The sequence below is a fragment of the Populus trichocarpa genome, chromosome 6, assembly GCF_000002775.5.
Source record: "Populus trichocarpa isolate Nisqually-1 chromosome 6, P.trichocarpa_v4.1, whole genome shotgun sequence".
NCBI lineage: Eukaryota > Viridiplantae > Streptophyta > Magnoliopsida > Malpighiales > Salicaceae > Populus > Populus trichocarpa.
This window is the reverse complement of record NC_037290.2, coordinates 12,580,326-12,649,064: the sequence shown is the minus strand read 5'-3', so window position 1 is coordinate 12,649,064 and position 68,739 is coordinate 12,580,326. Positions and strand designations below refer to the sequence as shown.

Below are 68,739 nucleotides of genomic sequence, written 5' to 3'. Positions count from 1 at the left end.
TCATTGTTGCCCTGGCCCTTATCACTCTCTAGTCTTATAAGTAAGATAACATATTACATTGTTGTTAAATATATGGGTTGTATATTTAATTTATATTTGATTTAGTTGAAATGAAATTATTGTTTAGGGTTTAGGTTGAGGGATGTTTGCTATTTTCTACAAGTATGAATTGAAGAATTTAAAATAATTATTTACATTTCAAATGTTGGTTGTTAACATGAAAAAAACAAGTAATTTTTATTTAATAATAACTATGGTTTTGGGAGCATTTTCATGAAGGTCGGCTCCAAAATCCCAGATTACCACTTATGATTGTTCAGATTATGGAAGTTACATTTCAGCTTTCATTAGGGTGTAGGTAATGCATTTATATTGTCTAATTATAATTTTAAAAATTCAATTAAACTAATATATTTGTAATGCTAGGTGATGTGCTAGTAGAGTATTTGATAACAATTCAGCACATGTTTTGTCATTTAACTGGAGCAAGCTATATAATGATACATCCAGGTATTTTTTTTTTAACCATTTGTTAAAGACAACAATTTAACTTCAACAAATTATAGATGTTTAATATTGTAATATTTATTTTCTACAGGTCATTTGGACTCTGTATGAGGATGATAAATTGACAATTGCTCCAGCTGTTTGCATTAACTAGATGGATAAATGGACATCAATGATCTCATTGATATTTTTTAAGATGTTAGAGCTACATTGCTCAGATCGTGTAATGACGACAATTTGGTTACAAATAGCATATTTCAATCGACATCGATATAAGTGTTATGCTGCACACCATAAATCATCAAGGTAAAAATGCTGATTACAACTGGTTACGTTATCATGGAGCTTATGTATCACAATGAGATGCACAAAGAAATGAGATATTTACTTAGATGCATCATGTGATTACAGATGAGGGGTATATGATTTAGTACATGAGTTTATATGTTGGGTCATGACCAAGGTTGTTAAAATCGCGATTTTAACACAGCACGGAAAGCCGTTCACAAACTCGGATCGTAAAAACGGATCGTAAAATCGTAAAATCGTAAGGAATTTTAAAATATATAAAAAAAAAATTCATGATTTAAATAAAAATAAAGATTTTTTTTTAAAATTCAAGGCATTTGAAATATGTAGATAAAATATATTTATTTAATCTAAACTTTATTTTCTTATTAATGCATCTCTTAATCATTTAAATGAAAATATTTTTTTTTAAATTGCAAACACGATTTTCTAAACAACAATCTATCATAATATTAAAAGTAATATTTGTCTCCTGATAAATTTTGGTCCTTGAATTTTAAATTTTTTTTCAAGCAATGAAACTAAATTGTTTTGTTTAAAATTGAGCATTAACCCAATGACATAATCTTTTTTGACATTAAGATAACCACTTAGAAAAAAAGTAAAATAAAGTTTTAAGCTTAATTCCTTGTGAACATTACGTAGAATAACAAAAATGAAAAATAAATCAATAAACATAGTAGAAAAAATTTAAAGGACGGAAAAAAAAATTAAAGGACGGGAAAAAAAAAAAACATTGTTGTTTCTCCTTTTAATACCTCCTACTTTACAGTAAAAACACCTTTAGATATTTTTGTTAATAATTGCATGTTGTACAATATGCACAGAAGAAACCAAAACGTGAACGGCTTTCCGTATTTTTCTTAAACCAAATCCTAGGGAAAGCAAATCGTGCCCGCGAAGCTTTTGCTCTTACCAAAGCATCTGACAACTGTCCAAGAGGGGGAGATTTTGTTTCAGGGCCTCATTTTATCAAAATCGCAAAATCGGTCCTGAAATCACGATTTTGCGCGATTTCATCTGATTTTTGCGATTTCACTTGATTTCAACCCGATTTTATCCATTTTTGATTTTTTCAAGCGATTCAACCCGTAATGCATGTTTTGACTCGTAAAATCGTACGATTTTAAGAGTCAAAACGCGATTTTAACAACCTTGGTCATGACACTAGATCCCAAGCAACTTCCTCTATCTACAAACATATAATATGAGCAACTTGCCCAGCGAATTTAAAATGTTGTAAGTAATCAAATCTTTTTAGAATTAATATATGTTAAATGATGAGCTTTATTTATTGATATTTTTATTTAACATTAATGTTTTATTAATATTAAGTTGGTTTGTTACTATGAAAGGGTCGAGAGGTTGTACTTGTACTTCATAATATTGAAAAAGAACACAAAGGATACACATATATGTCTCAATGGTTTAATGTTTTTCGCAATGAACTTGGGAACGTTAGAGATATTTTAACTCTTGATGATGTCGTGACAAAGAATGAGGCTACTCAGGTAGTAGTAAGATGCAGTCGTGATATTGATGAGCCCAGATCATCTAGTAGATGAAGTAAACGTAAATAAATATATGAGTTCTGTTGACATATTTAGGGAGTTCAATTAGTAAAATGTTGCATTATTTAAGTATTTCATATTTATTTTGTATGTATGTATGTTTATTTATTTCCATGCATCTCATGAAAACATTCTCATATAAAATTACAATTCATAAATGTGGGGTGAAAATAATTGAGATTTGTGTTTTGAGTGTCAAGCCTAAGGCTATTTGTGATTATTAAATGTGAGAATTTGTTGTGTTTGGTTTTTGTGGTTATTTGCAGGTATTTTTAAACGGGATAAAATTTTGGGTAAACTTGCTAAATAGGGGAAACTTTACTGAAATTTTGTTAAAATTGAAAATTTTCTTACTTTCTAAAATCATTAACTAAATTAAATGTAAGATTAACGAACTAAATAACCATTGAAATTACAATTGTGATGTAATTCAATGATAAATCTCATAAGAACTCTTTTTGTTAGATTTAGAAACAACTGAATTTTGTTGATGGATTTTCGTAGGATTGCTATTGAAATTTAATTGATATTACGGTTGTGAAACACCACATCAATTTAATTGATGTCATTTTTCATTACTGTAACATTTAATGAATGTTGCGGTTTCAAAACGCGATATTAATTACATGTCGCATTTCATAACCTCGACATCAATTAATTGTTGCGATTATGAAACTAGACTTTCCAAAGATTGCTACTTCATCAAAACCTTTTGTTATGATAGACAATATACCCCTTTTTTTTCTTTTTTCTTTATTATTTTATATATGAAATGCATTTTACCCCTATTACTTTTTATGTATGTTTTAAAATTTGTTTTGATTTAGTTTTTTTTTATTGAGTCCTTCTACATTTTGATGTGTCCAAATCAATAAATAATTGACACGTGTTTCTTTTTTGAAAACATAGTACTTTAATATTCTCTAAATTAGTCTCAAATATAAATTCTCACTTATCACAAAAATATCAAATAAAATTTCAAAATTTATTTTTTTCTTCTTGATTTTCATTCGATTGTTTTAGTAAAGGAGAGGGAGCTTTCTTTTTTCTTTTTCAAAATTTTAGTTTTTAATTTCATTAGTTTTAGACTTGTACCTGTTATAATTTTTTTATTGAAATGATTTTGAAATTATAATTTTTTTTCTTGTTAACATTTCTTATTTCTTATTGTATTCTTAATTGGATATATCGTTTATTTTGGAGATTGATTTTTTTATTTTTAAAAAATATTTAATTTATTTTTCAATTTATAAAAAATAAGAATATAAAATTTTTATATTTTTATTATAAATTAACATGTGTCAATCATATATCAGTCCAGTTTTAATTACTAAAGATCAAGTTTAACAAAAGGGCCACATTATAGACAATGTACTGGCCCATTACCCAGCTATGTTGCGGGTTGGAGCAAAAAACATTCAAGTGCAAAAAAAGATTGTATAGGCATTTTTAATGTGTCTCCTAAAATAATAAAATTTTAATTATGAGTTGAACAATATTTTTATCTAATATTAGATGGAAAAACATTTGATCCATCAAGGTTGACCAATAAAATTCACAGGGATAATCTTGAAAAAGACAATTCGAAAAGCTCAATCACAAATTAACTCAATGTTAAAGAATAAAATCAGTTAAAAAAACATTTAATTAGAAAGAAAAACTCAAGTGAACTCGAGTCAACTTGCTCAAACTCACAATGCAAGTCATGCAGGTCATCAGATTCAATAAGTTTTTTTTTTTTATCAAAGAGATTATTTTTCATTTAATTATAAGACAATAAAATACATAATAATTTTTTTTATATGAAACATTTTTCTAAAAAGTAAAAAAAAAAAGTGATAAGTATGTGAGGCTGAGATAGCAAAAGTAGATAATTAATAACAAATGGTGAAATTGTATTCTTTTAGGTTTGAGTTAAATAAAAAAAAATAAATCATCAATAAAAAAGGTGAAGTTGTATTTATTTTAAAATTGAGGCTAAAAAAGCATTAAAGAAAAAAAAAAGAAACAAATAATTCCCTGGATGCTATAGATTAACTCATTAAACCTGTGACCCAACTCATAGACTCAATTGGGTTCAATAATTTTTTTTTCATTTTTTAACCCAAAAATAAAATAGCAAAATTAAAAAAATAAGACTAAAAGGAGCCTCGACGCGAGGGCATGGTGGCCTAACATATCTGGACATTAAAACAAACAGCCTAGACATGTAGACTTTCCATCCTAGCCCGTATGCCTAGGCTTGTCTTTAATTATTTTTTAATTTCTTAAAAGGGTGGAAGACCATTTTTTTCAAAAAAAAGATAGCAAATGACACATCGCCTACTTTTTGTAGAAACCAGAGATAAGGAGGAAAAATAGGGCCTCAGGCTTTTTGTCTAAAAACTCATTTTCAACCCATTTTGACCCAAACACCCTACAAATCTTGATAAACTTATCAATGGCCTCAAAAACCTAAAAATGGCTAAAAAGATCAATATAAACTCGAACTCAAAAATATTCTCGCGATCATATTTGCCTCATTGAGCAAGGAGAAGGAAAAAAAAACACACCTGGGTGAAAGTCCCCTCATGAAATGAAACCTATTGACACTGATTTAAACCATTTGTATGGCTGGAATTATCATCAATGACTACATTCTCTCTCTACACCAAAATCTAGCAGTCCTCTCACTCTTCTAAAAAAAAAAGACTGAAAAATTAGGAAAATAAAATTTGATACCAAAATTGAATTTCTAACAACTAAAAGGATCGCTCACCTATAACCCGAAAAAGATGGGGGACCAAAATAAACTTTTGGTATGAAATTCAAAACCGCCACATATTTTACCCGCTATTTTCACTTTAATCCTATGTCTTTCAATCTAATCCTCTCTTAAAAAAATATGCAATTTGATGCTAATTTGGGTTTAAAATGGCTTAATTGTGCATAAATAAGTTTAGGGACCAAACTGAAAATTTAGAAAAATTTATTATTCCAATCCATAGTGATTTATGAGAGAGTGAATAGTGCATCCTTAAAAGTAAAAAGCAACACGATTTAGTTTTTTTTATTTATTTAATTAACTCATTGGCTCGCGCTACGCCACAAGTCGAAGCAAAAAACAATTTGTCTAGGCATTAGTAACGTGTCTTCTAAAAAAAAATTAGATCCTGACCATGATTTGAACAATATATTTTTTTTTCTAATATTGAAATAAAAAAATATTTGATCTATTTGGAATGACCTGCGAAACTCGCTGAGATAATTTAGGAAAAAACAAATTGGAAAGTTCAATCCCAAATTAACTCAATATTAAAGGACTAAATTGGTAAAAAAATAATCATTTAATTAAAACAAAACGTGAACTAGAGTCAACAAAGCAAACTCACGACGCAGGTTATACACGTCATTGAATTCAATAATTTTTTTTGTCACAAAGATTATTTTTCATTTAATTATATGACAATAAAACGCGTGATAATTTTTTTATATAAAACATGTTTTTTAAAAAAAAGTAAAAAAAAAAAAGAACATGATATGCATGTGAGGCTGAGATAATAAAAGTAGATCATTAATACAAAGGGTGAAATTGCATTGTTTTAGATTTGAGTTAAATAAAAGAAATAGGTCATCAATAAAAAAAAAAAAAGGGTGAAAGTGTATTTTTTTCTAAAATTGAGGGTTAGAAAAAGCATTAAACCAACAAAAAAAAACAAATAATAGCCTGGATGTTGTTGATTATCCTGTTAAACTTACAACCTGACTCATGAACTCAATTGAGTTCAATGATTTTTTTATCATTTTTTAAACAAAATATAAAATAGCAAAATTAAAAAAAAAAAACTAAAAGGAGCCTAGGCATATGGTCCTGATGTCTTAACTTATCCGAGAATTGAAAGAAAAACAACTTAGCCTATGCGTCTAGGCCTATCTTTATTTTTTTATTTTCTAAAAGGGGCGAACGACATATCATTTGTCTAATTTTCTAAAAGATAACAAAAAATGCGTCGTCTGTTTTACACATAATCCGACAACTAAAGTCATCAGAAAAACAGGGGCTCAAGTTGTTTTTGCTAAAAAAACACGTTTTCAACTCTTTTTTGATCCAAAACACTTAGAAAACACACTAAAGACCTTGATAAACATATTTATTGCCTAAACATTACCTAATTAATAGCTCAAAAATATGAAAATCAACTTAAACCTGAAAATATTCGTACTATCAGATATGTCTCACAGGACAACGAGAAGGGGAAATAACACCTAGGTGAAACTTTTCTCATGAAATGGAACTCATTGATGCTGGTATTGACCATTTTTATGGCCAGAATCATTGTCCACTGCGACTTTCTCTCTCTATATCGGAATCCAATGAGCATTTCTCTCTCCTCTCATAAAAAAGAACTGAAAAATAAGAAAAATAAATTTTGATACTAAAATTGAATTTTTGACAACTAAAAGGACTAGTTATCTAATAATTAAAAAATATAGGAGAAAAGAAACTTTTCAAATGAAATTTGAAGCCACCACCTAAATTACCTACCATTTTTACTTAGTCATCTGTCTTTCAATCCAACCCTTCATCCCTAAAAAATAAGCAATTAAGTGTTAATTTGGGCTCAAAAGGGTTTAATTGTGCAAAAAAATAAAAGTTTAAGGACCATTGAAAATTTAGAAAAAAAGAATATTTCAATCAACAAAATTTTGTGAAAAAGTGTATGGTTCAAATGTTATAGTAAATTCACCACACAACTTAGTTTTTTTAAAATTTAATGATACGCAAAGGCTAAATCAAAGCAAAAACAAAAGAGGAAAGCATATAAAAAACTGTATTGTATGGAAACGTGTTAATGGGAGAAACCTAAATTGGAACTCTAGTGTAGTAATTAAAGAGGTTTTTTTTTTATTTTTCTTAAAGAAAACTTTAAATTATAATTCTTAAAAAGGATTGAGGACAATTTAGCTTTTCCCTCTGAAATTTAATTGTTTTGATGTCTTTTTTCAACTTTAAATCAAGTATCAACATCCTCATTCATGTTATTCCAAGCAAAAAAAAAAAAATATTTTATAGTTCTTAAACTTTTGAATTAAATGTCTTTTAAACCTTACAAAATCAAATCTTTTACTTTAATTAAAAGTTTAAAATAATATCACATATATCATTTATTTTAAATATATAAGATATAAAACTAAAACTATGGTTTATATTAAAATCAAGGAAAAATATAAAATAATTTAAAATTAGTAAAACTTTATATTAAAAATATCATATAATTTCAAGACCATAGAACTAAGAAGTCTAATGTCAAGAGAAAAACAACTTTTAAACTTTTATACTATTACATAGATATAATTATTAATAATATATTTGATAAAATTAATTAACAGAACATTAAATGGTTGGGCGTAGCCATACTCATAAAACATTATTCATTGGAATAGTGTGTGTTTTTTTTTTATTTCACCTTTCAACAACTTAGCCTTCGTTTTTTTTTATTTATTTTTTAATTTTATCATTCAATATTAGATTGTTTTAAGAATTATGCCTTGTATTGTTTTTTTTCCTATTAGGTTATATTAACAAAACAGTAAAGGGTGTGGCTAAATACCAAAGACAACAATCCCGACATTCTCATTCTCAAGATTTAAGGTTTAGTCACACCCACAAAACACTATTTATTGGAAAAATATTTTTTTTGCTAGTATTTTAAAATTTTTTTTCAATTTCATCATTCAACAACTTAATCTTCTTATTTTTTATTTAGTTTTTTTTTTCAGTTTCATCTTTCAACAACTTAATCTTCTTCTTTTTTATTTAGTTTTTTTTTTAGTTTCATCCTTCAATATTAGGTTGTTTTGAAAATTGTACTTCATCTTTTTTCATTTTGTTGGGTTATATATTAGTTTCATGGATTTGTTATTCTCGATTTCAACCTTCAACATTAGATTTGTTAGAAGTGAGGCTTTGTAATTCTTTTTTATTTATTTTCTATAAATTTATCCTGATCTTATGACCTATATGTAGGCCAGCTGGAGTCTCTCTCTCTCTCTCTCTTTAATTTTTTTTTTAAAAAACATATGTATGTACAAGCAGTTGTGATTGTGGCTCACATCTTTCCTTGGTTTTACGTCCAAGAACGGCTTAAACGCTCTCTATGGGTCGGGGATAGGCTTCCCATCCAGTTTTCTTAAAAACTGGCAAACATGGTCTTTTTTAGTCAGATTTCCAAGACTATGTCGAGCATGTTCTTTATGGAATTGTGGCCATAAATTATGAATTGCACGATGCACATCTCCACTAGGGTGCATCTCAAGAATCAATAGAAGATTATCTAAAGACCCCTTACTCAGGCCATCCTTAATGAACTATATTTTATCTTCACTGTTTACAGATACCATTGCTAAAGAACGATATTTTGCATTACAAGTCCATCTAGCACATCTGTGACAGACTTTCAGTCGTTTTGCACGATGTTTTTTTGCAAAAGTGCTTTTACTTGTTCCAGGCATGTATGAAATGAAAGAATTGGAGGACTCACCTGATAATCGGACCTTTACTTCAATTAGCCAGCGAATATCTTCAAGAATTTCATGGTTCATTAACAATCTCAATCTTTCACACCTAGCACGGTAAATTTTTGTAATTGCATTCTGAGGCAGAGCGGGAAAATACTTTTTCAATTTTTCAAGAGTGGTTTCCAGTTTTTTAAAAAAGAGAAGTGGAAAAGAGATGCAAAGAAGGGAGAAAAAGCAAAGAATTGCACAAATATATACACAGATATCAGTTATTATGGGAAATTGAAATAATCGTATTAAGAGTCATAGAGTACCGTTATCCGCCATTTGACCGAGGTGAGAGAAACTAGCAAAACAAAGGTCACACCAAAAAGAAACACAAAAACAATGTGAGAAAAAATAAATCCATCTTTATATACAAGATCACCCAATTCAATAGAGTCATTTTCAATTGAAAAATTGTCAACGCAAACTTTCAAACGATGTCCATTTACCTTGAAAACATTACCATTCTTTGGATTCTCGATATCACAGGCCCCATATGGATACACATATTTCACAATAAAAGGACCGCTCCATCTTGATCTTAGTTTTCCAGGAAATAAATGGAGTCGAGAATTATAAAGCAAGACTTTTTAACCAACATTGAATGTTTTTCTCAATATTTTCTTGTCATGAAACTCTTTAATTCTTGCTTTATGAATTCTTGAATTTTCATATGCATCATTTATTATTTTCTCAAGCTCATTTATTTGTAATTTTCACAGCTGACTAGCATCATCAAGGTTTGAATTGAATGCTTTAATAGTCTAATAAGCTTTATGTTCAAGTTCCACAGGTAAGTGACAAGGTTTTTCATATACTAGTCCATAAGGTGACATACCTAATGATGTTTTATAAGCAGTTCAATAAGCCCAAAGTGCATCATTAAGTCTTAAAGACCAGTCTTTCCTATTAGGGTTCACTGTTTTCTCCAAGATCTGTTTGATCTCCCTATTAGCAAGTTCTACTTGTCCATTTGTCTGAGGGTGATAAGGGGTGGCAACTTTGTGTGTGATTCCATATTTCTTTATTAAAGACTCAAATGACTTGTTATAGAAATGAATTCAACCATCACTTATCATGGCTCGAGGAATTCCAAATCGACTTAAGATATTTTTTTTAAAAAACTTTATCACTGTTTTGTGATCATTGTTTCGACTTGGAATTGCCTATCCATTTTGAAACATAATCTACTACGACTAATATGTACAAGAAACCAAATGATGGAGGAAATGGACCCATGAAATCTATACCCCAACAGTCAAAGATTTCAATGACAAGAATAGGAATTAAAGGCATCATGTGACGTTTTGAAATAGATCCCAACTTTTGACAATTTTCACAAGTCTTGCAGAATGCATGCGTGTCCTTGAACATGGTGGGCCAGTAAAATCCACTTTGTAAGATTTTTGCAGTTGTCTTTCTTGATGAGAAATGACCCCTATATGCCTCAGAATGACAAAATTTAATGACACTACTTACCTCATTGTCAGGAATGCCTTCGAAATATTTGATCAGGACAATATTTGAATAAATAAGGGTCATCCCAATAAAAGTTCTTCACTTCGTTCAAGAACTTTCTTTTATCTTGGATGCTCCAATAAGCTAGCAAATGTCTTGAAACAAGAAAATTAACAATATTAGCAAACCAAGGCATTGTAGCAACAGAAAGTAAATATTCATCAGGAAAGTAATCATTGATTTGTGTGATGTCAGATGTGGAATCTATTGTCAATCTTGACAAATGATCCGCGACAACATTTTCGGTGCCTTTCTTGTCTTTAATTGTGATATCAAATTCTTGAAGTAACAAAATCCATCGTACCAATCTAGCCTTATAATCCTTCTTTGAAAGAAGATATTTAAAAGCTGCATGATCACTAAAAACAACAACAGGTGAGCCAACAAGATAAGATCTGAACTTGTCACATGTAAATACTACTGCAAGTAATTTCTTTTCAGTGGTAGTGTAATTCATTTGAGCACTATTTAAAGTTTTACTTGCATAGTAAATCACATAGGGTTTCTTTTCTTTTCTTTGTCCTAAGACAGCACCTACGACATAATCACTAGCATCACACATTATTTCAAAAGGTAATGACCAATCAGGAGGTTGAATGACATGAGCAAAAGTAAGCAAGGTTTTAAGTTTAACAAAGGCTTCTTCACATTGTTCAGTCCATTCAAAAACATTCTCCTTTGTTAGAAGGTTACACAATGACTTAGATATGACACTAAAATCTTTGATGAACCTTCTGTAAAAACCAGCATATCCTAAGAATGATCTAACATCTTTAACATATTTTGGTGTTGACAAGTTGGCAATTAACTCGATTTTAGATTTGTCAACCTCAATTCCTTTCGATGAAACAATGTGACCAAGTATAATGCCGTTTGTTACCATAAAATGACATTTTCCCCAATTCAGCACAAGATTCTTCTCTTCACACCTGCTCAAAACCTTTTCTAAGTTAGTCAAACAATCATCAAATGAATCGCCAAAAACAGAAAAATCATCCATAAAAATTTCAAGAAAACGTTCAACCATATCACTGAATATGCTAAGCATGCATATTTGAAACATGGCTGGTGCATTACATAATCCAAAAGGCATCCTTCTATATGCAAAAATTCCAAATGGACATGTGAAAGTAGTCTTCTCTTGATCTTCCAATGCAATTTCAATTTGGTTGTTACCTTAATAACCATCTAGGAAACAATAAAATTCATCACCTGCAACTCTTTCTAGGATTTGATCCATGAAAGGTAAAGGGAAATGATTTTTTCTAATCATTGAATTAAGTTTCCTATAGTCAATGCACATGCGCAACCAGTAATAGTCCTAGTAGGAATTAACTCAATTTTCTCATTTGTTATCACAGTGACTCCAGACTTCTTGGGTACAACTTGGGTAGGACTTACCCATTTGCTGTCAGAAATAGGATAAATGATTCCATTATCTAGAAGCTTGATGACTTCATTCCTCATTACTTCTTTCATATTAGTATTAAGCCTTCGTTGCATTTCTTTAGAGGGTTTAACATTTTCCTCCAAATAAATCTTGTGTGTGCAAATCAAAGGACTAATTCCTTTTATGTCAGCTATGGTCCATCCTAATGCATTTTTGTGCATTTTCATGGTTTGTAATAACTTAACTTCTTGATGTGCATTAAGTTTGGAAGAGATTATTACCGGAAAAGTTTTATTTTCTCCCAAAAATGAGTATTTGAGATTGAATGGTAACGGCTTCAAATCATGTTTTGGTGGTTGAACATTTAAAGGTATAGACTCAATTGATCGTGGTGGCAATTCTTCAATTTGTGGTCTCCAATTACTTGCCTTTGATTCTTCCTGAAAATAAACCATTTGCAAATTCTCAGATTCATTAAACTCAATTTTACTAGAAATAGTTTCAAATTGATCATGAACTAATTTTTCAATAAAGTCCACTTCCTGTAAATCATTATTATCTTCAGGTTGCTTGCAAATGTTAAAAACATTCATCTCCAATGTCATGTTTCCAAATGATAACTTCATCAGTCCATTCCTACAATTAATCAATGCATTAGAAGTTGCAAGAAACGAACGTCCTAAAATAATAGGAATTGAATTACATGCTTCAACAGGTTGTGTATCCAAGACAATAAAATCCACAGGATAAGTGAATTTATCAACTTGTACTAACACATCTTCAACTATTCCTCTAGGCATTTTTACAGATCTATCGGCAAGTAAAAGAGTTACAGAAGTTGGTTTTAACTCACCTAGATTGAGACTCTGAAAGACTAAATATGGAAGTAAATTCACACTAGCTCTAAGAACAAGTAAAGCTCTTTCAATTTTATGTTCTCCAATAAAGCAAGAAATTGTAGGACAACCAGAGTCTTTATATTTCAAAGCATTATTGTTCTGAAGAATGGCACTTACTTGTTCAGTTAAAAAGGCTTTCTTTTTCACATTCAATTTTCTCTTCACAGTACACATATCTTTTAAAAATTTAGCATAAGAAGGTACATATTTAATAGCATCTAACAAAGGTATATTGATCTTTACCTATTTGAAAGTTTCAAAGATTTCAGAGTTGTGATTGACTTTTCTTTGTTTGGTCATGACATGAGGAAATGGAAGTGCTGGCGGGGAATCAGTATTTTCTTTGCAATGTTTAGATTCAACCCCTTCCTTACCCTCGGAGATTAACTCATTATCTTTCTCACAAGGTTTAAGAGTGGGTTTTTCAATAACCTTACCACTACGAAGAGTGATGAATAATTTGACTTGATCCATGTGTTGGCTTCCGGAACTACTTGCATTTACATTGTATTGCCCCTTGGGATTTTGCTGTGGTTGAGATGAAAACTTACCTTTTTCTTAAAAACTGAGAGCAGATGTGAATTTTGCAAGAGCATCTTTTATATCTGCCATGGTTTGAGCATTTTGAGTGTTGATTGTCTCATGTTTTTCAATGAATGCATGCAATGTTTCCTCAAGATTTCTTCTAGGAGGTGGAGCATAAGGAGGTGCATATCCATGAGAATTTTGGAAATTATGGTGTGCTTGAAACAGTGGCTGTATGGGTTATCACTCTTCCAACTGAAATTTGGTGATCCTCAATATTTTTCAAGTTTGTGCATTATTGTTACCACTCTTCCAACTGAAATTTGGGTGATTTCTCCAACCAGGGTTGTATGTTTGTGAGTATGGGTTATGATTGGGCCTTTGGAAACTATTTAGAGTATGGGCTTGTTCATGGAGGCGTTCCTTGAAAGAAGGCAAAATTGGACAGTCATTGGTTGCATGTTCATTCGTTTCACAGATTTGTCACACAATGTCTTGAGCAGATTTTAATTGACCACTCTTTTTAAATTTAAGTGCCTCGACTTTTCTAGCTAAAGATGCAAATTTGACTGGGAGGTCATGATCTTTCCTAAAGTTGTACATACCTCCACTAGATGTATGAGGTTGAGTTTTACCTGGTGCCTCATAAGTGCCTGTAGTGTCCCAATTTTGAGCATTTTCAGCTAGCAAGTCTAGGTGCTCCATTGCTTCATCAGGGTCTTTATTTTTAAAAGTTCCATTGCACATCAATTTCACCATTTGTCTATCTTTAGGTGTTAACCCTTCATAAAAATATGAAACCAATTTTCATGTTTCAAAACCATGATGAGGGCAAGTATTAAACAAGTCTCGATACCTATCCCAACATTGGTAAAATCTTTCTCCTGGTTTTTAAGTGAAAGTGGTGATTTGTCTTTTGAAAGAGTTTGTTCTGTGAGATAGAAAAAACTTCTTTAAAAATTGTTGTTGCATTTTATCTCAAGCACGAATGGATCCTAACCTAAGATTTTGTAGCCATGTTTTAACTTTATCTTTTAATGAAAAAGAAAAAAGTTTTAATCTGATGGTGTTCATGCTACAATTTAAGTCATTATGGGTGTTACAAACTTCTTCAAATCCTCTCAAATGTAAGTATGGATTTTCTATATCTAAGCCATGAAAAGAAGGTAAAAGTTGAATAATGCCTGACTTAAATTTAAAATGAGATGCATCAAGAGGGAAAACTATACATGAGGGTGCACTTGTTCTTGTTGGATTCATGTGGTCTCTTAGTGTTATAACTCGATTATTCTCATTATAAAGCGATTGATTATCTTCTTCGGCCATATTTTCTGAAAGTGATGAGGATACCCTACAAAGTCTACCACTTAATGTACGTGACCAAACTCTCATGCACGTGTAAGAAGAGAATAAAAGGAAGAAGAAAACAAAAGAAAAAGAAACAAAACAAAAGAAACAAAAGTTAGTTACAAGAAAAGTGAAAAGTGAAAATAAAATACATATTATAATTTATACAAAAATTTACCTCCCCGGTAACGGCGCCAAAAACTTGACATGATCAAAGAGTTGATGTCTTATCCCAAGTGTAGGAGTGTCAAAGTAATAAATAACCCAGCAAGACCGGGGTCGAACCATAGGGAAGTGAACTATATAAATTATAAATAATAATAATAATAATAATAATAATAATAACAACAACAACAACAATAATGATGATGGTGATGATGAATTAAAGAGGACTTTGAGATGTAAGATAAATGTGAAGATTAAACAATGATAAAAACAAATGTCAAGGTTAGAAGATCCACTAATAGTATTAGAGATAAGTAAAGTATAAACTCTTTATAAATTATCAACATGATCATACTAATTATCTTATTTACGTAACCGCATACTTATAAATTTTATCAGGTATTCATGATGCTAACTTATGTTGACAACAAATCAAGTTCCTCTCATAACAACGATGTCGGCCTAAGACTTTGAAGGATCAAGTATTTGATGTACCAAGTGTTATACAACACAAATCTAGATTAACCATTTAACAAGCAAGGTATTAAGAGTTAATAAGATAAAAATAATAAGACATGTTAATAGCAAACTTTCTTGGATATAAACATTAAAGTCCATATTGAGTTTATATTATACATATTCTAACACCATTAGTGAAACCTTTTCACCTTGACATAATTTACTTAGCTGGACATTATGAAGAAGAAAAACATAAATAAACAATATAAGAACATAAACATGATATAAATTAACTAAGTATAGTAAAGGAAATGAAAAGCATGAACAAGAGAATAATGAAAGCAAAACTTAAGCATTACAAAAATATAAAGAGAGAGAGCAAGAACATGATCTTGATTTGAAGAACCAAGATTCCTAAATGAATGGCAAATGCCTCCTTTTATAGGCTAAAATTCAGAACTATTCATTTGGTAATTGATTATTGATGTAGTGGCCAACTATTGATTTAGTGGTCTTGGTGGACAGCAACAATCAAGCATTTTGGCTGGATCAAATGACATTGATGCAATCCGAATTTGGTAAAGTGTTCCTCATGATAGTTGTTGGCAATCATCTTATCTTTCCACCCATAAAATTTCAGAGAATTTGGATCACTAGAGCTCGAGATATGGCTAAAATACTGAGTAGTGCTGCTGGTGGACGTGGTGGATAGCCCTCAAGCTCTTGTCTGGATGAAATGTCATTGTTACCATCAGACTTTAAGCAGGTATTCTCATAAAAGTTGTTGGAAATTGTCTTTTCCTTACACCCACCAAATTTCATGTCATTTTGCCTTCTAGAACTTCAGATATGGGTAACATTCTGAGTAGTGTTTGGGCTAGATTGCAGAACAAATTCTGACTTCTCTTTTGTGGCCAAACTTTGAATTTGAAAACGGCAGATTTGGGTCTTCCACTATTCATGAAAATTGTAGGCCTATTTCTTAGCTTTCTATCCATATAAATCAAACTGAAATCCAAGATCTACAGCTCCAGATATGACCCAATAACTAAACAGTATTCCAATTTGAATTGAATCAGTATCTCCTTTCTAAGCTTAGCCTTTTCTTTGTCCTTTCACTTTCAATAGTTAATCACATTAATCAATCCTTTGAGTTGTGAGATATGCCTGCATTTAAAATGAGCATTTACCATAAATTAAACCTATCTTATATTACCAGACTTGTTATTATAAAACATGCTCTAGTTAAGAAGTTATTGATACTTCAAGTGCAAAATGATGATATAAAACCTTGATAAAAATGTACTTTTAAGTACTAATCATCCATCCCTTAGAATTTAGTTTTTATATTAATTTTGGTCCTTATTTTTATAATTGTTATTTGCTTTTCCCTTATTATTTTTTAATTGAAATTTTTTATCTATCAAATTTGATCCTTATTATTTTGATTGTTACTTATTTTATTTGAAATAATTTATGAAATGTTAATTATTATTATTTTAATTTCTTCATCTTTTTTACTTTTGCTTTAGGTATATAAAAGCCTTTGCCCTATGACGTGAATGTTTTTTGGGAATTGAGTGGGGTTATTTTGGTAATTGTGTTTTTAAATACACAGTAAAACAACAAATGTAACCTTGAAATAAAATAATTCAATGCTTTCTGCATAAAGGCGTTTTTGTATTTTTATGTTTGGTCGAAAAGTGAAATTACTACATTACCCATGCTATTCCAATTTTTTACACTTGGATTCAGGGGCTTTGTAGTAATTTCCTCATGGTCTGTTTGTAATTGTTGATTGGTCTTAGGGGCATTTTTGGTTTTGTGTAATTAAAAAAAAACAAAAAAGTTTGTTGGCACGTGCAAAGCACCCACCATCGCGTCAGCCACTCTACCGACTTCGAGCGGCGTAAGTGGCTGACTCTGGTAGTTGTACTGGCGCTTCCGTTGCATCGTTAGATTCTTGGTGTCCTCTTTCTCCCTAGATGGCATGTGTATGGTGGATTGATGCAATTTGGCTGAAAATGAATTTTTTTTCTTTTTTTTCCTTCTCTTTCTTCCTGGATTTGTGTGCAGGCCATGCACAAAATTAAACTAGCCATTCAATTGATTTTTTTCTCGATTAAGTCCCTCTTCTCTTATTTGCAATTTTTTTTATTTACATTGGTTGTTTCTAATTGGGTTATATTTTTTATTTCATCTCTGGTTATTTGATTTTTGAGATTTGTTTTCATCTCTAGATATTCTCTGGCCCATGAGAATTAGGCCACCTGAAAAATCTCTATATTTTTCCACCTCCTTTCGAGTACACCTTCGAGCCTTGACCATCCAAGGTAGTGTGTTTTCAAACCCTACCTCCTTTTGAGTGCGCCTTCGAGCCCTCATCTCCTTTGAGTGCGCCTTTGAGCCCTCGATCATTAAAGGTAGTGTGTTTCCTAACCCTACCTCCTTTTAAGTGCGTCTTAGAGCCCTTATCTCCTTTTGAGTGCGCGTTCAAGCCCTTACCTCCTTCGAGTGTGCCTTCGAGCCCTCGATCATTAAAGGTAGTGTGTTTCCTAACCCTACCTCCTTTTGAGTGCGTCTTCGAGCCCTTATCTCCTTTTGAGTGCGCCTTCAAGCCCTCACCTCCTTCGAGTGCGCCTTCGAGCCCTCGATCATTAAAGGTAGTGTGTTTCCTAACCCTGCCTCATTTTGAGTGCACCTTTGAGCCCTCACCTCCTTCGAGTGCGCCTTCGAGCCCTCGACCATTAAAGGTAGTGCGTTTCCTAACCCTACCTCATTTTGAGTACGCCTTCAAGCCCTCATTTTCTTTTGAGTGCGCCTTCGAACCCTCACCTTCTTCAAGTGTACCTTCGAGCCCTCGACCATTAAAGGTAGTGCATTTCCTAACCCTACCTCATTTTGAGTGCGCCTTCGAGCCCTCACTTCCTTTGAGTGTGCCTTCGAGTCCTCGACCATTAAAGGTAATGCGTTTCCTAACCCTACCTCCTTTTGAGTGCGCCTTCGAGCTCTCATTTCCTTTCGAGTGCGCCTTGGAGCCCTTGACCATTCAAGGTAGTGTGTTTCCTAACCCTATCTCCTTATGAGTGCACCTTCGAGCCCTCACCTTCTTCGAGTGTGCCTTCGAGCCCTCATCTCCTTCGAGTGCACCTTCGAGCCCTCGACCATTAAAGGTAGTGTGTTTCCTAACCCTACCTCCTTTTGAGTACGCCTTCGAGCCATTAACACCTTTCGAGTGCACCTTCGAGTCCTCATCCCTAAGATCGTTTGTCAATCTACTGTTTTTAAAGTTTTCAGAACTCTTAGAAAAGCAAAAGTTCTTTTGTGTCTACTTTTCTTTATAAATTTACTATGCAAAGCGAAAACAAAATTTTCCAATGTCTTTGCATCATAAATATTATAAAGAGGACCTCTTTCGAGTGCGCCTTCGAGCTCTCATTTCCTTTTGAGTGCACCTTTGAGCCCTCACCTCCTTCGAGTGCACCTTCGAGCCCTTAGCCATTAAAGGTAGTGCGTTTCCTAACCCTACCTCCTTTTGAGTGCGCCTTCGAGCCCTCATTTCCCTTTAGGTGCGCCTTTGAGCCCTCACCTCCTTTGAGCCCTCATTTCCTTTCGAATGCGCCTTCGAGCCCTTGACCATTCAAGGTAGTGTGTTTCCTAACCCTACCTCCTTATGAGTGCGCCTTCGAGCCCTCGTTTTTTTTTAGTGTGCCTTCGAGCCCTCACCTCCTTCAAGTGCACCTTCAAGCCCTCGACCATTAAAGGTAGTGTGTTTCCTAACCCTACCTCCTTTTGAGTTCGCCTTCGAGCCCTTAACACCTTTCGAGTGCGCCTTCGAGTCCTCATCCCTAAGATCGTTTGTCAATCTACTGTTTTCAAAGTTTTCAGGACTCTTAGAAAAGCAAAAGTTCTTTTGTGTCTACTTTTCTTTATAAATTTACTATGCAAAGCGAAAACAAAATTTTCCAATGTCTTTGCATCATAAATATTATAAAGAGGACCTCCTTTGAGTGCGCCTTCGAGCTCTCATTTCCTTTTGAGTGCGCCTTCGAGCCCTTGGCCATTAAAGGTAGTGCGTTTCCTAACCCTACCTCCTTTTGAGTGCGCCTTCGAGCCCTTAACACCTTTCAAGTGCGCCTTCGAGCCCTCATCCTTAAGATCGTTTGTCAATCTACTGTTTTCAAAGTTTTCAAGACTCTCAGAAAAGCAAAAGTTCTTTTGTGTCTACTTTTCTTTATAAATTTACTACGCAAAGCCAAAACAAAATTTTTCAATGTCTTTGCATCGTAAATATTATAAAGAGAAGGCAACTATCATAACCCAATTTTTTACTCCTTCTATTTTATTAAAAAAAAAACAACAAAAAAATATGAAATGAAAAAAATGAGGAATAAATTGAAATTTGGGCTAAGACAACATAAATTGAAAGTTTAGGGACTTAAATGAACTTGGAATTGTTTAATTAATGAAATCAGGGACCCAATTGTTAAATTTCAAAAGTTCAGGGGCCAAAATAAGAATGTTCATTTCTGCCGAAACGGCACCGTTGCTAGAACAGTCATGCTCATCTTCTTCATCCCGATTCAAAGGGGAGTTGGAAAAGTTGCAGTGATTTCGGTCCGAATCGTGGACCACGTCCCTTGCCCACGATCCCTCTCGTGGATTGATTAAATAGTCCTGCAAATGGAGGACTGTAAAGGGGATTGGTTTGTTTTGCAAGCTCTCTAGCCCTATAAAAAGCCAGAGAAGAACAGGGAACAGGGGGACCGATAGAGAGTTGACCGAAAACACAAACCAGAGAAAATAAAAACCGGAGGAGAACCGGCAGGGTGAGGAAACAAACGTAAAAAGACGAACCAGAATAGCAGACTCTTATTCCCCTGTTTCTTCTCAAAGAAACAAAGGCGTTCGTGCCTCACGATCGTGAGGCACAAACACATGAACAGAGGTCGTCCTCTGGCTTTATAAAAGCTAGAGAAGGCCACAAAGGGGCGAGCACCAGAGAAAAAACGGAGAGTCAGAGAGGATGAACCGAAACAGAAAAGAAAAGGAGGAAAAGAAAAGGAGCAGAGAATAACACAAAGAAAAACAGAGAACACGAACGAAAACAGGGAAAGAGAAGACGAACTTGGGAAAACAGAGAAAAAACCAGAAGAGAGAAACAAAGGAAAAGAAAGAAGAGAGGAAACCGGAGAACAACACAAAGGGGACGTAAAAAAAAAACTAAGAGAAACCAGGAGGACGAAGATACAGAGTGAGAGAGAGAGCCAGACGCAGAGAGATAGAGAGAAAATAGGGAAACAAGAATAAAAAAGGAGAGACTAGAGAATACGAACAAAGGAAACAGAGCCGAAGAAAAGAACAACCAGAGAGAAAACAAACGAAAAGAGGAATAGAGAGAGCATCGTCCGATACACCATCATCTTCGGCTTCGTCCCCAGCTACACAGGTAAGCTTTCATTTTCCCTGTCTTTAGAAATGTAATTACCCTGTCACTGTGCAAAGCATGCGTGAATAATTCACGCATGCATGCACAGTGACTAGCCAGGTCACTGGTTAGAACCAGTGACCAGGCTGGGCCCAGCCTTTATTTTTATTTGTGGGTCCTTGTGAATTTATTTGTAGGTCCTTATATTTAGGTATTTTATTGTATAATTAATTTATGGATTTTTTTTAATGTGAAATGCAATTTTAGGTTTTTTTAAGAAAAAAATAAAAAACAATATGTGCATATATTAAAAATAAATTTATTTTATTGGTTTATTTACTAATTTCAGAGTCGGAATAAAAATAGTGATTTAAATTTATTTTATTTTAGCTACATAATATTTACCAATATTAGAGTTGGAAGTATCCGTAGTTGAATATTAATGGATGCCAGAGTCAGCAATTTAAGACAAAATCAGCAATACAACCTGCCACAGACATGATGTTTAAGAGGTGATAATATCTTTTCTTTTACATAATCAGTCTCGTATCATAGAATCTCTGTTGACCAGTTAAGGTTTCTAATGACCATAATACTAGGTGACGACTCCTTAAATAAGATATTTTCCCACCAAAAAACAAGATGCTAAAAATCTATTTTTTTTAATTATTTTTAAGGTCGTCACAATGTCGGGTGCTACAGTTACAATAGTGACGAAAATAGGGAAGATTGAATGGTAAATTGAAAGTATATTATAGGGTTGCAATTGATCGAAAAGGAAGTATAAGGTGCAGAGTATAACTTAAATCAAAAGCGAATCAGACCCTCTCCTCGTGGAATTCTTCTCCTATTAAAAATCCCCAAAGCAAGAAAGCAGCGTCTTTTGCAGTCGCCTCCCAAATCTTCCTAGCAACATCATCGCCTTGGAGTCTCCTCCCGAAATCATCAAGAAATAGGTCGGTCTACAGTAGCTCCTTGAAGGAAGGTATTTTATACACCACTCTGCTTATGTCTTGTAGATCTGTCAGTTTTTCTGTGGTTTGTTCATGTGCCTGACAGGATGAACAGATCTTATAAACAAAAATAGCATCTGGGTGGGTTTTGGTTTCTTAATACAATGATTTGATTTTTCTGCGGTGCGGTGTCTGGATTCGCTTCGCTGTTAGATATGTTTTTTCTCTTCTACTTTGATAATTGTATCTGTTTTGTTTGATAGGAAACTTGATTTGCTGAAATGGCTGATAACAATAACAATTCACTACCTGGGTCTTCGAAAGATAACCCTGATCATGATTCTGAGACAAACCCAGTTTCCAAGGAAAATAGTTCGCTCTCAACTATAGTCCGTAGGTTTAAGGACTCGGTTTCTTTAGGCAAGACACACAAGTTTTGGGAAAGTCAACCTGTTGGTCAATTCAAAGACATTGGTGACTCAAATCTGCCTGAAGGTCCCATCGAGCCTCCAACCCTGCTTTCTGAAGTTAAACAGGAACCTTACAATCTCCCTAGTCAGTATGAATGGACCACCTGTGACATGGAATCTGATGAGACTTGCGTTGAGGTTTACAATCTCTTGAAGAACAACTATGTTGAGGACGATGAGAACATGTTCAGGTTTAATTACTCGCAGGAGTTTCTTACATGGGCTTTGCGTCCCCCGGGCTATTATCGAAACTGGCACATTGGAGTTCGTGCCAAAACTTCGAAGAAGCTTGTTGCTTTTATAACAGGCGTTCCTGCAAGGATTCGGGTGCGTGATGAAGTTGTGAAAATGGCAGAGATTAATTTCTTATGTGTTCATAAGAAGCTTCGATCCAAGAGACTTGCTCCTGTTATGATTAAGGAGGTTACAAGGAGGGTTCATTTAGAGAATATTTGGCAGGCTGCTTACACTGCTGGAGTGGTTCTTCCAACACCAATAACAACCTGCCAGTATTGGCACAGGTCTTTGAACCCCAAGAAGCTTATTGATGTTGGCTTTTCAAGGCTTGGTGCAAGGATGACAATGAGCCGGACCATAAAACTTTACAAGTTACCAGATTCCCCTGCCACCCCTGGATTTAGAAATATGGAACTTCGTGATGTGCCTGCTGTCACGAGGTTGCTAAGAAATTACTTGAGCCAGTTTGTTGTTGCTCCGGATTTTGATGAAAATGATGTAGAGCACTGGCTTCTTCCAACCGAGAACGTGGTTGATAGCTACTTGGTTGAGAGCCCAGAGACTCATGAGATCACCGACTTCTGCAGCTTCTATACTCTTCCATCCTCTATTCTTGGCAACCAGAACCACTCGACATTGAAAGCTGCTTATTCATATTACAATGTTAGCATGAAGACTCCATTGCTTCAGTTAATGAATGATGCACTGATTGTTGCCAAGCAGAAGGATTTTGACGTTTTTAATGCATTGGATGTCATGCATAACGAGCCTTTCCTGAAAGAACTGAAATTTGGACCAGGTGATGGGCAACTACACTACTACCTTTACAATTACCGCATAAGGCATGCCTTGAGACCCTCGGAACTAGGGCTAGTACTCTTATAAATCGAAATGTCTGAAAGGTGGTTCTGTAGTTTCTTTGACTGACTGGGTATGTGGCTGCACTCTTTATTTTTTTTTGTTTTTTTCTCAGCATCAGGATCAATTATGCAATGTATTTGAGAAAACAGGTTTTGTGGTTTTATAGGCCTAAGCTGTCGAGGCAATTGCAATGTCATTCGCTATTTAAATTGTTCTCTGGACACAAATAATGCTGTGAGCTTGAATAACCCGTTTTATTCTGAGTTGTTGCTGCTAACTTGTTCTTACCTGCATGCCACGATTATAGCTTGCTTATTGGCTTGTGCCACCACTATTATTCATGCCAGCATCTTCAATTTAAAGCCTATTAAATTTGCTATTGCTATATTTGATCTTCTTCAACATCAACTGGTTTAGTTCTGTTGAGTTGCTTTCCAATTTTGTATCTCCCATCTCCCACCAGACAATGGTAGATCCAAGTCTGAAGATAGCTGGGGAGGAAATGTCGTTCAACATTAGAATCAATCAGTAGCTTCAATAACTGTGTTTAGAAACAGAGTTCTAAAATTATGATGGTCTGTCCATCCAAATTTCAGAGATTTTATTTAGTTATTCACCCAGCGACTCTTGTTAAAACCATCCAGACCAAAGAATAGTTAGCAGTGACGTGTAAACTGGGTGAAAAAGTGAAATTCCATTTTCATTTCATATTAATTAAATAAGCTTTTTAATGTAGCAATTAACAATGAAAAGTTGAGTTTTTTTTTTTATTATTTCGAACTTTTTTTTTATTATTATTTAATATTGAGTTTACTGGGTATAAAACTTTATAATTTGTTTTGATTTGCTTTCTATAAAGTTTTTCTGGTTTCATACCTAGGTTGAGAGTTTTGTAAGTTAACCGTGTTGATCTGTGTTATTTTTTTGTTCATTTTTATTTTTTTTTCAATTTTGTTCTTCAATATGTTGACTTGGAATTAGACTTTATTATCTTTTTCGAATCGCTTTTTATGTAGTTATTTTAGTTTTTTGACACAGGTTTGGTAGGTTAACCCGGGTTAACTTTAGTTATTTTTTGTTATTTTTTTTCAATTTAAACCTGCAAAATTAGATTGATTGGGAATTGAGATTTATATTATTTATTTATTTATTTTTTATATAGTTATTATGGTCTTATGACTCGGGTTGTAAATTAGGCCAATTGATTCATGTTTTTTTTGTTGATTTTTTTTTTAATTTCATCCTTCAATATTGAGTTAATAGTGAATTAGGCTTCATAATCTTTTTAGTTTGCATTTCATGAGGTTATCTTGACTTCATAACTCGGGCCACGAGTTTGGTCGGTTAACTCAGGTGGATTTCTATGTTCTTTTATATATATATATATATAATTTCACCCTTCAATATTAGGTTGATTGAAAATTAAGTTTCATAATTTGTTTCGATTTTTTTTATATGGGGTTATCCTAGTTTTATGATTTATGTTTGGCATATTAATCCAAGTTGACTCGACTTATTTTTTTAATCGAATTTGTTTTAAATTTTATCCTTCAATATTATGTTAATTGAGAATTGAGTTTAACATATTTTTTATTTATTTTTTATAAAATTATCATGGTCTTATGATATGAGTAATGAATTTGAAGTTGATTTAAGTAGATTTAATAATTGTTTTAATATTTTTAATTTTTTAAAATTAAATTATATTTTTATCAGTAGTTAAATTAATTTTGAAATCTAACCCACAGTTGACTTCTATGGATTTACCTGAAGGAAAAGTTTATGATTGACCGAAAAAAAGAAAGAAAGAAGAAAAACCGTTGTGGTTGGGTACTGCCAAGCAAACAATCTATCATGTTTCTTCTCCCCCCTCTACCCTCTCCTCTTCTCAATGTTTGTGTTGGCCCAGCAAAAAATAAAATGTGACTTTTCATTTTGTTTTTTTTTAATGTAAAATTTAGTTTTTATTTTTTTATTTGCCATTTTTTTATTTTGAGTTCTTTTTTAAAATTATTTTTTTTTAATTTTATCATTTAATATTGGATTGATTGAGAAGTTAGACTTCATGTTTTTTTTATAGGATAATGCAGGTCTCATAGTCCAGGTTACGAGTTTGAAAGTTAATCCAGGTTGACATAAGTTTTTTTTTAGATCTTTTTTTACTTCGATTCTTTTTTAATTTCATCCTTCAACATTTGATTTGTTGAAAATAGGGCATCATGTTTTTCTTTTCTTTCCTTTCTATAAGGTTATTTCGGTCTCATGAACTAGGTAGCGGGTCTGACGAGTTAACCCAAGTTAACTCAAATCTTCTTTTTCTCTTTTATTTTAAGATTAAATATTTATCGATTCCGTCATTCAATATTTGATTTGTATAATTGAAATTTATAATTTTTTCAACCATGCCTTCTATTAGGTTATCCTGTTCACATGATCCAGCTCGTAAAGTTTAGCGGACTTACTTGGCTGTGCTAATACTTTATTTTTTTTGGGTTTATTTTGTTAAGTTATTTTCCCCTTCGATTTTATCCTTTTACATTTGAATTGCTAAAAATCAAGCATCATTATATTTTTCAACCTGCTTTTAATGAAGTTATTTCAACCTCACAACCTGAGTCATGAATTTAACATACTAACTCGTGTTAGTTTAATTTATTTTTTTGTTATTTTAATTTTTTTTAATCTTATTCTTTAATATTTAGTTGTCTTATAATTAAATTTCTTGATATTTTTCCTCAGAGCAAATGTGTTTTTAATGCAAGTCATCATGATCACATCTTTTTAAATTCGATCCACTTGCTATCATTTTTTTTAATTAAATAAACCATCTTATTAGACATAATTAGATCTATTATTTGAGTCACATTTTTTTTTCTCTTTAAAACACAATAGCAATTAGCAATACCTAACATCGTTTTTTACATTAATTTTTTTTTAAACCCAGCCGGCAGCATGGTGTTGACCACCTATAAAGTCATTTTCTAAACAATGTCATTGATAAACAAATTATAGAACATCTAACTAGAGTTGAAAGGACATAATCAAAGCTCAGGCTTTATTCTCACGCAGACTGCATTTGCACATTCTAATAGATCTTGAGAAACATTGTCTAGGAAATCAAAAGAATTTTTGGTTCGAGAATTAAGCAAGAGAGATTCAAGCAGGGAGGGAAAAAAAAATTCCGTTCCGCTGCTAAATGGCATCTATGTCAAATCAAAGAACAAGAGCTCTAAGGACATCAAAATTAAATGTTTTCTTCTACAATATCTATCACGAGTATCTTATCTGAGAAATTACATTATAATAGCTACCGCAAAACCAGCCCAGTAATTTAGCTTAATCATGCCTGAAAAAAATTTGAGGGAAGAAACAGGCACTATTTACATGCATTCTAGTTGTTGGGTCATCTCCAGCCCATCATTTTAAAAGGTTTGAGCTCGTATCTCATCCCATGATCACAATCTCACCTCGTAAGCCTGCCAAATCAAGAATAAGGGCATGAATTAATAGATAGTGGAAAAGCAGTGACTGAAGAAGCAAGGATGAATTACATTTCTCAAGTATCTCGTTGGCCAACTGCAGTAGTGAATCTGCGTCTTCAGACATCTTTGAAACCCTCTCTGACTCCTTAACTGCTTCAGTGGCAACAAATGATTTGTTTTCTGCTTCTGCAACACTATATGCAGCGTCATTTGCTGCTCCTTCGACAGTATCACCGGTGTCGTGTACAGACTTGGGACGCACCTCTTTCTTAGGAGTTGGTGTTTTTGTCCCAAACGAAGAAACTTTCTTTATCTTGTAGCAATTTTGGACCTGTACTTAATTCGTTAAAACTTCAAACCATTCAGTATGTTCTCACAATGTCTATTCAATATAACTTTTGTGCAATTTATTCTCACAGGACAAACTAAAAAACACACACAAGAGATTGGGCTTTTCTGTTTCTTCTCTCAATGTCAGTCTTTAATTCAGTCATTGAAGGACAAAAGAAAAAAACAAAAGAGATAGGACGTTCTTTGCAGCCATCACTAGTGGCAAGTTTACTATCATCTAATTCCAAGGAAATTACAAATAACTAATGGACTTTTACAAACCCATAAATGAACCTTCATTCTCTCTGTTTTTATTTTTTTGGGACGTGGTAGTGATGGTCTTTGAGAAATACATTAACTTGCTGCAACATGCTCTTCAATTGCAATTCTCATCCAAGGAATAAGGCATGAACAAAGAGGTGAGGAGCGCAACAAAATGCAAATGAAAATTAAAAAAAGGGAACAATTTGATTCTACATTATAAATTTATGAGAAATTATTTAGTAGTGTGACAAGGTGCGCATCAATATTAGGGATATCACCATCAGTAAAGAAGTTCCACTGGAAAGATCGAGATCACTCACCTTTTCAAGTTTTTCCTGAGCTACCAGCCTCCTCAACCTTGAACTTAATTGCCTCCTAAAATTTTGTGGTAGCTCTTGTCTTTGCTGCATGAATTATCAAGGGGAAAAAAAAAAATACACCCGTCATATTTCTTAAAATTCATAGAGCTGGAAAAATCAACAATGACGAATAAGAAATAATAACGAGCAAATTATGGTTGATTTACATAATTTTATGTTTTCATAATCATTCACTAATTTCATCCGGATGACAACAAAATTTTTGTAGGGGTCTATTATGTGGTTTCTTTTCTTTCCTCTTCCCTTTTCAGGATGGCAACCACTGAGGCATGGACAGGGGTGTGGGATATGGATGAAGTGACTTGCTCATGGACAGGGGTGTGGGATATGGATGAAGTGACTTGCTCCTGATACTCTTTACAAATCAGAGGAATATCACCTTGGATTTGTCCTCTGCTCTCCATGCACACCATGTTAGGTGAGACAGATTTCAAGGCTATTGGTTTTCTCCTATTGCAGCTATAGGATTTAACATGCGACATGCTTGGCAAGTCCAATTCTAGCCCAAATCTCGAAAATATGAAGACAACAAATATAAACAGCGCATATATATTCAACATCATGTCCAACTACATAATTGCCAGAGATAACAAAATCACGAAGATCATTCTTCCATGTCGCAAATAAATACCTATCTCGATGGTAAATCTATGACTATCAAATACAAAAGGAAAACACATTTTAATGATATGAAATTCGTTGGGACCTCAATGTAGCTGATTATTGCGCTAGTATCTGCTCCATTTGGCTCATTAAAGGCTGAAATTGCTTCAAAAATCATGGCATTGTACCTGCCAAATTAAGTAAATCAATCAAATATCATTGCATTGCAGAGATCTCTCAAGCCGCATGCACGCCACCATTCTATGTTACTTTACACAAAGCAACTACAATACTTGTCTTACGATACATACGAACTATGGCACGATATTACCCTAATTGCCACCAACTTACAAGAATTCACAAAACAATCTTGTTCCTTTTTTTTTTTTTTTTTTGAAAGGGAATACAAAAGAACATACTTAGGAGCAGTTTTCGAATCCGCTGCGGCTTCCGAATAATCATCGATAGCAACATCGGCGGCGGCGGCAGCGGCAGCAGAAGCAGCAGAAGTTTGGGGGTTGGGCAGTGGAGTTGCAGCAGCAGCAGCATCAGGAATGGATTTCACTTTTGTCGTCCGAGACTTGTCCTTAACGCTTTGGCTACCGGCACTAACAGTCATATTCCTCCATTTATCCTATTAATAGAATAATATCATACAACAACAACAACAACAACAACAACAAGACGACGAAGAAGAAGAAGAAGAAACCTTGAGATCGATATTAGAGCGGGAGTAAAGGTAAGGATTGAACTCAGGGTCTCTCTGTATGTTTTTCCATTTTCCAGTACCGTGTTTGGCTACTCCTGCTCTCAACGCTTCTTCTTCCTCTGATGTCCACTTTTGCTTTGGATTCCCCATCTCTCTCTCTCTGTATCCCTCTCTTTTTCTCTCCTTTCCTTCAAAATTTCTGTTTTCTAGGGTTTCTTTATGCTTTCATCTGATAACTTCTTCTTCTTCTTCTTGTTCTTGACCTCAAGGTATCAGGCTAGGCTAGGCTAGGCAACGCAACCGTTGATTTGTCAGCCCTAATTTGCAATCGAGAACGAAAATCCTGATACGGTGTCGTCCTCTCCTTATTTGACCTATCTTAAAAAAGAGGAAAAATCTGAAACATATTTCCCAACTGTACGTTACATACAAGCACTTTTTTTATTCATATTTCCATCCAAATTGTAATTTTGTTTTTATAAGGAGCTTAATTTTGTCCCGTTAAGCGTTCTAACAGAAACTCTTAATTGAAAAATCAAAGAAGTTTAAGAGTGAAATTGTTATAAAAAATAGTTTGGAGGTAAGATTGATAATATTATTATAGTTTAGGGTATACTAGGTAGATGACTCGCGCGTTACTGCAGGTCAATTAATAAACAATATAAATGATTATTTCAATGACAGTTAGAAGTGTTAGACCCATTAGGTTTGTCAAACATGTCAGACCAGTGCCTGGCCCTGGCGACAACCCCAAACTCAGGTGCTCTAGGTCTAGCAAGGCAATAAAAAATCTTAAATATGCAACATGATAAGATTGATATAAAAATAATTTTGATATAAAATTATTAATGATATATATAATATTTATCCTAAAAAACCCAATATCTATATTGTGGAGCTGTAAAAAAATATGATGTCTCTAAACTTTCTTTACCTCATTAAAAAATTCACTTTTTTTTAGTTCAAAAGTAAAAGAAGAAAAGGCAAGGGTTTTACTTAGAATAGTTTTTGGTGGGGTTTCGAAAAAAATGAGTTGTTTAAGATAAACCTCAAAGAATGAGTATGATAAACATGTTAGACCCAAATAATATGAGTTTGAAAATCATGCCATTTGGGTCTAGTAACCATGTCAGACCCAGGTACTTACGTCTGACAACCATATTAAACAATAAAAACACCCCTACATACAACCTTGTTTTTATCAAAACCCAAGGATAATCTTATATTTAAATTGTTTCAATAATAATAAAAAAAGATGGTAAAACTCCTCAACACATGCATATTCTCTTTTTTTAGAGGCTTGGTTGTTTTTTTTTAAATAAAAAAAACCCTAACTTAAAGATTAAAATTTTATTCCCTGAAAGACAAATAGTATGTATACTACAACCAAAAAAATCTAAACAAATCATTTTATCCTCATTTATTTTTTTAATATCAAATATATTCCATAAAACAAAATAATCCTACCTCTAGCTGCATACCTAGTAAGTTTTCCTGACAAATACTACTTTAATTCACAATAATTTATATCTGAAAAAACAGTTAGATGAGCAATAACCTTAGGCCATGTTTGTTTCCCGGAATTCACTTTCCGGGAAACCACTTTCCAAACTTTCCTGTGTTTGTTTGCCATTAGGAAAGTTGGTCAACGAAAAACACTTTCCGGTCAACGGAAAACACTTTCCAGTCAACGGAAACACTTTTCGGTCAACGGAAAACACTTTCCGGTCAACGGAAACACTTTTCGAATTTGGTTTGGTTTTCAGGAAAGTGTTTTTCCTTTTGGCTGTGTTTGTTTTCCGGAAAGTGATTTCCGGGAAACCACTTTCCAAACTTTCCTGTGTTTGTTTGTCATTAGAAAAGTTGGTCAACGGAAAACACTTTCCAGTCAAAGGAAAATTTGGCTTGGTTTTCAGGAAAGTGTTTTCCTGGAAAATTTGGGCGGAAAACACTTTCCAGAAGTTGTGAAAAATTTAGAAATGTCATTATTTGCTGATTATATCAAATTTGATCCTCAAACTTTTGATTGCTATATATAATTTGTTTTGAATATTTATTTTTCAATTCCATCTCTTAAAATTTAATTTTTATATTAATTTTGGTCCTTATTTTTATAATTGCTATTTGCTTTTTCCTTATCATTTTTTATTGAAATTTTTTATCTATCAAATTTGGTCCTCATTCTTTTGATTGTTACTTATTTTATTTGAAATAATTTATGAAATGTTAATTATTATTATTTTAATTTCTTCACCTTTTATTTTTTTTTAATTTTTTAGATTTGATCTCTATTATTTTGATTATTATTTATTTTATTTAAGATAATTTATGAAATTATATTTTTTTTCAATTTCATTCTCATTCAACTTTTTAATTTGTAAGATTTGTTCCTCATTATTTTAATAAACTTGAGAAAAATAAAACATTAATAAGTTATTTTCCAGCTCATTTTCCATGACATAACCAAACACTGGAAAGTGTTTTCCAACTTATTTTCCATTACACTACCAAACATCGGAAAATACTTTTCCGGAATTCACTTTTCCGGAATTCACTTTCCCCGGAATTCACTTTTCCCGGAATTCACTTTTCAAAAGAAAACTACTTTCCAGCAAACAAACGGGGCTTATAGTTATTGTTAATTAATAATATATATATCAAGTAAACAAAGGGAAGAAAATGACGTCGTTTGGACCCGTTCGAGATAGGAGCGGCTATATTGAAATACTTCACCAATCTAATACGTCCACGTGGCGGTCTTGAGGATGAGAGTTCAAGAGATGACGAGCAAGGAAAAGACTAGAGAGCAGAGAAACCAAACCAGCCTACCCTTCCCTATCCTCAAAAAAAGAAAGAAAAGATCAGACCGTCGGTGACATTATTTCTTTTATTTGTGTTTTCAAGAACTCAACAAAGACTGTGAGATAAATAAATCAAATCAACAAGCATCTCCAAGAACGTCACTGACGTTGTTGTCCTCGATTATTTTCTTTTAACTACCCAAACAACGGCAATGGCGTGATTGTTCTTGCACATAAATAGCAGCAGAGAGCAAGAAAAAGATAGCGGACATTAAGAAATGGAATGCGTGGGAGCTCGGAATTTCGGAGCAATGGCGGCTGTGCTGCTGTCATGTCCATGTCCTGTGTGGAGGTCTAAAACAGGAGTAGCAACACAGCCACAGAGTAGTAGTAGCAGCAGCAGTGCAAAGCAGAGTGTTTTTAATAGTAATAAACGATACCGTTTATGTAAAGTGAGGTCAGGAGGAGGTAGTAATAGTAGTCGAGGGATGAATGATAGCTGTAGTAGTGTTGCTGTCAAAGAAGGTATGTTTGCTGATGAAGAGGATTATATTAAAGCCGGTGGTTCTGAGCTTGGTTTTGTACAAATGCAGCGAGAAAAGGCCATGAGTCAACAGTCTAAACTTGCCGACAAGGTGTTTTTTGATTAATTAATTAATTTTCCTTTTCTTTTCTTGTTAACATATTAACTTTGTTATTAATTATGCGGTTGCAGTTGCGGCCGATAGCAACAAGCGGAGAAGGTGGAGGAGAACTGGATTTGGTGGTGGTTGGTTGTGGTCCAGCAGGATTAGCTTTAGCTGCAGAATCAGCTAAGTTGGGGTTAAGTGTTGGACTTATTGGTCCTGATCTTCCTTTTACTAATAATTATGGTGTTTGGGAGGATGAATTTAAAGGTATTAATATTTAGTATTTTTTGCCCTTTATTACGAATGCCACGTGTGTTTCACTTAAATTACGTATGGAATATTAAGCTATTTTTTTGCCTTCCATTTTTTTTTTCCAACTTCGTTTGTAACTTGCCTAAGCTTGAGTGAATAATCTAAACTGGGTATTTTTCTTACCACTTGATGCAACTTTGCTGCAATTTGTAGGCTTGGAAATACTTCATTTCCTGTTTGGATTAACCTGTATAACTATAAATTGTTGTATTTTCAGATCTTGGACTTGATGGGTGTATTGAGCATGTTTGGCGGGATACCATTGTATATCTTAACGACAATGATCCCATTCTGATCGGTCGCTCCTATGGACGAGTTAGTCGATATTTGCTCCATGAAGAGTTGTTGAGGAGGTAAGACTAGCTACGAAGAGTGTGTGTTTTCAATAATTGCTTTTATCATAATTTTCATCTTAATCATGCCTTTGATATTGAATTGGAGTCCTTTAGAGGTGTATAATCTATATTAATTTCCTCTAGGTGTGTCGAGTCAGGTGTTTCATATCTGAGCTCAAAAGTGGAAAGGATTACCGAAGCAACTGATGGTCAAAGTCTTGTAGCTTGTGAACATGGCATTGTAGTTCCATGCAGGTAAATTTTGATGTCCTCAAATTTTTTTAGTCCTTGCTTAGTAAACGTGAATTTTATCTTATTTATTGCATTTAAACCCAAATTTGATTTTTGACATGTTATTAAAGGCTTGCTACTGTTGCATCTGGAGCTGCCTCGGGAAAACTCTTGCAGTATGAGGTGGGAGGTCCAAGGGTTTCTGTGCAAACAGCTTATGGTGTGGAAGTTGAGGTATGAGTGAGATATACCATTTTAGAAGTCATTTAAAGCTCAAAGATTATGTGTATAACTTTGTTTATCTATTAATAATAAGAGCTGGTTTATTAGCCCTGTTTATCTCCTGTAACTATCAATAATTATGTATTATATGAGCCGTGTTTTTCTATGTCATTTTCTTCCTTCCATATTTTGACATGAGATGGTAGCCTAATACCGGATTGTCCTCATGCCTACCTAAATTAGAACAAAAGGGAAAAGAAAGGATTGCGTGTGTAAACCCTTTTCTTTTCTGAAAACATATTGTTGATGGTAAGCAACTTTGAATTAAGAAGCCATTACAATGACTTTCAATTCTCCCTCTCTGGTTTGCACCCTAGGTTTATTCTCTTTGCTGTTACATTGATAATTTCAACCATAGGATCGATCTGAATTTTAAATATTGCTCTATAATTCTCTTCTAAGAAACCGGTGAAGGATTTTGTAAATTGTTCAGAGCTGCAATTCCTTTTGACAATATCACTTTGTTTCTCAATTGCAGGTGGAAAACAATCCATATGATCCTAGCCTAATGGTTTTCATGGATTACAGAGACTACATTAAACAAAAAGTTCAATGTTTAGAAGCTGAATATCCAACATTTCTTTATGCAATGCCCATGTCGTCAACAAGAGTTTTCTTTGAGGTTTGTTCAATATGATTTGTTTTGGATATTTTCAATTTTATTAATAACAATAATGTGCAAAGTTTAAAGAGATAGTAAACTGCAGGAAACTTGTTTGGCCTCAAAAGACGCGATGCCTTTCGACTTGTTAAAGAAAAAACTCTTGTCAAGGTTAGAGGCAATGGGAATCCGAGTCTTGAAAACCTATGAAGAGGTAATCTTCACAACCAAATCTATGATGCATTCTAGGAGTAGTTTCCTTATCTTTACTTCCAAGACATGTGTTTATTTGCATGCCATGTAAAACCAATTATGTTTTCAAAAACAAAAGGTGGTTGTCATTGTCATCTGATGTGCTTTTTGACAGTTATATTGTCCCGATATCAATCAGAGGTTATCTGGTTTGATTCCTCCAAATTTGGATTTTTGAGGTATAATAGTTCCGAGGGTGCTTATTGTGCATATTTAATTGTTGGTATTGCCATTACTAGATGGTACACGCTCTTGTCATGCATAATGCTGAAGCCCCATGAACAAAGTGCTATTAGTGTTTTGCACTAGAAAGCATTTTGTGTTCTCGGGGACATAGCTATTTCACAAAAATAGTTGAATTATATTGACAACATTATTGTCCCTTGGGTGCGTGAAGGGTAGTGAATAGTTTTTTGATATGTTAAGCAGGAATGGTCTTATATTCCAGTTGGTGGTTCCTTGCCAAATACTGAGCAAAAAAATCTTGCATTTGGTGCTGCTGCTAGCATGGTGCATCCAGCCACAGGTAAGAACAGTAGGGATAATCTCTGTTTTCTGAAGTAAATGAAACTTAAAGGCACCTATTCATTTCGTGCTTCATCAAACAGGCTATTCAGTGGTGAGATCATTGTCCGAGGCTCCAAATTATGCTTCTGTAATTGCAAATATATTGAATCAGGATCATTCTAAGGGAAAGCTTACTCTTGAAAGACGTTATGCAAATATATCAATGCAAGGTATGGAACAGTAGACACACAAACATTCCCGAACACCACTTCGTCCATTTTACATATCTTCCTTAAAGATGGTAATATCATAATTTCAGCAATCAAAATGGGACATCACAGATCACAGTAGTTACTCACATCTAATTCTTACTGAGTTTGCCAATCTTATTGCGTGAATAAAACAGCACTTCCAGCACAGTGCAATAAGTTTCTTCATTTGACAACTTTTCTTTGGGAGAATCCTCTATACCATGGATTTTAGCTTCCTGTTAGGACTCATTTTGGAACGAATTTTCTAGTCCAGTTTCTGAAAATATCAATAAAGACAAGTTAGCTGATGCTCCTTAACTTATGGTGGAAGATTAATTTATGCTGAATGCTTTTCTTTTTTCTCAGCTTGGAATACTCTTTGGCCACTAGAGAGAAAACGTCAAAGGGCATTCTTTCTCTTTGGACTAGCACTTATATTGCAGCTGGATATTGAAGGCATCAGAATATTTTTCCATACCTTCTTCCGCTTACCCAGTTGGTATGATTAGTATCCTTTTACGTCTACTCCCATCATTTGCCTATATATACTAATTATTAGTATTCTTTTAATATCCGCTTACCCCATTCGTAGTTAGAACTCAATTTCATATGAGCTTGATACAAGTCAATCTGGGATGAAATGTAATACTCGTTCTGGAAAATGAATACACAAAATAATACAGAGGATAGAACTACGCGTGCCCTGAGTTAGTAAAGAATCTAGGCAAAATAATGGTTCTGCATCATGTAATGGAAGTGAAGGCAGTGACTGGGAGGTAATGATTTCTGGTGTTTCTTGTTTTATAGCATAATCAACACGCAGTAGAGTTGTGGTTGTGAATGGCTTTGGTAATGATGGTGGTGGGACTACTAGCCATCTTAAAAGAAGTTGTGCCTGAGATGGAATCCAAATTATTTTAGTTTCAGGGAGAATGGCAGAACTTGTGATTGTGTTTTTTGGAGAATTTTGATGAGCAAATATTCTGTTAAGGAAGTTTTCCATAACAATGTGTAAATGAAAGAAAAGAGGTTGAGAATGAGGAGAAATAGAGAAGAAAGGATTTTCTACAATTACAGAAACTGTATACTCCATTACTTGACTAATGTATTTCACATGTCTTATCTGTACAATCTGTTTATCGCTAACCTTCTTGTAACTAAATCTCATCTACCTTCAGCTAACTAACTATACTACTGTTATTTCCCGCATGTTTATTCTTAATTCCCACATGCTCAATTATCAAGTAAATCATGTAAAACGTAATAACCAATGCTGCCGCTATTCTTTCTCTAACTGTCAAGCTTCTTTCTTCCATCTCATGACAATTACCCTTCCTTTTAAGATTCTTGTCCACAAAAATCTGTGTTAAAATCAGGGAACTGTTGGCTCAATTCTTCCAGGATTTCTCAGGTGGCATCTTCCTCAAACATATTAGACCACTGGATTAGCTCCATTACTACTGCCCTGTTATCTTTTTTCATGAGCTTCCTGTCTAGTATAGCCACAGGTTGAATCTTCACCCTTCCTTGATCATCCACTGCTGGCATAGTTGTTGCTATGACGGCATTTGTCCTCAGTTTCTTCTTGAGCAACGAGACATGTAAAACAGGATGTATTGCAGCCCCAACTGGCAACTATAACCTGTAGGCAACTGCTCCCAATTTCTGTAGAATTTTCCAAGGACCATAAAATCACGGGTTGAACTTGAAGTGCTTTCTCAATGCTATGCTTGATTGTTTATATAGTTGAAGCTTCAAATGGACATAACCCCCAACTGGAAATTCTCTCAATCCTGTGTTTGTCATAGTTGAAGCTTCAAATGGACATAATCCCCAACTGGAAATTCTCTCAATCCCGTGTTTGTCAATCATCTGTTTCATCCTATTCTTAGCCATATCCCATTGCTTTTGTAACCACTGATCAGTAGTAACTCTTCTTGCTATCATCTCATTCACTGTAGCTACAGAACTTGCTTCTTGAGTAGATAACTCTCTGCAAGGGGGTGGATACCCAAATAGAGCCTGAAAATGAGTCATTTTTATGGCTGAATGGAAACTAATGTTGTACTACCACAGCGCCAAAGACAACCACCGTAGCCATCTCTTAGAATATTGCGTTGTCATGCATCTTAAGTAAACTTCCAAGCACTGATTCACCCTCTCAATCCACCCATCTGACCGTGGATGGTAGGCAGAGCTCATGTATAACTTCACTCCTAGTTTCTTGAACAATTCTTTCCGGAACAAGCTAGTAAAGATCTTGTCCCTATCAGTCAGTATTGTAGCTGGTAGTCCATGGAGTTTATAGAGATGTCACATGAATAACTGAGCTACATCTTGGGCTGTAAAAGGATGAGACATGGCAATGAAATGTGTAAATTCAGTGAATCTAATTGTATCCTTTCCTTCTGACTTGGGAAGTCCTTCTAGTAATATCCTTCCATGCCCCACCTGGAGTTTCTAGAGGTTGTAAGAGTCCTGGATAGGCAACTCTCTCTAATTTGTCCTGTTTACACACATCACACTCATTGACAACCCTTTCTACCATTTTTTTCATGGAATGCCAATAAAACAAAGTCTTCAGCCATCTGTAAGAATTCTGTATGTCTGCATGACCACCAATATTTGAATCATGAGCTGTAGATATTAAACTTTTCCTCAAACTACCTCTTGATCCAATTACAGTCCTTCCCTTGAATCTGAGAATTCCTTCTGTAAACTGATATTGTGGCCAGCTATTCATATTAATCATCTTCTCAGTAATGACTCCTTGTAGGATAGAATCATTCTCATAAGATGCCTTTACTTCTTCATGCCAAGCTGGCACCATTACAGTGATTGCATCAACCCTGCCATTAAGCATATCAATCTGTTTATTTCCAACAGTTGCTCATTCTTCTTCAAATATTCTGGACAATGCATCAGTTGTCACATTTTCCTTTCCTTTTTTGTAATGAATTTGATATCTAAGCCCTATTAACATGGTTAACCCTTTCTTCTGTATTGGTGTATGGATCTTCTGTTCAAGTAGGAACTTCAGGCTCTCATGATCTGTTTTTATGATGAATTGATTATGCTCCAAGTAGTGCCTCCACCTTTCAACTGCCATCAAAATGGCCATATATTTTGCTTTGTAGATTAATAACCTCAGGTGTCTTAGACTCAAAGCCTTACTGAAGTAAGCTAGAGGTCTACCTTCTTGGCTCAACACTGCTTCCAATCCACTGGAACAAGCATCAGTTTCCAATACGAAGACCTTATCAAAATCAGGCAGTGCCACCACTGGTGCTGTGCTTAGAGCTACTTTAATTTTATCAAATGCATCTTGAGCCTTATTATTCCATACAAAACTGTTCTTTTTCAGTAAGTCAGTAAGTGGTTTGCTAATCATGCCAAACCCTTGAATAAACTTTCTGTAGTAACCTGCTAAGCTTAAGAACCCTCTTAATTCTTTGATAGCAGAAGGTACTGGCCAATCCTTAACAGCTTCAGTCTTTTTAGGATCAATGGTTACTTCTTTCTTTGAGATAATATGCCCAAGATACTCAACTTGCCTTTTACAGAAAGAACATTTTAATCTTTTTGGAAAAAGCTGGTTGTTCTTTAGTTGCTCCAATACTAATTTAAGATGACTAATATGTAACTCTAAGGTAGAGCTATATACTAGTATATCATAAAAAAATACCAATATAAACTTTCTCAAATTAGGTTCTAACACATTATTTATCAATGTCTGGAATGTAGTCGGAGCATTTGTTAATCCAAAAGGCATTACCTTGAATTCGTAGTGGCCATGGTGAGTTCTGAAGGCTGTTTTCTCCACATCTGCTTTAAACATTCTCACTTGATGGTATGCTGACCTTATATCCAACTTGGAGAAGAACCGTGATCCATGAAGTTCATTCAGCAGCTCATCAACTAATGAAATTGGGAGCTTATTTTGAACAGTTAAACTATTCAGATGTCCATAGTCTATGCAGAATCTCCATGTGTTGTATTTCTTCTTGACTAGAAGGACTGGGGAAGCAAATGAGCTACTGCTGTGTTGAATAATCCCATTCTTTAGCATATCTTTCACTAGCCTTTCAATTTCTTCCTTCTGAATTAAAAAACTTCTATATGGCCTAATGTTCACAGACTTTGCTCCTGGAAATAATGGAATCTTGTGGTCTAAGTTGCTGACAGGAGAAAGTTGTGTGGATTCTGCAAACACCATGTGAAACTCTTTCAACAATGCTTTTTCATAATCCACTGCTGCCTCTACAACTTCAATTGCAAAGAACTGTCCATCAAATCCACTTACAGCTTTCTTAAGACTTTTGTAAGCCTTGGTTGCCATGATCTCTTGTAGTCTTACTTCATTTACTACGCCTTTAAGTTCAATCATTCTTTCTTCTTTCTTGAATGAAAGTTTCAGTTTAACAAAATCAAACAATATGGGTGAATACACCCTTAACCAATCCACTCCTAACACCATGTCACATCTCCCCAACTCCAAGATTTGCAAACTTGCATGAACCACAAGAAGTTGTGCGCATCACATCTCATAATATTTTCATTCGCCACGGTGACTGCCAACACTGTTGTCCTTACCATTGCAACCTTGATTCTCAGCTTCACCTTTTCATCAATGAAGCTGTGCGTACTTTCACTGTCTATTAATATTATGAGCTCCTCCCCTTGACAACTTCCTTTTATTCTAATAGTGTTATCAACATAGTTTTCTGCCGTAGCATTCAGAGATAGCCCATTTTCTTCTATCCCATCTTCCTCCACAGTTTTCACTTCTCGTTGTTCTTCAGTCTAAAAAAACTCTTCACTTCCATCTTCCAATCTTTCCATCATACGCAGTCCTTTCACGGTACATTTATGTCCAGGGTTGAATTTTTCTCCACACTTAAACACAATCCAATCTTCCTTCTTTGCTCATAAAGATTGTCAGAGGATTGTTCTCAGCCATTTAACATTTCACCCTTTGATTGATACAAAGGTTTTGTTTGGAAACTACATGTTGGTCTTCCAAAGACATTGCTAGAGGTCTGGGCATCATTCTGTTCTTCTTGGCTGTCGCATAGTTAGACTCCTCTTGCTACTTGGCCTGTTCAAAGGCTTGCATGAGTGTTTTTGGCTTCAAGATTTTCAGCATTGGTCTAATGTCTTCTTTAAGCCCATTAATAAAGCTGGACACATAGTATGCTTCTGGCAAGGAAGGATTTCATGAACTCATTAACGATTTGAGCTCTCCAAATTTTTCCACATAATCCTCTAAACTCTTTTCCTGTTTCAGCTTGTTAAACTCTTCAACCACATTATTGCGATTCCCAAATCTTACACAAATCCCTTTAGAACCCAGTTGGCTAAGTCATTGCCCCATACCAAGAATCCCTCACACCAGATCTCTGCTCTCCCTTCCAGGTATGAAGAAGCAATTTCAATCCATTAGTGTACAGGTATGAAGTGCATTTTAAAGAATTTGTGACACTTCATGATCCAACCTCTTAGATTCTCTTCAAAAAAAGTAGGTAATTCTACTCTTGGAAAGATTGCATTATATCCTCCCCTGTTGCCTTCTAGAATTCCCATACTATCTCCTCGATTGCCATTTCTTTGAGGAGGAATGCTTCCTTCAATGTTAGTATTCTACCTTCTTCCTCCTTCATTATTATGAGTGGCCTTTAAGGAATTCAAGGCTGTCAACGATGTATCCTTCTGTACTTGTAGCTGCTCCATCTTCTTGCTTAATTCTGTTCCTTGCAATGTGACTTCAGCTCTGATTACTTGTATTTCTTCATCAGTATGCCTGCTATGCTCCTCCAAAGATCTCATCCTGTTACTATCTACCATGGTTGAGAATGACAGGATGTTCTTGCTTGGATCTTTGTAGCTCTGATACCAAGGAAGTTTTCCTTAACAATGTGTAAATGAAAGAAAAGAGGTTGAGGATGAGAAGAAATAGAGAAGAAATTACAGAAACTGTATACTTGATTACTTGACTCACACATCTTTCACATGTCTTATTTATACAATCTGTTTATTGCTAACCTTCTTGTAACTAAATCTCAATTAACTTCAACTAACTAACTGATACAACTGTTATTTCCCGCATGCTCGATTATCAAGTAAATCATGCAAAATGTAATAACCAATGCTGCTGCTATTCCTTCTCTAACTGTCAAGCTTCTTTCTTCGATCTCATGACATATTCAAAACCTAATTTTGGGCACTCAATTATGCTTAGCTGCACAATTCCTATGATGGCAGGTTGCTTGCAGAGCAGAGCTTAACCTATCATTTACATTTTGTCCTTTACGTCTCAATTATTCAAAATTAACCTCATGCTAATAATTTGTTCAATAACTTTCTTTGTAAAATTGGCTCAATTTAACAAAAATGACGTATTGGCTGAAAATTGAACCCATATACCAGATAAACTTTGTCATGTGAACTTAGTTGTACAGTTAAAAGACCCATAAAAGCGAAAAAGATTCTTTTGATATTGTATGGTTTCAGGTTGTATTGTGATTGGTCAAGATCTTAAAGGGTTTCTAACTGTTTTAGCAAAGAAATTAGGGTTTAGATTTTGGGATGAAATTGGTTGTGTCTCATTATTTAATAACAGTGTTATTGAACAAATTATTAACAGGAGCAATTTTGAATGAGCCTTAATAGTAGGTAAGCAGTTCTCAAATAGCATGATAGCCAGAGATGTTAGAGAAATTCATTGCTAAAGAAAATAGGGGAAGCATGGCTGTCAATTCTAATTGATTTTACACATAAATTAATAGGGGTGAGCTAAATCTGTAAATAGATGCTGGACTTGCTTGCATTGCACTTTTACTTTGGAATAACTGATAGATGTGTTGGTTTGCAGGATGTGGCAGGGATTTCTTAGCTCCTCTCTCTCCTCAGCTGATCTCATGTTATTTGCCCTCTATATGTTTGCTATTGCACGAAATGATTTGAGAATGTGCCTTGTCAGGCACCTGCTCTCCGATCCAACAGGAGCAACTATGATAAGAACTTATCTGACAGTGTAGACCTATCTTTTTTATGAGTTTTTCCCTTTGTTGAGTTCTGTTTTGCACTGCTGTTCAGGATACTCGAAGGCCACCCGTGTTGAAAAACTAGGTATATGTACATATATAAATTTTATGTGTATATTCATCCGTTTGCTTAAACATGATGGGAGACACTGTTGTTTTGATCCCATAACTTGTGTAGATGCTCATCATATCTATGGCATCTTTTTCTTGACGAACTTGATTTGCTATGGATTTAGTGCATATCCTGCATTAATTTTTCCTTCAGCATAGCATGCTTTCCTCAAATCTTTACCTTGATCGCTAGATCTTGTTGATAGTTCAGGGAGTGAAGGTTTGCTAATTTCAGTGTCTACATCATAAATTGTGATTTTACTCTTTCTTCTGCTAGGCTCTAGATTTTCTCCCACCTTGTGTGTTCTGCATCTACTAAAGCAAAATTAACGAGAATGACGTATCTATAGAAATACTTCTTCCCTTCTCATGAAAAGCAGAAGGAAAATATGGAACACTGAAGCGTCATCTGCAGGCTGCAGTTAATATAGCCACTAGCAATTTTATGCCTGATCCTTGTTTTAGACAAAATTTTAGGATCTTCTAAAGCGTGCAAAGAAATATTTGCTCATCGGGGGGCACCAGAGGGAAATTTTATGATGAAGGTCAATTGTTAGACTCTTTCAAATGAGTAATGATTGTTCAGAATTTCATAGCCATATCGTGTTCCTTAAAGCTGGAATCGCATTAGAAACACCAATGAAATAAACTCAGAATCAATTTCTTGGGGATTTTCCAAAAAAAATAATAATTTATTCTTGATTTGATATTTGAACATCTAAAGCTGAAATATTTATTGGGAGTTGATTTGTGATAAATCAGGATGAAGAAAGGGAGGGTGGGTGTTAGTAATCATTGAAAGAGACGGTCAACAAATTTTTAATCCAAGGAAAAGGTGGGGAACTTTCATAGACGTACTTTTCATTCTTTTATACTGTTTGAAAATAGCAACGCAAATATAGAAGAAGTCAGTCAACTTGAAGGTTTCCATAATGGCGGCCTTCTTGCATTATCTAATCGAGGGAAAATGAGTTGATGATCAGTCCATTTCCAATTCATTTGTGCTGGTTTGACTCTCATCTTTTCATTGCAAGAATTGAGCAATCCTCTCATGTCATCAATTCAGTGGGTGGCAAGGAAATAAACAGCTTTTCTAGGCGAACTTCAATCAACTTGTTCTTTCCTTCGCAGAAGAATTTCATCTATGGATATTGTGTCTCCTCTGATTGGCATGGTTCACAGCTTGTGCATTTCTGCTGCTGCAAGGTTGAGCTATGTTGTTAATGTGGATCAAAGGATTGACTCCCTCTCAACAGCACTAAATGAATTGAAGGACAAAAGGGATGACTTGAAGAGAAAGGTTGAGCGAGCTGAGGTGGAGGGATTAACCTGCACAAGCCAAGTCAAAGGGTGGCTACAAAGAGTTGAAGATATCGAAGCTGAATCTGTAAGATATTGTAGGGTTTGTGTGAAGCACTGCGTAGTCAATTAACTACAACCAGTATATATATATATATATATATATATATATATATATATATATATATATATATATATATATATATATATATATATATATATGTTGCAGAAAATCTGTAGTCAGTTACAGCAAGTAGAGTTTAACTCTACTACAATCTTATCAACCTACAACCTTATCCTAATCCTTATCTCTTAGGAATTTAAATTCAAATAGTATATACAGGGATACTTGCTTACATGCCCCCTCAAGATGGACGGGGATTGATGAGTCCAATCTTGTCTTTGAGCAGCCAGAACAGTGAGCGAGGTAAGGATTTTGTCAGCGCATCAGCTAATTGATCTTGTGAAGACACATGAGACACTCTTAGGGTACCCGATTGTACTCTCTGACGAATGAAGTGAAAATCAATAGCAACATGTTTCATCCTTGAGTGGAACACAGGATTTGAGCTCAGCTGGGTAGCACCAATGTTGTCACAATAGATTACTGGAGCATTATTTACTGGAAAATGTAGCTCTGACAGGAGAGAGCAAATCCAGCTGATTTCTGCTGCTGTGTCAGCTACCGCGCGATATTCTGCTTCAGTGGAAGAACGGGCGGTTGTGTGTTGCTTTTTGGACGACCAGGAGATGGGATTCCGACCAAGATAAATTATGTAGGCACTGGTGGAAGATAAGTCGTCCTTGTTCCCCCCCAGTCTGCATCAGAGAAGGCATGGACTGAAGGTGGTGAATGACGATGTAGTAGCAGACATTCTTGTACAGTGCCTTGCAGATAGCGTAAGACACGTTTCACCATTTGCCAATGAATGTCTGTTGGCTTATGCATGAATTCTGAAAGTTTGTTGACAGCGAAACAGATGTCTGGCCGAGTGAGAGATAGATACTGAAGACTTCCAAGTGTGGCACGATAGGTGGTCGGATCATCCATCGGAACACCCATGTGCAATGTCAAGGTGCAGCCAGGAGGCAGAGGTGTAGAAGTAGGTTTTGCAAGAGCCATATTGTTGCGTTGTAGGAGGTCCATAATATATCTTTTTTGAGAAAGGAGCAAACCACCTGTAGAATGAGTCTGAACCTCAATGCCTAAGAAATGAGTGAGGGAACCCAAGTCTTTTAACGAGAAGCGAGCTGCCAGACTATTGATGAACTGGTTAACATTATGAGCATGATTTCCTGTAACTATGATGTCGTCAACATACACCAACATATAAATAAGACATGAGCCGTGCTTGTAAATGAAGAGTGAAGTATCTGCGAGGGAGTTGGAAAAACCAGAGGCAGTCAGAAACCCCTTTAACTCTTCATACCATGCACGAGGCGCCTGCTTTAACCCATAGATAGCCTTTCGAAGTTTGCAGACAAAGTCAGCTTTGTCCGGATCAGAAAAACCTGGAGGTTGGGCCATGTAAACATCTTCAATAAGGGTGCCTTGAAAGAAGGCGTTGTTGATGTCTAGTTGGCGAAGCTGCCAACCATTGCTGACAGCAATGCTTAGAACAAGGCGAATTGTTGTTGGTTTTACCACAGGGCTAAAAGTCTCGTGGTAGTCAAGGCCAGGACGTTGATTAAATCTTTTCGCCACGAGTCTGACTTTGTAGCGAGCCACGGTTCCATCAGTGTGTCTTTTGAGCCTGAAAATCCATTTACAGCCAACCACATTAGAAGCACAAGCAGGAGGGACTAAAGTCCAAGTTCCATTACTTATCAAAGCACTATATTCCTCAACCATGACAGAGCACCACCTGGGGTCACGAGTGGCTTGGGCAAGGGTGGTTGGTTCTGTGATGTCACAGGTGAGTTGGGTGGTGAATGTGAGTTTTTGGATTGGTTTACGAATGTTGTTTTTGGATCGGGTAGTCATAGAATGACTGGATAGAGTATTAGTTTGTGAGGAGATAGGCAGTGTTTGGGTGGAAGTTTGGGGTTGAGGAATGGCAGTGGACACGGTAGGCAGGGAAGATGTTGTTGATTGGGTTGCAGGTATTGGTGTTGGTGGAATGATAATTGGCGGAGGAAATGTGGCATTGATAGTGCAGATATCAGGCGCAGCCGATGAAGAGTGTGTAGAAGGCGCATGAGGTGTTGTTTGAACTGAGATTGTCGGTGGAATCCATATGTCTATGGCAGTGGATTTCAATGTAGTGTCTGTAGTACTGAAAGAATTATAAGGAAAAATATGCTCATGAAATGTTACATGCCTAGACACCATAATTTTTGAGGAGGTGGGTTCATAGCACAAATATGCACTTTGCGACAAGGAATAACCGAGGAAAATGCATGGTTTGGACCGGGGTTCTAACTTATGTGCATTGTAAGGACGAAGCCAAGGATAACATAAGCAACCAAAAACTCTAAGTTTTTCATAATGTGGTGAGTGTTGAAAAATAACATCATAAGGTGAATGAGTATTCAACGTTGGAGTGGGCATGCGATTAATTAGATAAACTGCGGTGGCAAAGGCATATGACCAAAAAGAAAGTGGTAATGATGCATGAGTTAAAAGTGTGAGACCGGTTTCCACAATATGTCTATGACGACGCTCAGCAAAACCATTATGTTCAGGAGTGTGTGGGGGTGTTGTTAAATGAGAGATGCCATGTGTAGCAAAGAATTCTTTCAACGCAATGTATTCACCCCCATTGTCAGAGTATATAGTCATAATTTTTGTCTTGAAATAATTTTCCACAAGAGCTTTGAAACGGATGAATGTCGTTTTGACCTCAGATTTTTTTCATAGTGGATAAAACCATATGTATTTAGTGAAGTGATCCACAAAAATAACATAATATTTAAATGCATCGAGAGAATAGAGAGGAGAGGTCCATACATCAGAAAATATTAATTCAAGAGGATTATGAGACACTAAGCTGGAGATAGAAAACGGTAATTTGTGACTTTTATTACATTGACATGCATTGCAAACAAAATCTTTAGAAATTGAATGTGAATTTAAATGATGCTTTGACAAAATGGTATTTAAAACAGAAAATGCAGGATGGCCTAATCTAAAATGCCAATTGATTGGAGCGAGTTTGACACTTGGAAAAGCATGAGGAGCGAAAACACACGATCATTCGTACACACCTTCATTGGTTTTGCCCTTTGCGCGAATTTCCCCCGTCAATAGATCCTTCACAAGAAAACACCATGGTAAGAACTCAATTGAGACATTATTATCAACACAGAATTGATATATGGAAATTAAATTGCGTTTAATGTCAGGAACACAAAGGATATTATTTAAATGAAATGAGTGAGTGGAGGAGGAAAGTTGATTGGACCCCAGGTGCGTAATTTTTAAACCTTTACCATCCCCTATCAAAACATCATCAGTGCCCGTATATGGTAGATGGTGAGCAAGGTTTTGAAGATCAGATGTGATGTGGTGGGATGCCCCACTGTCCATCATCCACGGAGAGGAAACTGGAGGGGTGCAGGTTGCCATGTTGGCTTGTGGTGGCCACGAAGTGGTGGTTGGATTTGGATTGTTGAGAGGAACAAGTCGGAAGGAAGGACACTTTTTTGCTGTATGACCTTGAATGCCACAGATTTCGCAATAACCAAGGTATGGCCTTGGTGTCGGCCGACTACTATTATGTGTGGGTGGAGCAGAATGAAACTGATTTGGACCTGTGTGGCGTGAGTGCTAGTTGTTATGTGAACGCCAGTTTCCACCATAACTTGAGTGATTAGGCAGACTACGATTGACATTGGGAAAGGGAGAGCGCTGGTTGCGACTGGCTTGTAAAGCTGTTGGTGGGAAAAAGTTAATAGCTTTGGGAGCTGCATGCAGAGAGGCTTCAAACATCAAGAGCTTTTCATGAAGCTCATCAAAGCTTATGGCATTCTCCCTGGCTTGCACAGCCCTTACCAGTTCTCGGTATTCATCACCAAGTTCATCAAGAATTTTATCTGTCAGGTCTTCATTGTCAATTGGCGCACCTAATACTGCAAGTTCATTAGCTTTGGCTTTGACAGATTGTAGAAAATCTGTTATACTGAGACTGCCTTTGGTTAGCAATCTAAATTGCGATTTCACTTGTTTGATTCGTCCTCTGGATGGAGTAGCATATGTGGCAGCAAGAATGCTCCATGCTTCACGAGAAGATTTTGCTCTAGCAATAAATGGGATGATTGTAGGTGTAATGGATCCAATGATAGCATTGAGGATAAGCTGGTCTTGACGTATCCATGTGATATATGCTGGATTCAATTGTTCAACATGTAAATCATAGCCAACAAAAAGTGTTTGAAACTGTAGTTTCCATGACAGGTAATTGGAACTGTTTAGTTTGAGAGGAGCTTGTGCTGTGACATTGATAGTCACCAGATTTGTGGTTAAGGAATCACTCATTGTGATTGAAAGCAATGACAGAAAAAGAAGAAAAAAAAAATTAATGAGATTGCTATGATACCATGTAAGATATTGTAGGGTTTGTGTGAAGCACTGCGTAGTCAATTAACTACAAGCAGTGTATATATATATATATATATATATATGTTGCAGAGAATCTGCAGTCAGTTACAGCAAGTAGAGTTTAACTCTACTACAATCTTATCAACCTACAACCTTATCCTAATCCTTATCTCTTAGGAATTTAAATTCAAATAGTATATACAGGGATACTTGCTTACGTAATCAAGCTCCATCATTGAAGATCTTGAACAGAGAAGACGATGCTGTGTGGGCTGCAATGCTTGCTGTTCAACATACAAGCTCAGCAAGAAAGCTTCGAAGCTGCTAAACAGAGCTAATGAACTGATTGGAAAAGGAGCTTTTAATGTCGTCGCCGATGACCCAATTCCTGATGCTGTTGAGGAGATGCCGAGTAGGCCAGCTGTCGGACTCGATATGATGTTAGAAAGAGCTCGACAATTTCTGGCAGAGGATGGAGTTGGAACAGTTGGAATTTATGGAATGGGGGGAGTCGGGAAGACAACTCTCTTGAAGACTATTAACAACGAATTTCTCACCAAACGCCACCATTTTGATGTAGTAATATGGGTTGGGGTCTCAAAAGAATTTGTTGCCGATAAAATCCAAAGGGCTGTTGGGGCCAGGTTAGGTTTGCCGTGGGAAGAATTGGAAAGCCACGAGCAACGAGCACTGAAAATACATAAACTTATGAAAAGGAAAAAGTTCCTCCTTTTGTTAGATGATGTCTGGGAGGGAATTGATCTTCCGAAGTTGGGAATCCCTGTTCCAGAGAAAACAAGCAAAGTGATATTCACAACACGTTCATTGGATGTGTGTACTGGCATGTATGCTGATCAGAAGCTGAGAGTGGAATTCTTGGGTGAAGAAGACTCGTGGAAACTCTTCTGCGAGAATGTTGGGGAAAAGGAGATTTTTGATTCAGAAACTATTCGGGCGTATGCTGAGACCATTGTGAGAAAATGCGGAGGCTTGCCGCTTGCCTTGATCACAATTGGAAAAGCCATGGCCAATAAAGAGACTGAAGAGGAATGGAAGTATGCAATTGAGGTATTGAACAGATCTCCTTCTGAACTTCGAGGCATGGAGATGTATTTTCTCTTCTAAAGTTCAGCTATGACAATCTGGAGACTGATGCGCTGAGGTCATGCTTCTTATACTGTTCCCTGTTCCCTGAAGACTACTCTATCGAGAAAGAGCAGCTTATAGAGTACTGGATTGGGGAAGGATTTCTAGGCAGTTTCCATGCTAGTTATGTGTATAATCAGGGACATGCTCTAATTGGTTCTCTTAAAGTTGCATGCCTGCTTGAAACCGGCGAAGAGAAAACTCAAGTGAAGATGCATGATGTAGTCAGGAGTTTTGACTTATGGATAGCTTCAAAATGTGGATCGAACAATCAGTTTCTGGTGAAGGCCAGTACAGGGCTGACCGAAGCACCCAGAGCTGATCATTGGAAACATTCACTGCGAATTTCATTGTTTGATAATGGAATAACGACACTAGCAGAGATTCCCGAGTGCCCCAGATTGTCAACCTTGTTGCTCCAATGGAACAGTGGTTTGAACAGGATTCCAATTACCTTTTTCCACTTTATGCCTGCTTTAAGAGTCCTGGATTTGTCGTTTACCAGTCTTAGAGAGATTCCAGTATCCATCAATGAGTTAGTTGAGTTGCGGCATCTTGATTTGTCAGGGACAAAGATAACTTCATTGCCTAAAGAGCTTGGAGATTTGGCCAAGTTGCAGCATTTGGATCTGCAGCGAACACATTCTCTTAGAATAATTCCACAAGAAGCTATATCAGGACTTCTGCAATTGCGAATTTTGAATGTATATTACAGCTATGGAGTTTGGGAACAGCAGGATAATGAAGTTGGATTTGCAGACTTGCAATCCTTGAAGTATCTTACCACACTTGGTATCACTATTAATGAATTGAATACCCTGAAGAGGCTCTATAGTTTCAGCGGCTTACTAAAAGTAATACAGTATCTTTACATTAAACAATGTGATGGCTTATTTTACTTGCAACTGTCATTGAATTCCAGTTTTGGCGAAAGGTTGAGAAGGCTTAGCATCAATAACTGTTATGACCTGCAGTACTTGCAAGTTGATGAAGAGGCTGGTAAAAAATGGTTGCCCAGCCTGGAGGTTGTGGCGTTACATGGCCTTCCCAACTTGGAAACAGTGTGGAAGAATCCGGTGACTCGGGAATGTCTGCAGAATCTTCAATCTATAAATATCTGGCACTGCCGCAAGTTGAGGAATGTTTCCTGGGTTTTACAACTTCCAAAGCTAGAGGTGATTTACTTAATGTACTGCGAAGAAATGGAAGAAGTTGTCAGCAGGAGTGGGATACCAAGGGAAGATTCGAAGGCATTTCGAAGCCTTCGAACTCTGTCTATCCGCAACCTGCCAAAACTAAGGAGTATTACTCCATGGGAACTGGCTTTCCCTTCCTTGGAGAGCATTGCAGTAATTGATTGCCCTAACCTGAAACAGCTATCGATCAAAACTCACAACACCTCAACTTTACCAACTGTATATGGAAACAAGGAATGGTGGGATGAGCTTGAATGGAAGGAAGCAAGCAGCGAAACTGCTTTCGTTCCACACTTCATGCCAATTTGATCCTTCCGGCTGTCATTTTAGGTATGTTCTACGTCAAGCGAAAAAAACTAGTATCATGTCCAATTTATGTAGAATACGGAGTTGAGTTAGTATAAATACATGAATCTCAGGTATAAAAAGAACTTACGATTATTTGAGAATTTACTTTTTTGTTTTAAGATAAATTATTTTAGTGTTATTTTGATTATTAGAATTAAAGGAATATTTTACAAGAATGATTTTATAAATTTTACCAAGTTAATTCAGAAAATCAAATCTGAAAAAAAAAACAATTATATTTATTTTCATCATATTTCTTAATATAGATTATGCCTCAATTTATAAATATAAAAGATGTTTTGTCAAGCTCCTCAATGTATAGATGATCATAATCAAATAGGTTGTTTCGATCCTCTTGTACAGTTTTCAACAAGAACTATACTTTAAAAGACTTGTTTTATAAACAAAAACGTTTCGGTTAATTTTATGCGTTTCATAACTACAAATTTTATTTATTTATTTATGTAATATAAAAGGACTCCTCCTCCTATTACAGACAAATTTAACCAATAAATAATAAAAATGAAAAGAAAAAAGATGGCTGCTAGAATCCTCGGTAATCAGTATTACAAGGTCAGTGTGGCACATGCCTGAGGTCAGTGTGTATAGGTACTAAATTAAGAGTGGCCCTTATGAATTTTAAAAATCTAAAATAACAATCCCTTTTCATTAAATAGGATGATGACTAGGTTTTTTATTTGTTTTGTCGAGGGTCAGATTTTTTTTAAAAGATAAATATATAAATTTTTACAATATGTTTTTTTACATATAAAAACCAATAAGTAAATTAAAAAGTTTATACATATATTTAATTAAATAAATGAAAAATCATCTAATAAATAAATAAAAATTATTAAAAATAACTAAAGATGAAACTTGAAAAGTCGAGAGATAGATGTAAATTAAGATATTTGATCTATAAATATGAGCCATTAATCTAGTTTTGTTTAATGACTTTATTTATTAAAATTATTTTTTCACTTAATCAAATGATAATAGAAATAGACACACACATAAAATTGACCGAATAAAAATAATATTATGCAAGGTTATACGTATTGTAAATATTATCCAAGAATAAATATTTTATATTTTTAAAAATAAAGTTTATTTATATATAACAAAATTATACATGAATTAGAATAATTTCTTTGAAACATTAAATATATACAAAATAATTAAAAAAACCTCTATTTAAAAAAACAATCTAAAAAATCAGAGATAAGGTATATACACGTGGGCCTAGGCCAATATATATTTTTATTTAGTATTGGAGCAGATGATATGCTATTTGTCTTAATTTGTTTTTGAAAAATAATAAAAGTAAGCGACGTGATGCCTGTTTTTGCTGATGGTTTTTTGACATAAAAACTCATTTTCAATCTAGTTTTTACCCAAACAACTATAAAACATTTTAAAAACTTTGATAAGCACGTTATGAGATCAAACAACCCAAAGATTCGTCCAAAAACTCAAAATTAACCCGAAATCAAAAACTTTTCGAGCTCATATCTGCCATCTCAGGCAAATTTAAGGGCTAAGAACACCATCTAAGATAAACTTTTCTCATCGAATGAAATCAATTGAAATCAAAATCAACTTTTTTTTGTAACACCCCAATATTTCAAATACATTTATCCTTATTTTCAATAATTAAGTACGTAAAAATCTTGTTAATTTTTTTAACTTGTTCCCATGCTTCGTAACCATTTATATTATTTCAAGGTTCATTTCATTTAATTTAATATATTCAAACTTTAATAAAATTCTGGTAGAGTCTCTTCTGTCTGAATCACTATGCAGTTCTTCTTTTCTTAAGATACATGCATAGCAATTAATATAATTCTCATCTCTCCCAACACAATAATCATTCTTAAAGGTTGGGCCTTAGACCACTGTCAACCTATCACTACTTTAAACATATCACATACATGTTTTAGTCCATAATTATACTCAACAATCACGTATCCTTATACTTTTACACAATTCATCGATCACCACACATGTATCCCTAGGCTTACCCCCAATCCATTATCATTCATTGTCTACATCACCAAATTATACCCCATTTATATACAATATTGCTTACATAGGACTATTATATTATAGTAACATATACATACAAAGAAAAATACAACTCAACTAATATTTGACATCTTACTAAATAAAATTCCAAAAAATTTAATTACACATAAAGATAACTGAATTTTATATAATATAACTATGAAGACCTAACTACTTTACTACTATTACATCAGCAGATGAGAGACAGACCTAAAATATACATGTAAACTCCCGACTACAAATAAGATAATAAATGAATTTAAACCAGAAATAAAATGGGTTAAATTAATATTTAAAAAAATTAAAATTTTTTATTTATGTTAAGAGTGAAAAAGACTTAAACAAGAGAGAAAAGTGATGGAATCTAAGGCAAATTGAAGAACCCAATCACGACAACAAGAGTGTCTAGGAGGGATTCGAATTTTTTTGAATGAAACATAAAAATGGCTTTGGATGGATGACATTATATATATATATATATATATATATATATATATATATATATATATATAGAGAGAGAGAGAGAGAGAGAGAGAGAGAGAGAGAGAACTGCTTGATTGAATAATGTAAAAATGAATGGAATACGTAATTTATGGATGAAAAACAGGACAATTTTATCACTCATCTTTTAAAAGAATTTGGGGTATAAAAACGATGAAATTTAAAATTTATTTCTTCATGGAAGTTATATCCATGGATGTTAAATTTTCAATGGAACTAACCTTGCATAAATTGGAGTTATAAAACTCTGGATATGGGCAAAACTCTGAGAGTTACCAAGTTGAAAAACTATGCTAGACAGTTTTGCCTAATTGTGATATCGAGTAATTTGGTGCATTAAAGATTAAATTAAGTCTCTTTTCCTTCAATATAAATGTAGTCTGGCTATCGAAGAATAAAAGTCACAACTGAAACTATATTTTTATGATTATAATTACAATTTAAATGAGAAACGATATTCTTTAATGAATAGTCTAAATTCACTGAAAATTTGTAAATTTCTACCTTGTTAGAAAAGTTGTTTTTATATGAGACTTGATCTGGTAATGATTATAAGAAAGAAATTTGAATGTGCATATGTGTGCGAGTGAGTTATAAAAACTTACTCTTGTTGAGAAAACAAAGGAAAATAGATAGGAAAAAAAAGTAAAACAAGAATTTAATTGAAAATGAACTTAAATTGATGAAAGTAAACTTAAAATAATATTACATGGAATGAGCATGTAGTAGAAGAATAATGTCGTATACTTGTTGATACAGGAAAGACCACATGAGCTGTACAATAAAAAGTAGGTACCACTCGAGCTCCAACAATATGTATGTGTCATAGACCTTGTCATTTTCTTTCTTAGTCTATCATTGTATTGTGTTAGAAATGTTATATTATATTGTATTTACATTGTGATTTATAGGGAAGGAATTAGTTTCCCGAAGGTAGGATAAATGCCTTATTTAACCAATATCTCTTGTATTGATTTCTATACAAATTTAAGTAAGATTCCATACTATCTCATTGTCCTACTATATATTTACATTTCTACAAATTTTTTCATTTCTGACAAATTAAGTATGCTCTGTGTTTGTTAGAGAATCTTGTCATAAACTTGCATCTTCATTCACATCAGAAACTTATTCTGTTTTCATATCTAGTATATTGGTTGGAATCCTGTGACCAGATCTTTAAATTATTTTTAGATGTAACAACGCCACGTACTGATTTCTCTTGATTTGTTTTTCTTTTGATTTGATTATCCTTTTGGTTTGGGGTGTGTGTGTGTGTGTGTTCAGCCCTATTTCATCACAAATCCATGTTCTTCCTTTTGTTTTGTTTCATTTTTTTGTAATCTCATTTTAACCCTTCATAATTCACTTCATGTAATACATTTAGTTACACATTCCATGTCAATTTAAATTAACGAATTTAATCTCCCCCCTAGCGTAGTGTTGATTGAATCCCACCATAAAATAAACATAAGATTTTTCTTCAAAGCTTATCACAGTTGACACATTATCCAATCATTTTATACTTATTCTAATTAAATTCATAAGAACTTCATCAATTAAATCAAGTTCCCTAAAACTCCTTTTATGGTTGGCCCAATATACCCAAATTTCTTAGGTTTCTTCTTTCACTTTGTTCCACTTCCTTCATTTCATTCATTTACCCTCAATTCTTTTATAATCCATTTAGCTCTTAACACTTATATACATAAAGTTTCTTTTAATATAAAATTAAATTTTCATTGTTCTTCTCATGCAAGAACATACAATTTATTCATGCAATTAAAACTCAGTTTATCATCCTTTTGCATTTATACATCTTACACAAACACATATTATCATGCATTTTAAACCAAAATCACATTCCTCCTCCTTACCCTAATTTGGCCAACCCTATAGTTATAGTTTTCCCTTAGATTTATTTTAAATTTTGTTCATAATTCCTCTAGTTTATACCCTTTAATTGTTAATCTAACTCATTTTCTAAACACCCCTCAATAACCCTAAAATTAAAATTTTTAGGGGTTTTCATCTCTTCCATTAATTACCATTAATAACTTGAATTAAATAGCAAGAACCATCTTACCCAATGACTTTGAATTCAATTTAAAGGCCCTCTTAATAATTTCTTCTTCTTCTTCCTCATTGAGATTTTCTTGCTTCTTTCACTACTCTCCTACTATCCAAACCATCACCCTCTCCCTCAAAATCATTTGTGTTTTGTTATTTTTCTTCTTCACACACAATCTCTTCTCAATCTCTTTAGATGGATATGTAATTGGGTTGAAGTGAGAAGATGAGAAGAACTAATTTCTTCTTTCCTATTCTGCTGCTATTAGCCCTGAGAAAAGGAAAAGAGGGTAATTATTTTATCCTTTTACCCTTACTTAATCCCTCACTTATTCACTTGTTATAATCTACCCGGTTAACACTGTTTTGCAAGGTCTTCCTGACCTCGGATTTTCTTGAAATTTTAACCCAAGACAAAACAGTACATCTATAGATTTCTTGTAAAATTTAAGCCCGATCCAATAATCATATATGTTCAATATTGTAAGACTAGATAGTCAGTGATTTTACGCTTAAAAAATTTGAATTTTTACACATTGTTTTATTTATTTAAATCACCATGAAATTTTCCTTAATTCAATTTGACCTATTTTATTTCCAAAATTAAGTTTTCAAATTTTACTAACTCGAAAAATAATAATTTTAAACAGGAGTTTACACTAGGAGTCATGCACACATTATTTTTCTAAGCACACACAACTTTTTCTATGTAGAGTAGGTACTTTTTTCTAAGCCACTTGTAACACCACTTGGCATATTGGCATATCTTCTATGCCTACTCTTTATAGATAGCTAACCAATATCTTTACCAATGGCAGACATTGCACACACCTCAAAGGTTTCACCATACCATACCACACTACACCATACCACCATGACTAGCTAATGACTTTTTTCCTATACTTATGGATAACACTGACAAGCACATCAGTTTCTCTACCAATAATATATATAATACGTCTCTTTCTATATTAAAAAAAAAAGATTTGTGTATAAATATACCTAGTCCCCATAAAAAACCTAGACCTCATCCTTGGCCATAAAGAACTATAGATAGCTATAAAAAGTTAGGCAATTGGAAGCATTAGCCATGTAAAGATAATAGACCATGCCACACAAGTTCTAACCACATAAAAGTTGGAGAATTCATAACAAGAGCTGGCCAGGCTATATAATTTTGAGTCAATACATGCATAGGCTATACCAATACATGTAACCCCTACAATTTCATTTTATTTTTCTCTTTTTATACATTTTTCTATCCTTATGCATTTATTAATTTAAGCATCGAAGAGTCCTTTATTCTTTAGTGAACTTGTTTTTTAGTCAAATGTTTAGCCATCTAGTCAGGCCTATCTATTTGGGTCAACCCATCACTTCATTAACCCTTGAAGTAGGTATAAAAATCCTATTTTTTTCTTTTAATTTTTTTTCATGATTTCATTAGTGATGTTGTCTATAAGAGGCTCAATAAAAACTAGTTCATTCTCTTTCACCCATTTTACTTTTTCAGGATTGATGAAACTCGTGGATAAAAAAGAGCAACTAATCTCCCTACTATAAAAACTTCTACTCCTCTATCTCTTTAACAACTCTTCTATCAAGTACAAGTACACAATAATGTTGTTCTAACCACATAAGTAAAGCTTTACATATTTTTATTTCATTAATAGTAAATACAACATACAACTCTATTATATGCACCAAATGCATAAAGACAACTTTAGTTCCATAAAGGAATGGGACAATAACATGCAAAGTGTCCATAATACTCTAACTCTCTAAAAAAGCCATCTCGCAATGAAGAGCACTCCTCTACAGATCCCAGCCATATGAATGATTATCTCCATTAATCCTTTTCTAACTCTCACTTGCATGCTCCCTTATTAAAAAGAACTAAACACGTGATGAGATTAATGACTATATAACCTTCTAAGAATGAACATCATTCCCACCAAGTAGGAGACTCTCTACTTTATCATTGAGTGTTACACACTCACCTCTCCAAATAAGATGTATGTGTGAAGGCCAACTTGGATAATTATAACAGTCTTACAGATCCTAGAGAGCATATCCAAAATGCCAAAAGTATCATAGAACTTATAACACAAAAGAGTGATGTTACATACAAGGTTTTCCTAATGACATTTTACAGATATGATAGGGTGTGGTATTATCGCATTGAACCCGACTTTATCCCTGGTCTTCATGATTTATATGTTAAGCTCATCTTTTATTTCAACATTAGCATTCTAGCAAAGAAGAGCATAGTTAATCTCTTTATCATCACCTAATAAAAAGATGAAAGTATCATAGTTTATCTCTAGAGATTCAATAAGAAAATGTTAAACGTGGAAAATCTACTTGAACCAATTTCCATTAAGGCTTTTGTTAGTGGACTCTATAACTACTCATTACAAGAACACTTATGTACTCTCTCTAACAGAACTCTTTTTAATGTAAAATAGGCGATACAGAACAATATTCTAGTAGAAGAAATAAGTGTCACTACATAGAGACACCCCTATTTTCAAATAGTTGAATCTCTACATCGCCATCAATCTCCTACTAGGGCATCATCCAAGAGGAGCATTTAAGGACCTATTCATGATTGCTTGACATTTCTTGAGCCCTTAACTACACCTTTTACCACTACATGTTCTGAGGTATTTGCTGACATTTAGGGAAAGGACGTTGTGTGATATCTACCTTTAATGAAGAGAGACACAAACATAAAAAATCCTAATAAATTTTATCACTTTCACCATAACCATTTTCGTGACGTACAAGGCATCGAATAGCAAAACAGCCTCTTGGATTGAGAGGGTTTTGGGTTGAATCATAAAATTATGATTTGAGGGAGTCTTCACCTAGTATCATGTCATTAGAAAACCTATTAGCTTACGAGAGTCTGGGTAAGGAGACTAGTTGTGCAAGGGGAAGACGCATCACCCCTAGTGCACCATACCTAAGGTAAGCTGCATTGTTGATTGATTATTATTCTAAGTTATGTTTTTTTTCATTGGTCTCATATAAGGTTCAAGGCAGATCCTTCATGAGAAAATCTTTATCTTATCAAGTTAAATCCTAATTGTTCTCCAGCTCAAATTTTAGCATCGCTTTTATTTCCTAGATAAAGTTAATTCCTAACATTTATTACTATAAATTCATTTAATTTAATACCATAAGTATGCATTTGTAAAACTTATACCCCGAATAATAATTAAATTAATTAATTTTTATGGTATTTTTGAAATTTTAGTCAAATCCTAATAGATAAACATAAATTGGTTCTGATATCCATTTTGTACTTTTAAAATATGATAAAAATATGATTTTATCTTTTTTAGAAAATATACATGAGAAAATTTTAAAATTTGACCGTATTCACAAAAAAAAACATATTTATTTGTATTTTTTAACTGAGAATTTTTTTTTCTAAAAATTTAGGGAAAATTAGGTATTTTTAATATTAGATCAGTATCTTACAGTGTAAATTTACAGCCCGATATTAAATAAAATTATTTTAAAAACACTTGGGGGACCGGCAAATAATTGCAAAATGATCTTTGAAACTTTGAGAACTTATTAAAATTAGACTAAGATCATGTTCGACAAAATAAAAAATAAAAGAAAAAGAAATACAAAGCTTGTAATTTTTCTTGGAGTGCTTTTGCCAAACAAACTTGAGGACCCAAAAATTGCAATTTTTTTTTCTTTAGCAAGTTTTGGCCTTACCAAACAAAGCCTTAGGGGAAAAAAAAAACCCAACATTAGTTGCATGTGACCCAAAGTTGAGAAACTCAAAATTCATTTTTCATTATGTCAGCAATCCAACAATAAAGGCTTATAACTTGCAAAGGTATATAGATTAATTATTCAAAAGAAATGGCGCAAAATCTTCACCTTTATCTTACTAGAAACTAAACCTGGGCATTTTAAACTATCTTTAGCCCATCTTTAAAAAACTATAGACCACTAAATGCAATTTTTTTATTTGAAAATATAATAGTAATTATGGATGAAAATATTTTTTTATTTAAAAATATATTAAAAAAAATAAAATTTTTTGTTAATATTAACATATTAAAATAATTTTTTAAAAAATAAATTTTAATTTTAAATAAAAAAATTCAAATAAAGATAACGTGCACCATGCAAGTTTAGTCTTTATAGAACAACACGGTACGCATATTAATTATTCCAGTTCTTCAGGTTTCAAAATTGGTAGGACCAAATTTTGTCAAGGGATCATTGAACGCAAACATGAGAATGGGACGAAAGTATTAATAAAAGGAAAACATATACCCGTGCTAAAAATTTCATATAGAAGAGGGATGCATGATTTATTATCAAGGCCCTGCATCCCAATTTTAAAAGTTATTTTCTTTCTTTACTGGTTCAGAGTTCTCGGTTTTTTCCATTTTCATAGCAAAAAAACTGACTCAAACTGAATCGAACTGGTTTGGTTTAAATTAATTTTTGGTTTGGTTCTGGTTAAATTTTTTAAAAATTAAAATAACTTCTAGTTTAGTTAAATTTTTTAGCCCGAACTAAATCGAACCGAATCATGAGCCCTCCTACTACGTGCACTTTTTTTTCTATGTAGGTAAGGTACTATTTTTTAAACCAATTGTAATACTACTTAGGGTGTTGGCATGTATTCTATACTTACTCTATAGATTGCTAGCAAATGTCTTTATCAATAGAAAGCATGACACACACCTTAAAGACTTGCCTATAACATATCACCATTACTAACCAATGGTTTTCTCTTATATTAAAAGCATGGATAACACTAATAAGATCTATGTAAATAAATATATCTGATCACAAGAAAATTTTAGATCCTATCCTTAGCCACACATAGCAATGGATAGCCATAAAAAGCTAGGTCAATGGAAACATTGGCCATGCAAAGATACTAGACCATGTCATATAAGTTCTAGCCACATATAAGCCTGAGCATTCACCACCATAGTTAGGTTAGACTATACAATTTATAGCCAACACATGCATAAGCTATACCTAGATATGCACTCCTTACAACTTTATTTTATTTTTCTCTTCATATATATTATTTTATCCTCCTATATTTATTGACTTAAACATCATAAAATCCTTTATTCTTTAATAGCCTTGGTTTTTCAAGCAAAACTCTAGCCAACTCTAGCCACCTGGTCATGACCATCAACTAGAGGTTAATCCATAACTCCATCAAGCAATGATGTAGCCGTATAAAACTTAATTTATATCTTAAATTTTTTTCATGACTTCATCAAATGTTATTAATGTTTTGATTAACCTTTTCAACCATTATAATAGACTTTTAGTATTTTAAAGCTTGTTTAAGGCAAATTAAAAAAAAAACCTTTTAATACCATATAAAGAAAAGTAGTGATTATTATTTATCTTCTATACTTATAATAACAAATAGTATTTGTACATTTATATACAAATAATGTGTAACTTAATAAGAAAATGAAGTAAAACTAATATGTAATTGATGAAGATTCAAAAACTTCATAGATGATTGGGCTTCTCACTACTAACGATGGGTTGATGAAAAGAAGTTTAAATTAGAAAGTTAAGAGATTCATATACATCAAGATATTTGATCTCGTAACATAGGCTATAAAGCTTGTTGTGTTTAATAACTTTGTTTTTATATAAAAAAAGTTAATGTATAATTTTAGTTGTATACTAGATAATTGTATCGTGCTATGCTACAAGTCAGATCAAGTTTTTTAATATTAAAAAAATCCAAGCGTTGCTAATATTTTTCTAATAAAAAATATTTTAATTATGAAATCAAAATATGATGTATATTGGATGATATCTTTTTAAATATTGATATGATGATATATTGGATGACATTGTTTTTCAAATATTGAGATGACATAATATTGAATTGACCATAGTTATCATGTCAAATCTATGATCGAGGTCATGAGACCGTGATAAATCTATAGAACACAAAATAAATAAATTATGAAGGCTAATTTCTAATCAATTAAATATTAAATGATGAAATTGAAAAAAAAAATAACAAAAAAATCACCCAAGTAAACTCAGGTTAAGATGTCAAACTCACGACCTGGGTAATGAGATCGGGATAACCCTATAGAAAGCAAATAAAAAATAATAATTAAGAAGCCTAATTTTCAACTAACCTAATATTGAAGGAAAAATTGAAAAATAAATCAATTAAAAAAATATCAAAAAAGAAAAATAACTCAAGTCAACTCTGTCTAACCTATTAAACTTGCAACTTAGGTTATAAGACCAAGATAAATTTATAAAAATAAAATTAAAAAAATTATAAATATCAATTTCCAACAAATCTAACATTGAAGGTTGAAATTGAGGAAAAGAAAAAATTAAATCCATGAGACCAAGATAATTTCATAAAAAAAAAACAAATTGAAAAAAATTATAAAGCTTAATTCCCAAATTACTAATCTTGAGTGCTAAAATTAAAAAAAAAAACCTAAATAAAAAAGCAGAAGATTGAGTTATTTGAGGGTGAAATTGAAAAAAAAATAAATTAAAAAAGGATCCAATTATAAAAAGGTCAATTTACAAAACCCGAGACCTAAATCATGAGATATAATTAACCCCATAAAAAAATGAAAACAAAATGAATCCAAATTAAAAAAAAAATCAATTATAAAAGAACCTAAAATGAATAGAGTCAACATGCAAACTCCACAACTCGAGTCATGAGATCAAAATAATTTCATAAAAAGCAAATCAGAAAAAGTTATAAAGTTCAATTTCCAATCAAACTCAATATGAAAGGATGAAATAAAAAAATCAATTAAAAAAAGAGAAAAAAAAAAGACTAGAGTCAACTCAGGTTAACCAAAATCAATTAAACATGTGATCTCAGTCATAAAATTAAGATAAATTTATAGAAAGCAAATCGAGAAAGATTACAAAGCCCCACTTCTAACAATATAATGTTGAAGGTTAAAATTAACGGGGGAAAAATTTAATCCATAAAACTGATATATAACCCAACAAAAAAAAAATAAAACAAATCAAGAGGTACAATTCCCAAAACAATCTAATATTAAAGAATGAAACTAGAAAAAAAAAGAGTTATTGAAGGTTAAAATTAAAAAGAAAAATTCTATAAAAAAGCAAAAACAAAAAACACAAAATACTATTATTGTAGATATATTATAGTAGATAGTATTTTATGAGTTTGGTTATAGTAATTTAGCCTCACCATTTAGTTTTTTTGGTTAAATAGCTAAATACTCATGCTACATTCCGGGTAGGATTCTAATTATTTTTTAATATATGAGAAGAGTGTATAGGTATTGTGAGTGTATTTTTTGCTATTATAAAAAAAAGTTAATCCAGAATTGAAAAATTGATTATGCATTTAATAAAATTATTTAAAAATATATGAATAAAAAAATTATTAATGTTAATTAAAGATTAAAATGAGAAACTGATCTTTCTTGTAAGAAATAGAAGATTGCACATGCAAATATTTTATCTCATGTCTTGTGATGCTCTTTGAATTTATTTATTTTATAATATAGAAATAAAAATATATTTTTATGAGAAAATTAATTATTTAAATTATGTAGAAAAAAATATAAATTTGTACTCTAAATTCTTATTTTATTATCAATGTATTTTTTAACAAAAAATGTCTTTATTTTTAGATATGTGATTTATTGCATAAAATTAAATCCAATTAAAATAATTTTTTTAATAAAATCTTAATGATTTGAAATAAAAACAAATATGTCTCTTTAATCAAAATCACTTTCTCTATTCATGCATTCATTTTTTTATAACAAAAACATATCTTTTATATGAGAAACATTTTTTTTTAAATAAAACCTTATCATAATCATAATAACAAGATTTAATATAAAACAAATAATGAATTGATACTTTTAATGTTAATATATTAAAAAGTATAAGAATAAATTTGAGGAAAAACTATATAAAACTATATAATAAAATAGATATTTTATTTGCGTTGAATATTTTGGAAACTTATATATATTAGGTTTATATATAATTATTCAGAAAGAAATTGTCAATATTACCATAAGAAATGCTAATATTTTTTGAAAATAATATCATAATCTATAGTTATTTAAACATCATTGTATAAATTTATTTAAAAAAAAACTTTATTTGTAAAATGGAAAAAAATTAAAATTAAAAATTAAAAGAACATTAAAAGAAAGGCAAACAATCCTTGAATTTTTTTTTATTTACAAGGTGAATAGACAATGTATTGTTTGCTAGGTGGATAATGTTTCATCCATTTACAACTCTTTTTAGTTGCTAAATAAGAGTTTAAGTTTTTGGATTTTAAAAACTTAATTTTTAATATTTTTGAACACAAAAACTTGAAAAAAATTAATCATGTGTACATTTAAAAACCCATTTATAACCTAAAAACCCATTATAATCAACTTAAAAACTTATAATTAAATCAAATAATTTTTTTTTACAAGTTTTCATCTATGTTTTTTTTAATATAATTAAAAATAGAAACCATTTTCATAGAATTATCTTCTTGAAAATAAACAAATAAACACCAAAATCATTATTTTTTTATATGAAATATAAAAAAATAAATAAAACTTAAGGGATCAAATTGAATTTTTATATGCTTTTATGGAAAAAAAGATTCTCTTTCTTTTTTTATGGTTATTTTAATTTTTTATCTCTCAATTTATTGTTTAACAAAAAGTTAAACCTGTATATTATAAAATTGTTATTTATTAAACATCAAAACAAATAAAACATGAAAATATAAAAACAAACATACTATTTATATATGTTCAAAAAAACGTTTTTTAAATTTTTTTCAATTTAAATTATTTTTTATATAATTTTATTATATTTTAATATACTAATATTAAAAATAAATTTTACAAAATAAAAATTTTCAAACAAAAATTTAAAAAATAATAATGAATAAAGTGGTATATATTTATTTCAGTTCTGTCGTTTCACGAAAGGAAAAGGAAAGATAAATAAAGACTCTGATAAAAGCCCGGCGTTGTCTAGTCAACTCTCCAGTCTTTGAATGCAAAAGGCACAAAATATTTCTCCATGACGGTCGTGGCGGTCGCCGTGACGGGAAGCGAAGGCGTTGGAGGAAGAGGAAGCAGACGGGCTGTTCGATGGGCGGCGGAGAATTTATCGGCGAAGGCGAAGCGTTTGACTTTAGTCCACATCGTGCCTCGGATCACTTGTATACCCAGTCCATGTAAGAATGAATCTCTTATGATTCCCTTTGCTTGTTGCAGCAAAATCAAAGCTTGAGGTACTGTATTGTGCTGTACTGAATTGGATGTTATCACAGGTGGAGGAGATGGTATAGTAATTGAGGAACTTGACGAGAATGTGGTGGCACTGTACTTAGATGAAATGAAAATGAAATTAGAAGATGATATCTTTTTACCATTTAAGAAGTTATGCAAAAGTAGAGTGGAGAAGGTGAAATGGGTTTTGATTTTTTCTTTGTTTTTGATATTTGTTTTTGGGGTATTGAATAGTAATGCTTTTCAGGTGGAAACTGTGGTGATAGAAGACGACAATCCTGCAACTGGGCTTTTAAGATACGTGCGTGAGTCTGGGATTGATAGTTTAGTATTGGGGTCTTGTTCTTCAAATTGCTTTTTGAGGTATGTTTATTTTCTTGTTCTTCAAATTGCTTTTTGAGGTATGTTTATTTTCTTGTTTTTGTATTGCATCTAGCTGCTGCATATTTTTTTAAAAAAATGTTGTCAGTTGTTTCATGAACATTATTATATATCTTGACCTTGTGTTGTGCATATGATAATTGTTTGTGTCAACTTTCAATTTATTTTCCAGACTTTACTGTTTGATTTGAATTATATCATAAACAAATCTGTCACCTCTGCTTCCGTTAATCCCATCACCTTCTCTTAGGAAGCTAAAGGGACCAGGGGTACCCACAACCGTGCTAAAGTGTGCTCCTGAAACGTGTAATGTTCATGTTGTATCTAGACGGAAAATCATCTCAATATCAGCTACTAGCTCAGCCTCTATCGGTAAGTCACAGCTGTGCTTGTAGTCATTAGGTACTTTTGCTGAGCCCCCCCCCCTCCCCCCCAGAGACTACCTCTAGGCACTGGTATTTACTCGCTGATTATAAGAAAAGTTCTGGCCACGTAAATAGACAAATTTCTGAGCCTTATTCTTCTTCGGTAGATTCCAAAGTTGAAGGAACCTTTGAATCATCGTCAGTGACAAACCTCAGTCACCTAGATCCGCACATGGGTCTGTCTATGACTCTGGATGTGGGAAGCTGCAATTCCCTAGCTTCTAGAGAATCTGACCAGGTGACTTGCTTTTTTTATTAATGTCACATGTTCCTTTGCAGAAATATATCCAAGTGAAAAGGTTCATGTTCGAGCATTTTTATTTGAAATTTTTTTCTTTTGCAATCATGTGCAGGCTGAAGTAGAACAACTACAGCTAGAATTACAAAACACCATTATGATGTACAAAAGAGCTTGTGAAGAGCTTGTTCATACTCAGAACAAGGTTATTCTGATCATTGCATGCAACTTTATATTTCTTCCTACATAACTGACTTTTTAATGTGCGGTGGATTTTCTTGTTCTTTGTTTCCCCTTCATGATACTTGAATGAAAAAGCATTAAAGGGAAAGGAAAGTTAATCTTTCACTGTAATTTTTTTTTCTTTGATGATATTCAAGAATAAACTCTATGTAAATATACATATGGCATCAATTTTAGAATTCTGAATTTTATGCTCACAAATTCTTCTAATTAAATAAAAATGTGGTGGGGGAGGAAAAATGCGAGGAAGGGCTTCTGAAAGGAAGTTATAGCTTTATCTCCAGGACCTCTGTTAATGTTTCTTTTTGTAGGTCCAATTACTTTCTTTGGAGTGCCTTGAGGAGGAAAATAAAGTGAATGCTGCCTTAGAAAGAGAAGAAACTTTGAAGAGAATTGCTGCTGAAGAGAAAGCAAGGTATTTGCAAGCCATAGAGGAGGTTGAGGAAGCAAAAGATTTGCTTGCTAAAGAAGCTAATGGAAGACAGATAGCAGAGCGTAATGCCCTCAATGAGTCCTTAGAGAAACAGAAAATTGTAGATGCAGTCTTCTCGAATGACAGAAGGTATAAAAGGTACACTAAGGATGAGATAGAGCTAGCAACAGGTTTCTTCTCTGACAGCAATGTTATTGGTGAAGGAAGTTATGGAAAAGTTTACAAATGCAATCTTGATCATACCCCGGTAGCTGTTAAGGTTTTCTGTCCTGATGCAGTTAACAAAAAACAGGAGTTCTTGAGAGAGGTAACATTATAGTTTTTATGACTTCAATTTCAATGGGTTTGCAATTTGGTTTCTGGCTTCTTCCATTACAGTTTTTGTAGCTAGCTTCTGCTGCAGAAATGGAAAATATTCATTTTGAAGAATAACTGCCTTTATAGATTTGTTCTGGAACTTGCACAGGAATTCAAAATATTCACTTTGCTCACAATCCCAAATTATTTGCATAATTTTGGTCCTATACAAAGACTTCGTTTATGAATTTGTCATGAATACCATATTAGATGAACTTTCAAAGATTTTCCCCCTACAATTTTGGAGGGGAAGACATCTTTAGGTGTCTTTGCTTTCATTGGGCATGACACTTCCAATCAAATGCCAAAATGTGAATTATTGCTGGTGGTGAATATTTCACCAGGTCTCAAATTGTTGCTGCAATCATGGCATAAACATTGTTTTCCACTGGTTCTTTGTAGGTTGAAGTTCTAACGCAGTTGCACCACCCACACCTGGTTCTGCTAGTTGGAGCCTGCCCTGATAATGGTTGCCTGGCCTATGAATACTTGGAAAATGGAAGCCTGGAGGAGAGTATTTTCTGCCGAAATGGAAAACAATCTCTTCCATGGTTTGTTCGGTTCCGTATAGTTTTTGAAGTAGCCTGTGGGCTTGCATTCTTGCACAACTCAAAGCCAGATCCTATTGTCCATAGGGATCTTAAACCGGGTAATATCTTGTTAGACAGAAATTATGTGAGCAAAATTGGAGATGTTGGGCTGGCTAAACTCATTTCAGATGTTGTGCCAGACAACATGACAGAGTACCGAGATTCTATTCTTGCCGGTACTCTCAACTACATGGATCCTGAGTATCAGAGAACTGGGACTGTCCGACCCAAATCGGATTTATATGCTTTTGGAGTTACAGTTCTCCAAGTGTTAACAGCTCGCCCTCCCGGTGGACTTATATTAACTGTTGAAAATGCTATCATGAATGGCTCATTTACTGACATTTTAGACAAGTCAGTTAAAGATTGGCCACTTGCTGAGACAGAGGAACTGGCAAAAATTGCGCTGAAGTGCTCTAGCCTCAGGTGCAGGGACAGACCAGATCTTGATGCAGAAGTTCTGCCGGTTCTCAGAAGACTTGTTGATGTTGCAGCTGCTAGTGTTGAGGTGGAAAGAGGCAATATTTATGCACCAAGCCACTACTTCTGTCCAATTCTTCAGGTAAGAAGTCATACACATTCAATTATGAAAAGTGTTCTATAATAGTATGGGTCTCATTTGTTTCTCTTCGTGAACGGATCTTGCTTAATGCAGGACTTAATGGATGATCCATACATTGCTGCTGATGGTTTCACGTATGAGCACAGAGCAATCAAGGCTTGGCTTGATAGACACAATATATCACCAGTGACAAAGCTGAGGTTCCAGCATTCTATCTTAACTCCAAACCACACTTTACGTTCAGCCATACAGGAGTGGAGATCACGTGTGATTATGCAAGTGCCCTAAAGATAATTGAATTATATGTTTACATAACAAAAACTACAAGATGTCAAAGCTTCCCTTGTTGCTTTGCTTTCCATCATGTTGAAATAACAACAAAATTGTGCAGCTGAATTAGATGTGGTTATTGTCGATAGTAGGTTGAAGGAAAAATTACTTGTGCTTCGATAGATCAGAAAATTCGACCAAAATTCTTATAGACGAAAAATTTCGTGATTCTTTTTTTTGTTTTTTTTTTGTGCGCCGAAGGGTCTATATTATTAAAACTACTTATTTGACTTGTTATTCATTACAGTTTGGATCAAAAGTTATTTTGAGGAAAAAGATAAATGTGCAGTCATTTTAATATATATAAAAAATATAATTGTGCATATGTTTAATTAAATAAAGCATGAATTATATATTTAATTAAATCATTTAGGAATCATATGTTTAACTAAATTAGAAATTT

General features: G+C 33.7%; 5 protein-coding genes across 8 annotated transcripts; 4 read left to right on the top strand and 1 right to left on the bottom strand.

The window, feature by feature from the left end:
* Positions 1 to 21,378: 21,378 nt before the first annotated feature.
* LOC7497601 (glycylpeptide N-tetradecanoyltransferase 1) lies at positions 21,379 to 23,459 on the top strand. Its single transcript, XM_002309175.4, has 2 exons — positions 21,379 to 21,646; positions 21,878 to 23,459. The coding sequence occupies exon 2, from the start codon at positions 21,896 to 21,898 to the stop codon at positions 23,204 to 23,206; it is 1,311 nt and encodes a 436-aa protein (XP_002309211.1). The 5' UTR covers positions 21,379 to 21,646; positions 21,878 to 21,895; the 3' UTR covers positions 23,207 to 23,459.
* A 2,828-nt stretch (positions 23,460 to 26,287) lies between these two features.
* On the bottom strand, positions 26,288 to 29,338 carry LOC7484658 (telomere repeat-binding factor 4). Its single transcript, XM_002308241.4, has 6 exons — positions 28,951 to 29,338; positions 28,661 to 28,875; positions 28,345 to 28,429; positions 27,579 to 27,662; positions 26,734 to 26,995; positions 26,288 to 26,658 (listed from the first exon to the last, which is right to left on the bottom strand). The coding sequence occupies exons 1-6, from the start codon at positions 29,098 to 29,100 to the stop codon at positions 26,627 to 26,629; spliced, it is 828 nt and encodes a 275-aa protein (XP_002308277.1). The 5' UTR covers positions 29,101 to 29,338; the 3' UTR covers positions 26,288 to 26,626.
* A 2,408-nt stretch (positions 29,339 to 31,746) lies between these two features.
* LOC18100367 (lycopene epsilon cyclase, chloroplastic) lies at positions 31,747 to 42,458 on the top strand. 3 transcript variants are annotated; one of them, XM_024603730.2, is made up of 11 exons: positions 31,747 to 32,386; positions 32,467 to 32,647; positions 32,910 to 33,045; positions 33,172 to 33,282; positions 33,390 to 33,492; positions 34,019 to 34,162; positions 34,248 to 34,355; positions 34,823 to 34,919; positions 35,002 to 35,130; positions 35,518 to 35,650; positions 38,896 to 39,534. In XM_024603730.2, exons 1-11 carry the CDS (start codon positions 32,030 to 32,032, stop codon positions 38,909 to 38,911), a joined length of 1,515 nt encoding a protein of 504 aa, XP_024459498.1. In that variant the 5' UTR covers positions 31,747 to 32,029; the 3' UTR covers positions 38,912 to 39,534. The 3 variants fall into 3 exon arrangements, with proteins under 3 accessions (XP_024459498.1, XP_024459496.1, XP_006381658.2); XM_024603728.2 differs by lacking the exon at positions 38,896 to 39,534 and adding an exon at positions 35,959 to 36,282; XM_006381596.3 differs by lacking the exon at positions 38,896 to 39,534 and adding an exon at positions 42,023 to 42,458 and having other exon boundaries at positions 31,748 to 32,386.
* A 663-nt stretch (positions 42,459 to 43,121) lies between these two features.
* LOC18100365 (disease resistance protein RPS2-like) lies at positions 43,122 to 50,939 on the top strand. Its single transcript, XM_024603071.2, is given in 10 exon segments — positions 43,122 to 43,692; positions 44,208 to 44,324; positions 44,433 to 44,504; positions 44,639 to 44,745; positions 45,462 to 45,520; positions 45,666 to 45,786; positions 47,276 to 47,366; positions 47,521 to 47,607; positions 48,367 to 49,249; positions 49,252 to 50,939. Coding segments are annotated over 10 exon segments (3,324 nt in total). The 5' UTR covers positions 43,122 to 43,449; the 3' UTR covers positions 50,796 to 50,939.
* Positions 50,940 to 64,466: 13,527 nt separating this feature from the next.
* LOC7484654 (U-box domain-containing protein 34) lies at positions 64,467 to 68,507 on the top strand. 2 transcript variants are annotated; one of them, XM_024603184.2, is made up of 10 exons: positions 64,467 to 64,722; positions 64,819 to 64,952; positions 65,025 to 65,140; positions 65,409 to 65,530; positions 65,691 to 65,821; positions 65,937 to 66,026; positions 66,376 to 66,626; positions 66,705 to 66,804; positions 67,257 to 68,006; positions 68,100 to 68,507. In XM_024603184.2, the coding sequence occupies exons 1-10, from the start codon at positions 64,566 to 64,568 to the stop codon at positions 68,292 to 68,294; spliced, it is 2,046 nt and encodes a 681-aa protein (XP_024458952.1). In that variant the 5' UTR covers positions 64,467 to 64,565; the 3' UTR covers positions 68,295 to 68,507. The 2 variants fall into 2 exon arrangements, with proteins under 2 accessions (XP_024458952.1, XP_002309208.2); XM_002309172.4 differs by having other exon boundaries at positions 64,468 to 64,722; positions 66,376 to 66,804.
* The last annotated feature ends 232 nt before the right edge of the window (positions 68,508 to 68,739 follow it).

Bases quoted from the DNA above. Each gene is read 5' to 3' on its own strand.
- LOC18100367 (XM_006381596.3), top strand. From the start codon at position 32,030: ATGGAATGCGTGGGAGCTCGGAATTTCGGAGCAATGGCGGCTGTGCTG. The intron at 34,920-35,001 runs GTAAGAACAGTA...TTCATCAAACAG, and splicing joins CATGGTGCATCCAGCCACAG to GCTATTCAGTGGTGAGATCA. The intron at 35,651-42,022 runs GTATGATTAGTA...GTTGGTTTGCAG, and splicing joins TTCTTCCGCTTACCCAGTTG to GATGTGGCAGGGATTTCTTA.
- LOC7484658 (XM_002308241.4), bottom strand. From the start codon at position 29,100: ATGGGGAATCCAAAGCAAAAGTGGACATCAGAGGAAGAAGAAGCGTTG. The intron at 28,876-28,950 runs GTTTCTTCTTCT...TTCTATTAATAG, and splicing joins GCTCTAATATCGATCTCAAG to GATAAATGGAGGAATATGAC. The intron at 27,663-28,344 runs GTCCCAACGAAT...TAATTCATGCAG, and splicing joins CAATAATCAGCTACATTGAG to CAAAGACAAGAGCTACCACA.
- LOC7484654 (XM_002309172.4), top strand. From the start codon at position 64,566: ATGACGGTCGTGGCGGTCGCCGTGACGGGAAGCGAAGGCGTTGGAGGA. The intron at 64,953-65,024 runs GTGAAATGGGTT...AATGCTTTTCAG, and splicing joins GCAAAAGTAGAGTGGAGAAG to GTGGAAACTGTGGTGATAGA. The intron at 65,822-65,936 runs GTGACTTGCTTT...AATCATGTGCAG, and splicing joins CTTCTAGAGAATCTGACCAG to GCTGAAGTAGAACAACTACA.
- LOC7497601 (XM_002309175.4), top strand. From the start codon at position 21,896: ATGGCTGATAACAATAACAATTCACTACCTGGGTCTTCGAAAGATAAC.